The sequence below is a fragment of the Glycine soja genome, chromosome 16 (genome assembly GCF_004193775.1).
Source record: "Glycine soja cultivar W05 chromosome 16, ASM419377v2, whole genome shotgun sequence".
Taxonomy (NCBI): Eukaryota; Viridiplantae; Streptophyta; class Magnoliopsida; order Fabales; family Fabaceae; genus Glycine; species Glycine soja.
The window spans coordinates 34,433,928-34,498,357 of NC_041017.1; the positions used below are offsets into that span (position 1 = coordinate 34,433,928).

Sequence of the window (64,430 nt, forward strand, 5' to 3'; positions counted from 1 at the left end):
AAATTGATTTGATCCAAGAATTAGGGAATCTTGAATATTCCTTATTGGAAAATTTGGAATTATACCATGGAGATTATTGTATGAAATATTCATTGAAATCCATTGTCGGAATGCTAAATTATCCCAAAACCACTTTGGAACCATATCTGCTATTCCAGCATTTGAAATGTCAATATACTCAAATTGATTTTGTGTCTCCAACCATTTGGGAAATAGTGGACCTAGCTTGCAAGATAAACCTCGTGCACTATGGATTCCCATATATTTCCTAACTAACATTTAAACCCCTCATTTCTTGCAATAAAAGTATCCCGACCGTATATTTAATTAATAAAATAAAAGTATATCATTATCAAACATGAAGAAAAACAGAGATTTGGTCCAAGAAGGGGGCGAGAATGTAGATGTTTTTGGGTGTGTGTGATGAGGTGGGGCCAAAAAACATGTAATTAGATAGTATTAATTATTCTTGTCGTTGTTTGTTGAATGTCTGGGTGATGTGGACGGGTAATGATGGTTGGAGACACCGGTGACTGTGAAAGAGGATCTTCATATTCGTCGTCTTCATATCTTACATTTTTTTTGTGTGTGTATTCTTAATCAATCATTCATTTGTTCACACACTAAGCGGGTATTAGTATAGTAGTAGTATTGTTCACCCCCATTTGCTTCTTTTATGGTTTTAATTTGTTACATGGAACACGTTGTGCCTCGTACATACATATTCTCACTTCACCAATTCCTATGTCGCTCAACTGAAATGGTGGGACCCAATTTTGGCTAAATGCCAAGGTCACTAAAGAGTTGTCAGATAACTCCAAGTCGTATAACTTAGACATATTAGCGAAATGATAGTCAGTGAGCACACCCTTCAAGGAATTTGATTGCAGATCTAGTTGCCCCAGTTGAGGTGGAAATTTAATATCTTTAGGAATCTCTCCATTTAGCTTGTTTCCATAAAGATTTAATTCTCTTAAAGATGAGAATATTGAGAGGTCGGGTAGTGTGCCGTTGATTTGATTCATGCTTAGAGATAATTGTTCCAATGAATATCTAGCACATCCAGACAAGTGATGGATTATCATTGGAAACTCTTCACTCAAGCTATTATTAGACATGTCCAATGAGCGCAAAGCACATGCATTCCCAAATGATTTGGGAATTCCACCTTCTAAAGAGTTTGATCCAATTGACAAAGACTCCAACAGAGATGGCAATTTGGTACTCTCTGGAATTTTTCCATTTAATTGATTTCGTGAAAGATCCAATGTTTTCAAGGCAGAGAATATTGAAAGGTCAGAAAGCGTACCATTGATTTGATTTCCTCTTATGTTCAATTCTTGCAGCGAGAATCTGGCACACCCAGACAATTGATGAATTATCACCGAAAGCTCTTTATTCAAATTGTTACCAAACATATCCAGTGATCTCAAAGCACATGAGTTCCCAAATGATTTGGGAATTCCACCTTCTAAAGAGTTTGATCCGATTGACAGAAATTCCAAATGAAATGGTAAGCGGATGCCTTCAGGTATTTTTCCACTTAATTTATTTCCATCAAGAAACAATGATCTTAGAGATGAGAATACTGAAAGGTCGGGTAAAGAGCCAGTGATTTGATTAGATTTAAAATCCAATTCTTGTAATGAGTGTTTAACACAACCACTAGACAAATTATGAAGGATTGATGGAAGGTCTTCACTCAAAAGGTTTGCTGGCATGTATAAAGAATGTAAGGTGCATATATTCGCGAAGGATTTGAAATCCTCACCCTTGAATATATTATATGAGAGGTCGAGGTGCTCAAGAGAATTCATTACACGGCCAAAATGGTTTGATGTGGAACCCTCCAAGAGGTTATGACTAAGGTCAAGGTGCTGAAGTGAATTCAAGACAATGCCAAAATGATTTGATGATGTGGAACCCTCCAAGAGGTTATAACTAAGGTCAAGCTCAACAAGGTTGGAAGTGACGTTGGACAGCCACTGGAGTATCATTGATGACGTGAAGCTGTTCGAGGAATGATCAAGGATGGAAAGGGAACTAGAAAAATTGAATTTGGAGGGCCTCAATGAAAGGATAAACTGATCGGAAAGGCTACATTCACTTAAACTCAGTTCTCTAAGTGTTGGTAGCTTGGCAATCATTTGGAGGAAGCTATGAGAAGTGTTGAGATTAGATATGAAGGCCAAGGAAAGATGGGTTAAAGAAATGAGATTAGACACCCAATGATCTCCATCGTCAATTTTGAGAGCACCACTCTCATAATATGATCCTCCAAGATAAAGGTTCTGCAAATTTGAAAGGTTCCCAAGTTGGGACGGTATACTTCCTTCAAAAGAATTGTAGCTGAGATCAAGATGCTGCAACTGGGAGAGATTTCCAAGTTGACGTGGGATTGAACCCTCCAGAGAATTCCGACCAAGATTTAAGTATTTCAAATGAGAAAGAGAGCCAAACTGAGTTGGAATTTTTCCGCCAAAATCAGAATATGACAGATCAAGGTATCTCAAGTTGCTGAGAGAACCAAGAAACTCTGGGATTCCTCTGCCTTGAAAATAATTGATACTGAGGTTGAGCATTAGAACATGGGCGGTGAGGTTGGAGCAGCGAATCCCTTGCCATTGGCAGCAATCAGAAGTGGTCCAAGAAGAGAGCATGCCATAGGGATCCTCAATGGCAGCCTTGAATTGGAGGAGTGCTTCCCTCTCAGTCTGAATGCACATAATATGGTCTTGAGCAGAAACAACAACCTGCAACATCATTAATATTGTTATGCCTTCCATGAATTTCAAACCAACTGGAGTTTATTTTTTACTTTTAATAAATAACAGTAAAAAAAAGTTTTAGATATTCATACTTTTAATAAAAAAATCCTTTTAGGATATTTAATTTTAAAAAATTTGTAATACACGGATAAAATATATAAAAAAAAAACTCTTCAATAAAATTTATGGAAATTAGTTAAAATAATTTTGTATTTCCTCTAAATTTACTAATATAAATTTTACGCAAGTATGAAAAATATATTCAAATAATTTCTTTTGACCCAAATAGTTTGCTTAGTTATGTTGATTTTATAATTATTTCTTTCCCGCTTTTTTAATATTCTATCAGCTCCTTTTTTATTATTTATATTAAACATGTTATATTCTATGCATTTATGTTATAAATATAAAAGCAAAAGAAGTAATTATTATGACGTTTTTAAAATTTAAACAAGTAACGAAAACTATGAATATTGGTAAAAATGTTTGAATATAAATGTGTGTATAACTTTTATTTTGTTATTTAAAAGTTAAAATAATTTGAATAGTCTAGGGGGTTAATTTAATTAGTTGGAAATTAATATAACTTTTTTGATATTATCTTTGATTTCAATAGATAAAAAAAATAAAGGAGAAGAAGGGGAGAATTGGATAAAAGAAAAACTTAGCTTGGTATTTAATTTGCTGAAAAGATTTGAAGCATATAAACATGGCCGCTATGAGATGGGTTCGGCATACAACACTTCTAAATAATAATTATGACTTCTGTGGTTCTGTTTGCTTCTACCACAACTACTTTAGAAAAATAATTATTTTAAGGAAAATTTTTGAACGAAAACTTTCATCCAAATGCCATTGAATTTTTATTTTAATTTTAAAATAAATTTTGTTCCTAACTTCTCTTTTAAATATGTAACAATTTTATTAGTTCATATTATTTTTTTACAAACATTAACCAATAAAATTGGTATATATTTAAAAGAGAAGTTAGGAGAAAATTTATTTATTAGATAATATTATAAAATACTTCAAATATAATTGAATCCATTGGCTTATATATTTTCAGCTTTCAGTTTTTAACTTTTCAACTTTCAAACTTTATAATTTCATCTACAATTTTAACTATCAATTAGCAATATTTTAAGTAATAGTCCGAAACACAACCTGAATCTATGGTGGCAAAAACTATGAGCAAGATTTTGTGCACTAATTACTTGAACCATATTTTGTTATGCATTTCGACTGAAAGATTTTCAGTTTAAAGATGCTAAAATGTACTTTAGTATATATATATTCTTATGAGTAAAAGTGACAATCACTACACAACAATGACACAATTGCTGCTTATGTTCCCATTTTTCTTTTATTTTCCAATTTAATATTTAACCAATTAAATAAAAATAATGTAGCATTCTAAACGATATATATCAAGGGAAGACTTGGAAAAGTCTCCAGTCAAGAAGTTGCAAAAAAAAAAAAAAGTTTTTAAAAAAAACTAAAGATTACTCATCCGTAACTTTTGCACTTTGTTTGGATTAGAGATGAAATAGAGAAAAATGAAAGAGAAAAAAAGATAGAAATAAAAGAGAAACAAGGTAGAGAATTTATATTGTTTAAATAGAAATAGTAAAAAAATGAGTGTTTTTTAGGAATCCTCCCATAAAATCAATATTGCTTCTCACAAAATCCTCCCATTTTACCACTGTTTTTGAGGAATCAATTTTTTTTTGGACCCCACTAAATTTGTTTTTACTTCATTTTCATTTCCATCCCATCTAAATCAAAAGTTCCCATTTCATTTTTTTTACCCCACTAAATTTGTTTTACTTCATTTTATTTTCAGTCCATCTAAACCAAAAGTTCCTCACTTCTTCCCAATTTATTTCCTTCCAAATGATCCTAGTGGAGGACTTCAAATTATATGTAATTGATATTAAAATCATAACGTGTTTGAAGTGGCATTCAAAGTAGGTTTAGTTGAAAAAAGTGACCATGTTCTTAACGAAGAAGAGGAAATTGGGTTTAAAAACATATACCATGCTTAATAGGACATTCAAATTTAAAGTTAATTAATCTATTTGTCCCAGATACCAATAGACCCATAAATGATTTTTTTATTATTAAAGTGGCCATGTTCTTAATATATATATATATATATACATAAATGCTTTAAAAAAACGAAGAAGAGAATATTGAGAAAAAAGAACTAAAATATTCAATAAATTAAAACAATTCAATTCCAATTAAATTCACACCAAAACCCAATACTTTCTATAATTTTTAAAATTCTTAATTGGCTATAATTTCATTATTCCTATACATCAATATATTAAATATCAAATATAAAATAAATTTCTTAATATCAATTTTATATTTGTCTTATATATCAACCAAAATATGTACTCCTTAATATAATAAAAAATTAATACTATGACACTTTCAAGGGATGATTTGAAAAAATATATCATCAATTTGTCATGAAAATAATGTATGATTGACAAATATAGCTAATAGAACTTAAAAAGAGTAATGACATTCAAAAATTGGAAAAAGCCACTATATTCTACTCTACACATAAAAAAGTGTATGCATGGTGTGAGCCTTTTTTGTGTGTGCGTACGGAGAGAAAGATTGAAAATAAAATTTATTGTATCTTTCATTTGTTTAAGTCAAAATGGATTATATTAGAATCTTAAGAGAAAGATCATTTTGAAGGTTAAAATGGGAAAAAATGAAAATTATTGAATTAAGATTAAAAATAATATATCATTGAAATTATTGAATTAAAATTAAAAATAATATATCATTGAAATTAAAACTTAATTATAAACATAGAATGTAATATTATTATTGTCCTTGTCTTTATTATTGTTGTCATTATCTTTGTCATCACTATTTATGCCTTGTTGCCACTATCATATTTGATGGTTCAACATCTACATATACCATGGTTCATACTTGAAAACAAAAAATAAGGGGGCAAAACAAACGGTGCTTCAACCTCTAATTCAATCCGAAACATTATGAACCCAAAAAACAATGAACAAAACATAGGAGAATGATCTATTTTAAGAAGAAAAAAATGACAAAACTGTGAATAAAAATTTAAGGAAATTGAAATTCATTGAAATCAAATGAGATTTGAATTGCGATTTTCACAAATACATTCAAATGAGAAAACATGAACGAACCTGCAACATCATAAATATTATTATGGCTTGCATGTATTTGAAACGAACTGGATTCATGGTTGGCATTTTGGTGGTGATGATGAGAAAGGCAAAGTGATTGATGAAATGAATCCACTGAATATGAGAATTAGAATGATACTGATGACTTTAGCACTGCCAATAGTCATGCATATATATAACATCGGGATGGTTAATGGAAGTCACATTTCTCAACGGTTGGGCCACTCATAAATTCTTCCAAGTATGTAAAATATATTCAAATAATTTCTTTTGATGCAAATAGTCTGATTAGTTATGTTTATTTTATAATTATTTCTTTCCCATTTTTTTAAATTATCAGCTCTTTTTATATTATTTATATTATACATGTTATATTCTATATATTTATGTTATAAATATAAAAGCAAAAGACGTAAGTATTATGACGTTTCTAAAATATAAACAAGTAACTAAAACTATGAATAATGGTAAAAATGTTGAAATATAAAAGTGTGTATAACTTTTATTTTGTTATTTAAAAGTTAAACGGATTTGGATAGCTAGGGGATTTAGTTTAGCTGGTTGAATAAGATTTATGAATTATTATATATCTTTTGTTATTATCTTTGATTCTTACGAATAAACAAAAGATAAAAAAGAAGAAATTGGATAAAAAAAAAGCTTAGTATTTAATTTGTTAAAGAGATTTGGAGCATATACGCATGCACGCTATGAGATGGGTTCGACACACAGCTAATTTCCAATCAGACCTCGTATTGGTGGTACTATAACACGTCTAAATAATAATTAGGACTTCTGGTCATGTTTGCTTCTACCACAACTATTTTCAGAATAATTCAAACTTTTTAATTTCATCTGAAATAGAAAAAAATGAAAGAGAAAAAAAAAGATAGAAATAAGAGAGAAACGAAGTGGAAAATTTATCTTTTTTTTTGGATAATTAAAAATGAAAAAAATGAGTGAATTTTATATTATTTAGGAATCCTCCCCTAAAATTAATATTACTTCAAACATAATCCTCCATTTCACCACTGTTTTTGAGGATTTTTTTTTTTGGACTCCAATAAATTTGTTTTTACTTCATTTTAATTTCCATCCCATCTAAACCAAAAGTTTCCATTTCATTTTCCTTCACTTCTTCCCAATTTATTTTCATCCAAATCATCCTAAACATGTGCAGGACTTCAAATTATATGTAATTGACATTAAAATCATACCGTGCTTGAATTGGAATTCAAATTGGGTTTAGTTGGAAAAAGTGACCATGTTCTTATTGAAGAAGAAAAAATTAGGTTTAAAAAAGTATATCATACTTGAAGAGGACATTCAAATCTAAAGTTAATTAATCTATTTGTCCTAGATATCAATAGACCCATAAATAAATTTTTTTATTAAAGTGAGCATGTTCATGTTCTTAAGGAAGAAGAATATATATATATATATATATATATATATATATATATATATATTCAAAAAAAAAGAAGAAGAGAATATTGAGAGAAAAACTAAAATATTCAATATATTAAAACAATTCCATTCACACCAAAAATCAATACTTTCTACAATTTTTAAAATTCTTAATTGGCTATAATTTTATTATTACTATACATCAATATATCAAATATCAAATATAAAATAAATTTATTAATTAATAGGACTTGAAAAAATATATCATCAATTTTTCATGAAAATAATATATGATTGACAAATATAGCTAATAGAATATCGTACTTAAAAATAGTAATGACATTCAAAAATTGGAAAAAGCCACTATATTCTATTATACATGTAAAAATGTGAATGGTGTGAGCCTTTTTTTTTTCTGTCTGTGTGGGGAGAAATATTCAAAATAAAGTCTATTGTGTGTTTTATTTGTTTGAGTGGAGATGAGTCATATCAGAATCTTAAGAGAAAGATCGGTTTGAAGACTAAAATTGAAACAAAAAATAAAAAATATTGGTTTAAGATTAAAAATAATATATCATTGAGATTAAAACTTAATATATATACACCCCTTTCTTTTTCTTTTTAACCTCCCTTGACATTTTTTTTGGAAATATATATACACCTTAATCTCTAAGGAATTACAAATTGAGTACGTGTTCATATTAATATTTTGTGCCATAAGACTTATCATAGTTACATCATTTGCAGTTCTATTACGTCACAGGGAGGAATTTTCTATTTCATCAATTTTTGCTATATGTTGGATTCAGAATATGTTAATTACAAAGTATTCCTTATACTTAACAAATTAAAAAATACCAAGAGAAGCCTATGTCGTGTCTGAATTTATTTGGTCTCATTTTTAATTTTAATTCATAACAGAGATTCCTCAAGTATTTTCCTTTACAGCATCTTCCGCAACAACTTCTAAATCTTCTCATCCATTTGTGTAGCTTTCCTAAATGTTCTGTGATTATATATCTTCATCTAGAATAAATTTATTGACTTTGCAAACAGAGAATTGGAAATTAATTTTTATTAAGTGGCATGCCCTTGTATGACTTTCCGGAAACAAAACAAAGAAAGACTTAAGAAGCACTCCAATCAACATCACATTACATAAAAAACAATTAAGTATGAAATTTTTTTATAAGTAATATGGTCCTTACACGACTCCATTGGAACAAAACAAAGAAAGACGTAGAAAATACTCCAGTCATCGCACTACCTACAAAAATAATAGATGTGAAATTTTTTTTATAGTGACATGACCATTTATATGACTATGTAGGAACCAAACAAAACCATAAAGACTTAGAATTTAATTCCAGTCATTGCGCTAAACAACAAATGTGGAAAATTTTGTGAAGTGACATGACCCATATACTTGGGAACAAAACAAAAAGACTTAAAAAATTCGCAAGATACCCACATTGACCTTTGTCTATATTTTGCTAACGTAATATACAGACTATTACTTCATTGATTTTGATTGATAATTTCTTTTGAAGGAATTCTGTGTCAACAAAAGTGGTGCTTATGTAAGTTCTGTATAATATACTACCTACGTACGGTCTTTTATATAAAAAATAAAAGATAACATATTTTTTTCTTTTAATTATAAGAATGATAAGACTACTTTATTATTAAATCTGTGATAGTATATAATTCATAATTCAGACAATATTTATTGATCTTCATATCTTGCACCGAAGAAAATCCTAAGTCTTAAACCATTCAAACTTATAAGGTTTGTCGCCAACCAAACTTGGTGGTAATTAGGGAGAATTGTTTTTGCTTTTGAAAATTATAGTGTTTGCTGAAATGACAACTTGAATCGGAACTAACTTAATGGTTGTATCTTGAAACTTTGGAGCTGTTTCTCTAGATGTGTATACTATATACTTGAACGACGATTTTACTTTAGTTTGGGTATTTTTTATTCTAATCCAATCCAGGTTTAGTTTTGTTTACATTCTGAATTAGAATTTGATAGGTGTTGGCTTTTTCTTTATTACTGATCGATGCATGAGCCTACTCCCCAAACCTATTGTTATTTCTTGATAATCAGTTTTTAAGTTTCATAATTTTTATTTTAAACCAAACCAAACATGGAAGTAACATCTTATCTTTTTATAATAAAAAATTATAACTTTTTTGGTACTTTTTTACAACATTTTTCTCTCTTATTTAAAATTTTGAGAATAGGACTCAAAAGTAATATTTTTGTAAATAACACTGAAAACAAGGAATATGAATTTATTTTCTTTAAAAAAAAGAAATATGATTTATGTTTTCCACAACATATTAATATTATTATTATAATTTCTTTTGTAAATAATATTGTCATTGTCCCAATGTGGCGGTCAAGTGAGTTTTTCAAAAGAAAATTGAGAAGTCATCATCAATGTTTATTTAAGGAAAACGTCAGAAAAACAAAAAAAATGAAATGATTTACAATTTGAGAAAAAAAGGATTCAAAAATTATTTACGTGGAAGGTATTAACACCTCACTCATGCGTCATGAAGATGACAGTCATGAAGATGACAACCTTTAATTCAGTCTAATAAAAATAAAAGCGATTTCTTAATTATTTATCTTCCCTTGAGAACATGAATTATGTTTGCTATATTTTGTTTAATTTAAAAAAGAAAACAAATTTTTATTTTTAGTAAAGAGGAAATTTCATGTTTTTTTTCCTAGTGTTTTAGGTCAACAAGGGGTTTTCCCTTATTCATACATATCCCCATGTGTAATGAGAAAATCAGACTTATGTAGTTCTTTGGTAAAAAATAACTTTGTGTTGGTTGATTTTTTTTTTTTTTGAATGATTGGTATTTAATTGTGTGAATAAGAGTCGTTAAAGTGTTGAACCTTGAAATGATATTAAATTTTTAAAAAAAATAATAGAGAGAGTTGCTTAAGGCATTGAAACAATTCGAGTAATGTGTAATATTCATTCAGAAAAAAAAAAAGAATTGAATGTTCATTTATTTGAACATTTTGACTCTCTTTTTAGAAAAGATTTTGGTTGTGACAAACGTTACGAAATAAAGAAAGTTGGAGACCTAGCACAACATTAACAAAATTCACTCACATGTTATTAAAACACCATCAAGTCAGAAATCCAACATAAGATGCACGAAACATAAAAAAGATAAATTAAGTGATTATTTATTTGAGTATTTTTGCCTCTTTAGAAAAGATGTTGGGTTTGCAGTAAACTTTGTAAATTCATGAACTTACGGATATCTGATTAAATGCAAGAGGCTGCAAGTTTTGCATCAGAAGGATCTGTAATGAATGAGTTGAGGCACTGGAATGATTTGTATGGTGAAGGAGGTTCGAGGAAGAAACAACAGCTCACTTACTTCCTTTAGATTGTGGAATGCGACATTTATTTTTGGATTTGTGACCATTCATCCTCAATGATACCTTTAACAAAGAAAGAAGTCCTTCATCAGAGATGTTGAACTCAAAGCATGCCCAATGTCTCACTATATCCCAAATGTCACAGGGATATCATGATTCCCAGAAAAGCACAAGTTCTACCACACACATCTTCTCTAAAGGACGTGTGGATCGTCATGCACTATTTGGCAAGCATCTTATCTCTTCCTACTCCAACACTATTTGCCAACTCTGCTCAAAGAAGGGACATAGTGCTCACACCTGTCACAGTTAAGTTTTGATTTTACGGATTGTTGAAGTAACAACCCAATTTCCACCTAGTCCAAACAACTTTGCCCAAGTTTAAGATCAGTTTTTGCTGCGGTAATTGACATTCAATTCCTTGGCAATGAATCCTTTTAATCTCATATAACTTAATTCCTTAAATGAAATCATGAGACTAATGTACAAAAGCACAACAAAATCCCTAGATCAAACACGGTTTTCTATTTCTACATAATCAAAGAGCATGATCCAAAAATGAAGAAGCAATAACCAAACCTCTCAGTTCCCATTATTATGAAGATTCATCAACTTCATACAAAACAACCAGTTCAGATTTAAAGGCCAAATTACAAACAAAATGCTTAGAAATTAAAAAGGAAAATAAACTAGATGGATCACAATCACAATTGGCTCCCTCAAGCTATAGAAGCCTTCCTTAATTCTCTCTCGGTCTCCAAATCCAACTGTGAGAGATGCCTTCTCACCTCCAAATTAAAAGTGTCTCTTTGCATTTTCCACCTCAACAAGCTGGCACCTACAATTCAGAATTTTTCTGCCAAAAATTAAAATATCGATCCTTCAAAATTTGTCTTCAACATAAATAATAAAAGAATAGAGAAAAAATTGGAATGCCAAGAAAATCACCAACACTAAAAGCTATATCAAAAAGTAGAACGTGAGATAGAAAATAGGTAAAAGTATTTATAAGGAGGAAAAATATATATCAAGAAAAAAATATACTTTATTTGTATGTAGCTATTATTTTGGGATTAGAAAATAGGTAAAAGTATTTTGATTTGTTTAATATGAAATGTTAGTGTAAAGAAGTTTTATAGCCTACTCAATTTAATATAACAATATTAATAATCATTTCTTTAATTTATTTAACTAATATGAAATGGTATAAAAATAAATAAAATTAAATATATTAATATTAATATATGCCCATGTAAAACTCCAACACATTGAAGTTAATACTAATTAGTAATTAGACTCTTTGAACTTATTATATACTTTTTAGAAAAACATTTATCAAAAATTGATTATATTACAGTATTAACAAAAGTCCAAAAGATGATTTGTAGTTATGTTAAAAGACATTTTGAGGTAAGAATATTTAAAATATCAAGATTTAGATTCTTCGAATATATATACACAACTCATTCAATATATATTTTCAAGCGCCGTACCATTATTAGAATATTAAATTTCAAATTAGTATTTTATAAACAATCTAATCTAGATTTCGGAAGTGCAAAACAAACATGCATGCATTTTCCACTTTTCTTTTTCATTATTATATAACTGCTTGTTCATCTTTAGTTAAAACTAGTTCATTAAAAGATATATATATATATATATATATATATAGCTAGTCTTCTTTTAAGAAGAAAACCGAACTACAACTTGTTTACCTGCTGTGTGATAGTAAACTAAGGTTCGTGTTGATGAATACTTGCTTTTTTATTAATTGAGGGTCTAAAGGTCAAAACAAAAGAGAAAAACGTCATCTAGTTGTAAACTAAGGTCTGTGACTGCTATATATTTATCATATAAAGGAAAATGAAGTATATATATGAAGACTAAAATATTATTACCAGCTATCCACTGTGATGCCACTTGAAAACTTTCACGGCTGCCATGACATAAATAGCATCTGAGAAATTGCTTATGAACTTGAAATAAGCATGTCTCCAAGAACGATTTATTAAGATTGAGCCAAAAACGCCCCAAAAGCTTATTACAAATCCAATTGCCATACTCATGTAAAATTCACGGGTGAAAAGCAAATTTTCATCTTCAGGAAGTTTAACAATTGGTTCCTGTGCAGGCTTCCCATCAATACACAATTTCTCTAGTGGCGGTCCACAAAGATCAAGATTATCTTCATAACATGAGGCATTGAAACTCTGTAATTGTGTACCAGTTGGAATTTCTCCAGATAGGTTGTTATGTGACAAATCTAACATGCCCAGTCGATCAATTTGAGTAAGACTCAAAGGAATTGAACCAGCTAGATGGTTTCTTGACAAATCAAGAAAGTCAAGTGATGTTAACTTTCCAATATTTGAAGGAATCTTTCCGGTCAAATGGTTTCTTGATAAATTCAATGAAACCAATCCAAATAAATTCTCTATTTCCAGTGGAATTTCTCCAGAAAAGTGATTGCTTGAGAGATCAATGCTTTTTAAAAGTAGTAACACATTATTTTTGAACATTTGTTCTGAACCTTTCCACATCAAGAGTGCATTCAAATCATATGTATGACTACCAGACATGCCAATGATATTGACAAGATATGAATGACCTTGATAATCTCTTGAAGATGTCTTTTGAGTCATTGAAGTAAAAATTTTTATGCATTTAGGAATCTGCCCAGACATGCTGTTTAGTGAGACATCCAAGAGTTGAATGTCACTTAGGTAGCAAATTTGCAATGGTAAACTTCCATGGAAATTATTTCTTCCCAAACTTAAAAATTGCAACTCTTGTAATTCGCTCCCAATCCAAGCAGGGATAAGCCCTGATAATCTGTTTTCTGAAATATCTAGCATTACTAGATTTGTGCAACTCCTCAAGGAGAAAGGTATCTCATCTGTTAAGTTGTTGTTTCTCAATAGCAATGCTTGAAGATGAAGAAGAGATCCCATGGATGTGGGTATCCTTCCTGAAAAATTATTGTGACTTAAGTCCAAATAAGTTAATGACTTGAAATGGCTCCAACAGTCCGGAATTTTTCCAGAGAAACGATTATTTGAAAGGTCTAATTGGTACAAAGTTTCAACTGTACCATTCGGACATAAAAATGAATGAGAATCTGAGAATTTATTTTTGGATAAATCAAGAAACAGGAAACCTCGCAGAAATGGTGGAATAGGGCCATCAAATTGATTTGATCCAAGAATTAGGGAATTGTAAAGATTCTTTAGTGGAAAATTTGGAATTATACCATGGAGATTATTGTATGAAATATTCATTGAAATCAATTCTCGGAATGCTAAATTAGCCCAAAACCACTTTGGAACCATATCTGCTATTCCAGCATTTGAAATGTCAATATCCCCAAATTGATTTTGTGTCTCCAACCATTTGGGAAATACTGGACCTAGCTTGCAAGATCGCAATCCTATGTGGTTCAACTGAAAAGGTGGAATCCAATTTGGACTAAATGCCAATGCCAATAAAGAGTTGCCAATGCCAATGCCAATTTGGACTAGCGAAATGATAGTCAGTGAGCACACCCTTTAAGGAATTTGATTGCATATCTAATTTCACAAGTTGAGGTGGAAATTTAATATCTTTAGGAATCTCTCCATTTAGCTTGTTTCCATCAAGATATAATACTCTTAAAGATGAGAATATTGAGAGGTCGGGTAGTGTGCCATTGATTTGATTCATGCTTAGATCTAATAGTTCCAATGAATATCTAGCACATCCAGACAAGTGATGGATTATCATTGGAAACTCTTCACTCAAGCTATTATTAGACATGCCCAATGAGCGCAAAGCACATGCATTCCCAAATGATTTTGGAATTCCACCTTCTAAAATGTTTGATCGGATTGACAAAGACTCCAACAGAGATGGCAATTTGTTACTTTCTGGAATTTTTCCATGTAATTGATTTCGTGAAAGAATCAATGTTTTCAAGGCAGAGAATACTGAAAGGTCAGAAAGCGTACCATTGATTTGATTTCCTCTTATGTTCAATTCTTGCAGCGAGAATCTGGCACACCCAGACAATTGATGAATTATCACCGCAAGCTCTTTATTCAAATTGTTATCAGACATATCCAGTGAGCTCAAAGCACATGAGTTCCCAAATGATTTGGGAATTCCACCTTCTAAAGAGTTTGATTGGATTGACAGAGATTTCAAATGAAATGGTAAGCGGATGCCTTCAGGTATCTTTCCACTTAATTTATTTCCATCAAGAAACAATGATCTTAGAGATGAGAATACTGAAAGGTCGAGTAAAGAGCCAGTGATTTGATTATATGTAAAATCCAATTCTTGTAATGAGTGTTTAACACAACCACTAGACAAATTATGAAGGATTGATGGAAGGTCTTCACTCAAATGGTTTTCTAGTATGTATAAAGAATGTAAGGTGCATATATTCGCCAAGGATTTCAAATCCTCACCCTTGAATATATTATCTGAGAGGTCGAGATGCTCAAGAGAATTCATTACACGGCCAAAATGGTTTGATGTGGAACCCTCCAAGAGGTTACCACTAAGGTCAAGCTCAACAAGGTTGGAAGTGACGTTGGACAGCCACTGGAGTATCAAGGACGGAAAGGGAACTAGAAAAATTGAATTTAGAGGGCCTCCATGGAAGGATAAAATGATCGGAAAGGCTACAATTACTTAAACTCAGTTCTCTAAGCTTTGGTAGCTTGGAAATCATTTGGAGGAAGCTATGAGAAGTGTTGAGATTAGATATGGAGTGGAAGGAAAGATGGGTTAAGGAAATGAGATTAGACAGCCAATGATCTCCATCGTCAATTTTGAGAGCACCACCATAAGCATCATCATAATAACGTGATCCTCCAAGATAAAGCTTCTGCAAATTTGAAAGGTTCCCAAGTTGGGACGGTATACTTCCTTCAAAAGAATTGTACCTGAGATCAAGATACAGCAACTGGGAGAGATTTCCAATTTGAGAGGGTATATTTCCTTCAAATTGATTGCGGCTGAGATCAAGATGCTGCAACTGGGAGAGATTTCCAATTTGAGAGGGTATACTTCCTTCAAAAGAATTGTAGCTGAGATCAAGATGCTGCAACTGGGAGAGATTTCCAAGTTGACGTGGGATTGAACCCTGCAGATAATAATTCCAAGCAAGATTTAAGTGTTTCAAATGAGAAAGAGAGCCAAACTGAGTTGGAATTTTTCCTTCAAAATAAGAATTTGACAGATCAAGGTATCTCAAGTTGGTGAGAGAACCAAGAAACTCTGGGATTCCTCTGCCTTGAAAAGAATTCGAACTGAGGTTTAAATAGTTTAATTGTTGCAACTCCATCAACGACTTGTGGATCTCTCCTCTCATATAACGTTGCGAGGCAATTCCAGTGATACGATTGAAGGCATATGAATAATTAACCTGACCGTGAAGGTCGAGCATTAGAACATGGCCGGTGAGGTTGGTGCAGCGAATCCCTTGCCATTGGCAGCAATCAGAAGTGGTCCAAGAAGAGAGCATGCCATAGTCATCCACAAGTGCAGCCTTGAATTGGAGGAGTGCTTCCCTCTCCCTCTCAATGCACATTATTTCCTCTTCAGCACAAACAACCTGCAACATCATCATCATAAATGTTATTATGGCTTGCATGAATTTGAAACGAACTGGATTAATGGTTGGCATTTTGGTGGTTATGATCAGAAAGGCAAAGTGATTGATGAAATGAATCCACTGAATATGAGAATTAGAATGATACAGATGACTTTAGCACTGCCAATAGGCATGCATATATATAACATATGGATGGTTAATGGAACACACATTTCTCAACAGTTGGGCCACTCATAATTTCTTCCAAGTATCCAAGTCTTCTTTGCTATCCCATCAGTCTCAACAGTCATTTTCATAGCTTTTTATATGAAATATTTTACCATTTCTAAGATAGAAGCTTGCTAGATTTTTTCAAGACCCTAAATCAATTTATCTTTTCTATATCTAACCTTTTTTTTTTTTATCATTTCTACTGATTATTCATCATTTAAATTTTATATTTATAGTAATTTACTTTTGATCAAATTTTGTTATATATTAAATTTCTTTCTGTGTTAATTGCATTTATATTTATTTTTTTATTATTTCGTATTATATTTTTATTCTTTCATTTTTATATTTAACCTATTTACATAAAAATACATTTATTTTTTTTACTTATAATAAATAACAGTCAAAACAAAAGTGTTAGATATTCATACTTTTAATAAAAAAAATCCTTTTAGGATATTTAATTTTAAAAAAATTGTGATACACGAATCAAACAAAAAACAGCTCTTAAATAAAATTGACGAAATTAGTTAAAAGAATTTTGTATTACCTCTAAATTTACTAACATAAATTTAACGTAAGTATGTAAAATTTCTTTTGACCCAAATAGTTTGATTAGTTATGTTGATTTTATAATTATTTCTTTACCTTTTTTAAAAAAAAATATCAGCTCTTTTTATATTATTGATATTATACATGTTATATTCTATATATTTATGTTATAAATATAAAAGCAAAAGAAGTAGGTATTAGGGCGTTTCTAAAATATAAGCAAGTAATGAATAAAGGTAAAAATGTTGGAATATAAAAGTGTGTATAACTTTTATTTTGTTATTTAAAAGTTAAAGGGATTTGGATAGCTAAGGGGATTTAATTAGTTTGTTGGATAACATGTATAAATTACTATACATTTTTTTTATATTATCTTTCATTCCTACGTATTAAGAAAAAATGGGTTCGGCACACAGCTAATCTCCAATCAGACCTCGTATTGGTACTGTTTGCTTCTACCACAACTATTTTCAGAATAATTCAAATTTTTTATTTTCATCTAATGTTTTATCTATCAATTAACAATATTTTAAGTTATCGTCCTAAACACAACCTAAATCCATGATGACAAATACTAGGAGCAAGATTTTGTACACTAATTACTTGACCTATATTTTGTTATGCATTTCGATTAAATTATTTTCAGTTTAAAGATGCTAAAATTTATTTAATCTGGAATATATATTTTCTTATGAGTAAAAGTGACAATAACCACACAACAACGGCACAATTCCTACTTAGTTCCCACTTTTTTTTTTCAATTTAATATATAACCAATTAAATAAAAAAAGACTTAAAAAATAATGTAGCATTCTAAACGATATATATCAAGGGGAGACTTGCAAAAGTCTCCGGTCAACAAGTTACAAAAAAGTTGATCGTATATCATAAGGCAATTTCATATTTAAAATAATTATAAAAATAATAAGCACAAAATTTGTAATTTATGAAAACAAAAAACTGCACTTTGAAAAAAAAAACTTTTAAAAAGATTAACTCATCCGTAACTTTTGCACTTTATTTGGATTAGAGATGAAATAGAAAAAAAAATGAAAGAAAAAAAAAAGAAATAAAAAAGATAGAAATAAAAGAGGAACGAGGTGGAAATTTTATATTTTTTGGATAAATAAATATGAAAAAAATGAGTGAATTTTATATTATTTAGGAATCCTCCCATAAAATTAATATTGCTTCAAACAAAATCCTCCCATTTCATCACTGTTTTTGAGGAATCAATTTTTTTTTGGGCTCCACTAAATTTGTTTTACTTCATTTTCATTTCCATCCCATCTAAACCAAAAGTTTCCATTTCACTTTCTTTCACTTCTTCCCAATTTATTTTCATCCAAATCATCCTAAACAACAAGAAGAGGACTTCAAATTATATGTAATTGACATTAAAATCATACCGTGCTTGAAGTGGCATTCAAATTGGGTTTAGTTAGAAAAAGTGGCCATGTTCTTAATGAAGAATGGAAAATTAGATTTAAAAATGTATATCATGCTTGAAGAGGACATTTAAATTTGCTCTAGATATCAATAGACCCATAAATAATTTTTTTATTAAAGTGACCATATTCTTAAGGAAGACGATATTTTATATATATATATATATATATATATATATATATATATATATATATATATATATATATGCTCTTAAGAAAAGGAAGAAGAGAATATTGAGGAAAAAATTAAAATATTCAATAAATTAAAACAATTCAATTCACACCAAAAATCAATACTTTCTGAAATTTTTAAAATTCTTAATTGGCTATAATTTCATTATTACTATAGATCAATATATCAAATATGAAATCTAGAATAAATTTCTTTATTAATTCAATGATGGTATAATAAATGTTTAATATCAATTTTATATTTGTCATATATATTAGCCAAAATATGTAATCCTTAATATAAGAAAAAAAAATACAATGGCACTTTCAAGGGATGACTAGGAAAAATATATACTAGTCAACCTGTCATGGAGATAATATATGATTCACCAATATAGTTAATAGAAAATCATACTTAAATGATAATGACATTAAAAAATTGGAAAAAGCCATCATATTCTACACGAAATAAAGTATATGGTGAGATTTTTTTTGTGTGTGTGGAGAAAGATTGAAAATAAAGTTTATTTTGTGTTTTATTTATTTAAGTGGAGATGAGTTATATTGAGACCTCAAGAGAAAGTCTAATTTGAATACTTAAATGAGGATAAATAATAACAATTGTTGGATTAAAATTAAAAATAATATATTATTGAGATTAAAACTTAAGTATAAATATATAATATAATATCATTATTGTTATTATTATTATTATTATTGTCATCATTATTTATGTTGTTATTGTCATTATTATTATTACTATAAGCTAGCTTTTAATTTTGTTATTATAGTTCTTGTTGTAGTCACTACTATTAAAATTTAATGGTTTAACCTTTACATATATGATGCTTCAACCTTGAAAACCAAAAGCAAGGAGATAGATAATCAGAAAATAAGATGGTTTAACTTCTAATTCAATCCCAAGCATTATGAACCCAGAAAACAATGAAAAAAAAACATGAGAATGGTATATTTTAAAAAATAAAAAATGACATGAAATTTAATTAAAATAAGAATAAAAATTTAAGGGAATTGAAATTCATTGAAATCAAATGAGATTTGATTTGCCATTTTCACACACATGCAAATAAGAAAACACAAACGAACCTATGACAATTTGCTGAGATGAACGAACGAACTGGTACCTCTTCATCTATATGAGTCTTCCTCCCTTGGATTTCGCTGAAATGTGTTTCTTTCTATTTGGTTGATTAAACAACTCTACAAACATGCGGATTTCTTTAGAGATGTTTAGTAATACTATCTCCAGTTATGTATATATAAAACAAAACGCAATACATTTTTTGGGTTTTAATTATAAGAATGATAAGATTACTTCATTACTATATCTGCAATAGTATATAATTCGTAAGACAATATTTATTGATCTTCATATCTTGCACTAAAGAAAATCCTAAGTCATAAAACCCCTTTCTTTTTCTTTTTTTTTTTTCTTTTTCTTAACCTCCCTTGACATTTTTTTTGGAAATATATATACACCTTAATCTCTGAAGAATTACAAATTGAGTACGTAGTTCATATTAATATTTTGCTTGTGGACTAATATCTGACCCATAAGACTTATCATAGTTACATCATTTGCAGTTCTATTAAGTTTCAGGGTGGAATTTTTGCTTTATGAGGTACTAATACATCTGTGCTATTATTTTTCTAGAACATACTTCTGAGTTACTATATGAAAGCAAAGATAAAACTGTGCAAACTATCTAGCTGTGAAGTTAGGGTGAATCACTTTACAAGTGGTGCACAACTGAACCGCTAAAATATACAATTAAATATAATAAATTTTAATCAACAGTCAGATTTATTTACCAGTTATATGTTGGATTCAGAATATGTTAATTTGAAAATAGTCCTTATATTTAACAAATTAAAAAATACCAAGAGAGACCTATGTGGTGTCTGAATTTTTTTGTTTTCATTTTAATTTTAATTCATAACAGAGCTTCCTCAAGTATTTTCCAGTACAGCATCTTCCGCAACAACTTCTAAATCCTCTCATCCATTTGTGTAGCTTTCCAAAATGTTCTGTGAATATATATCTTCATCTTGAATAAATTTATTGGCTTTGCAAAAAAAGAATTGGAAATTAATTTTTGTTAAGTGACAAGCTCTTATATGACTTTCCGGAAACAAAACAAAGAAAGACTAGAGAAGCACTCCAATCAAAATCACATTACATAAAACAATCAAGTATGGAAATTTTTATAAAGTAATATATATGATCCTTACACGACTTCATTAGAACAAAACAAAGAAAGACTTAGAAAATACTCCAGTCATCGCTCTACCTACAAAAATAATAGATGTGGAAAATTTTCTTAAGTGACATGACGATTTATATGACTATGTAAGAACAAAACAGAAAGACTTAGAATTATAAGATTCCAGTCAATGGGCTAAACAGTAAATGTGGAAAAAATTGTGAAGTGACATAGCCTTAAATAGACTTTGTACGTAGGAACAAAACAAAAAGACGTAGAAAATTCGCAAGACATTGATAAAGGTTTAACTATTTTTTAATTTTTGTAATTTAATGTTTTTTTTTTGTATTTTCGTTCTAGTAAAAAAATTATTTTTAATTATTGTAAATTATATTTATTTTATTTTTAGTCCTTGAAGTAATTTAGAGAATTCTTTTAACAGTGAAAAATATTATCTAAAACTCTAGAAGTACAAGAAACAAAACAAGCATAATTTATAAGGTTAATGTTAATTTCTTGATAAGTATACCAATTTTTCAAAGTTATATTAAATGGTAGGATCGAATGTCGAATCTACATAGACTATGATTGTGTTTAAAATTTGTGTATATCGAATTTTAAGCAAAATGATTAAAGCAAATATATTTCATTTCAGAATTAAAGCACAGAAATGTAAATTTTAACAATAGTAAATGACATAAAAACAAAGCAAGGTGCAAGAAACAAGAAAAATAAACACTTGGATGTACAAGATGATATTTAGTGCAGATATTTTTAGAAGTGTTGGTTGTTTGGTCTACAAAAAGTGTTCATGATGTATGTTTATAATTTTTCATTATTTAAAGTTATTTCAATTATTATCTTTGCGAATTAAACTATTATAATCATGATTTCTTATATGAAAGAGTCTAAATTACTTAATTTCATTTGAACTCCTTAGAGAGCTAAGCAAAGGTAACTTCCTTTAAGAACATAGATGCATAATAAGACTAAATAATAATATTTCATCATTTAACAAGGATTACTTAAAAGTCTCTTCTAGTTCTTAGAGTAAAAGCCTTTTTCAATGGTTAAAATCTTATAAAATACATGTAAATGGTAATCAATCCATAATCAAGGCAATAAACACATAAAGGAAGTGATAATACTGAACTAACATTAAATTGATAGTAGAAATAATTACATCAAAGAGTCATTGGTATCCAAGCCATCAATATGGGAAGGCTAGCCTCTCATAGTCACCAAAGACTCAAAACAAGAAGATAAAACAAAGAATTGAAAGAAAATGAAAGAAAAGAACTTCCAAAGTGGATGTTTTTTGTTCAAAGCATGCTCTAAACAAACTTACTCCAAAAAAACATATCTTTTTTTAAATCCTTCAACACACAACACTATTATGTTTTTTGAAAAATCATTATGTGCTAAGCCTATATGTGCACGTTGAGCGCACATAATAGTACATCAGGCTTAAGAGACAACACGTTAAGTACTTTTGTATAACACATTAGCTAAATCACATTTAAATTCTTTTGTATAACAAAGACAACACGTTAAGTACTTTTATATTCTATAATACACACATGATAGCATTAAATTCTTTTATTTTCTCACATTAGCTAAATCACGTAGATTAAAATTGAAATAGTTAATTAGTAAGTATTCTTGAGTTTTGAAACCACATGTTAGGTCAGTTGCTTAACTTTCAAATTGATTCGTTCGTGCTTGAATCTCTCTTGAAATGAGATTTCAAATATTCATTTATTACTGGGTATTACATCCATGGGAGAGAATGAAGGACATGGTAGTTGTTAAACAACTTCTACTATTTTAAGTTTAACACCTATGTCCATGCAAACTTTGGTATGAGCTTAACTAAATATCTATTCCATGATATATTTATTAGGAAAAGAAGAAAAGAGAAGCAGAAGGGCAAAGCTCTGAAGATGCTTCAAACAACAAAGATAAGGAAGAACAAGAAATTACCCCGAGGCCTTTAAACATGGAAGACATGAGACAGGCTAAGAGTCAGGTAGGGTGAATTTAAAATTTCTCTCAAATGGTTATGGAGTACTTGATTTGGGCATTTGTACAATACAGCATGAAGTATTTAAAACTGGATATTTGTTAAAATTGAGGAATTAAAAAATGCTGGTTCAGTTGATACGGTGATGGATATATGGCACTACGGTCATCTGATCCATTTTTATTTCCACTTAAAATGGTAACTTGTACATGTAAGATGTTACCAAGGATTTCATACTAACAATGTCACACAAGTGGAAGAAGGAAAGTGAATATTTCCAATAGAATAGCTTTTCCATTTACATGAACTTAGAGATATCTGATTAAATGCAGGAGGCTGCAAGTTTTGCATCAGAAGGATCTGTAATGAATGAGTTGAAGCACTGGAATGATTTGTATGGTGAAGGAGGTTCGAGGAAGAAACAACAGCTCACTTACTTCCTTTAGAATGTGGAATGCTACATTTATTTTTGGATTTTTGACCATATATCCTCAATGATACCTTTAACAAAGAAAGGAGTCCTTCATCAGAGATGTTGAACTCAAAGCATGCCCAAATGTCTCACTATATCCCAAATGTCACAGAGATATCATGATTCCCAGAAAAGCACAAGTTCTACCACACACATCTATTCCCTAAAGGACGTGTGGATCGTCATGCACTATGTTTGGGAATGGGTTCTCGGTTTTCGTTTGGGTTGTCTACAAACAAATGAGCACCTGTATTAGGGGATTTATATTGTGTCATGCATGGTTTTGGAAGATGCAATGGCTTTGTAGGAAGTAGGAACATTTTACACCAAACATTTTAGGTATGCTGTATTATATAATCAGAATTTTGTAAATTGATTGTGCAACTGTACTGCTTAATAATAAAAATTAGAAAGAGCACTTCAATCGTGATGAGCACTTAAATTGATTGGCAAAACACCTTGCCCTCTTTTGATGAGATATTTGTTAAATTGCAGAACTAGGAGATGTATCTCAAGCGTGATGAGCACTTCAATCACCACTCCTCCATCAGTGCCAACTTTGCCAATCACCGCTGCTCACACCACTCTACCAGAGGGTGCAATTAGCAATACCCATCTGGCAAGCATCATATCTCCTCCTACTCCAACACTATTTGCCAACTCTGCTCCAAGAAGGGACATAGTGCTCACACCTGTCACTGTTAGGTTTTGATTTTACGGATTGTTGAAGTAATAACCCAATTTCCACCTAATCCAAACAACTTTGCCCAAGTTTAAGATCAGCTTTTGCTGCAGTAATTCACATTCAATTCCTTGGCAATGAATCCTTTTAACCTCATGTAACTTAATTCCTTAAATGAAATCATGAGACTAATGTACAAAAGCACAACAAAATCCCTAGATCAAACACGGTTTTCTATTTCTATATAATCAAAGAGCATGACCCAAAAATCAAGAAGCAATAACTGCAAACATCTCAATTCCCATTATTATGAAGATTCATCAACTTGATACAAAACAACTAGTTCAGATTTAAAGGCTAAAACTACAAACAAAATGCTTGGAAATTAAAAAGGAAAATAAACTAAATCAAACTCACAATTGGCTCCCTCAATCTCTAGAAGCCTTCCTTAATTCTCTCTCGGTCTCCAAATCCAATTGTGAGAGATGCCTTCTCACCTCCAAAAGTGTCTCTTTGTATTTTCCACCTCAACAAGCTGGCACCTAGAATTCAGAACTTTTCTGCCAAAAATAAAAATATCAATCCTTCAAAATTTGTCCTCAACTAGAAGTAATAAAAGGATAAAGAAAAAATTGAAATGCCAAGCAAATCAACAAAACTAAAAGCTATATAAAGAAGTAGAAAATGAGATAGAAAAACTACCTCTAACTTATTCTCTATTTTACACTTAATAACTTACAAGGAGGAAAAAGATATATCAAGAAAAAATATACGTTATTTATATTGAGTTATTATTTAGCGATTAGAAAATAGGTTAAAGTATTTTAATTTGTTTAATATGAAATGTTAGTGTAAAGAAGTTTTATAACCTACATAACAATCATCATTCCTTTAATTTGTTTAACTAATACGAAATGGTATGAAAATAAATAAAATTAAATATATTAATTTTAATAGATGCCCATGTAAAAATCCAATACATTGAACTCTTTGAACTTATTATATGCTTTTTAGAAAAGCGTTTATCAAAAATTGACTATATTATGGGATTAATAAAATTCCAAAATATGATTTGTAGTCATGTTAAAAGACATTTTAAGATAAGAATATTTAAAATATCAAGATTTAGATTCCTCGAATATATATCTACAACTCATTTAATATATATTTTAAAGCATTGTATCATCATTGAATATTAAATTACAAATTAGTATTTTATAAACAATCTAATCTAGATTTCGGAAATACAAAATAAACATGCATGCACGTCCAACTTTTCTTTCTCATTATTATTGCTTGTTCATCTTTAGTTAAAACTAGTTCATTCAAAGATATATCATATTTTCTAGCCAATCTTCTTTCAAGAAAACCGGACTACAACTTGTTTACCTGCGGTGTAATAGTAAACTAAGGTTCGTGTTGATGAATAATTGTTTTTTTATTAATCGAGGATCTAAAGGTTAAAACAAAATAGAAAAACGCCATCTAGTTGTAAACAATGGTTTGTGACTGCTATTTATCATATAAAGGAAAATGAAGTATATATATGAAGACTAAAATATTATTACCAGCTATCCTTCGTGACGCCACTTGAAAACTTTCACTGCTGCCATGACATAAATAGCGTCTGATAAATTGCTTATGAACTTGAAATAAGCATGTCTCCAAGAACGCTTTATTAAGATTGAGCCAAAGACGCCCCAAAAGCTTATAACAAATCCAATTGCCATACTCATGTAAAACTCACGGGTGAAGAGCAATTTTTCATCTTCAGGAAGTTTAACAATTGGCTCCTGTGGAGGCTTCCCATCAGCACACAATTTCTCTAGTGGCGGTCCACAAAGATCAAGATTATCTTCATAACATGAGGCATTGAAAGTCTGTAATTGAGTACCAGTTGGAATTTCTCCAGATAGATTGTTATGAGACAAATCTAACACGCCGAGTCGATCAATTTGAGTAAGACTTGAAGGAATTGAACCAACTAGATGGTTTCTTGACAAATCAAGAAAGTCAAGTGATGTTAACTTTCCAATCTTTGAAGGAATTTTTCCGGTCAAATGGTTTCTTGATAAATTCAATGAAACCAAGCCAAATAAATTCTCTATTTCCAGTGGAATTTCTCCGGAAAAGTGATTGCTTGAGAGATCAATACTTTTTAGAAGTAGTAACACATTATTTTTGAACATTTGTTCTGAACCTTTCCACATCAAGAATGCATTCAAATCATATTTTTGATAACTTGGAAAGCCACTGGTTTTGATATAATATGAATGAACTTGATAATCTCTTGAAGATTTCTTTTGAGTTATTGAAGTAAAATTTTTTATGCATTTAGGAATTTGCCCAGACATACTGTTTAGTGAGAGATCCAAGAGTTGAATGTTACTTAGGTAGCAAATTTTCAATGGTAAACTTCCATGGAAATTATTTCTTCCCAAACTTAAAAATTGCAACTCTTGTAATTCGCTCCCAATCCAAGCAGGGATGAGCCCTGATAATCTGTTTTCTGCAATATCTAGCATTACTAGATTTGTGCAACTCCTTAAGGAGAAAGGTAGCTCATCTGTTAAGTTGTTGTTTCTCAATAGCAATGCTTCAAGATCAAGAAGAGATCCCATGGATGTAGGTATCCTTCCTGAAAAATTATTGTGACTTAAGTCCAAATAAGATAATGACTTGAAATGGTTCCAACAATCCGGAATTTTTCCAGAGAAATGATTATTTGAAAGGTCTAATTGGTATAAAGTTTCAATTGTACGATTCACACATAAAAATGAAAGAGAGTCTGAGAATTTGTTATGGGATAAATCAAGAATCTGGGAATCTCTCAGAAATGGTGGAATAGGGCCATCAAATTGATTTGGTCCAAGAGTTAGGGAATATTGAATATTCTTTGTGGGAAAATTTGGAATTATACCACGGAGATTATTGTATGAAATATTCATTGAAATCCATTCTTGGAATGCTAAATTAGCCCAAAACCACTTCGGAACCATATCTGCAATTCCAGCATTTGAAATATCAATATCATCAAATTGATTTTGTGTCTCCAACCATTTGGGAAATACTGGACCTAGCTTGCAAGATCGCAATCCTATGTGGCTCAACTGAAATGGTGGGACCCAATTTTGGCTAAATGCCAAGGCCAGTAAGGAGTTGTCAGATAAATCCAAGTGGTCTAACTTAGACATATTAGCGAAATGATAGTCAGTGAGCACACCCTTTAAGGAATTTGATTGCATATCTAGTCTCTCCAGTTGAGGTGGAAATTTAATATCTTTAGGAATCTCTCCATTTAGCTTGTTTCCCTCAAGATATAATCCTCTTAAAGATGAGAATATTGATAGGTCAGGAAGCGTACCATTGATTTGATTCATGCCTAGATATAATCGTTCCAATGAATATCTAGCACATCCAGACAAGTGATGGATTATCATTGGAAACTCTTCACTCAAAATATTATAAGACATGTCCAACAAGCGCAAAGCACATGCATTCCCAAATGATTTGGGAATTCCACCTTCTAAAGAGTTTGATCTGATTGACAAAGACTCCAACAGAGATGGCAATTTGTTACTCTCTGGAATTTTGCCGTTTAATTGATTTTCTGAAAGATCCAATGTTTTCAAGGAAGAAAATATTGAAAGGTCAGAAAGCGTAAACGTACCATTGATTTGATTTCCTTCTAAGTTCAGTTCTTGCAACGAGAATCTGGCACACCCAGACAATTGATGGATTATCACTGAAAGCTCTTTATTCAAATTGTTATAGGAGAGGTCAAGGTGCTGAAGTGAATTCAAGACCATGCCAAAATGATTTGATGATGTGGAACCCTCCAAGAGGTTATGACTAAGGTCAAGCTCAACAAGGTTGGAAGTGACGTTGGACAGCCACTGGAGTATCATTGATGACGTGAAGCTGTTGAAGGAAAGATCAAGGACTGAAAAGGAACTTGAAAAATTGAATTTTGAGGGCCCTAATGAAAGGATAAAATTATCGGAAAGGCTACAATGAAATAATCTTAGTTCTATAAGTTTTGGTAGCTTGGCAATCATTTGGAGGAAGCTATGAGAAGTGTTGAGATTAGATATGGAGTGGAAGGAAAGATGGGTTAAAGAAATGAGATTAGACAGCCAATGATCTCCATCGTCAATTTTGAGAGCACCACCAGCATAAGAATATCTGCCAAGATAAAGCTTCTGCAAATTTGAAAGGTTCCCAAGTTGGGACGGTATACTTCCTTCGAAAGTATTCCAACTGAGATCAAGATGCTGCAACTGGGAGAGATTTCCAATTTGAGAGGGTATACTTCCTTCTAAAGAATTCAAACTGAGATCAAGATGCTGCAACTGGGAGAGATTTCCAATTTGAGAGGGTATATTTCCTTCAAAACGATTGGCGCTGAGATCAAGATATTGCAACCGGGAGAGATTTCCAATTTGAGAGGGTATATTTCCTTCAAAAGAATTGAATCTGAGATCAAGATGCTGCAACTGGGAGAGATTTCCAATTTGAGAGGGTATATTTCCTTCAAAACGATTGGCGCTGAGATCAAGATATTGCAACTGGGAGAGATTTCCAATTTGAGAGGGTATATTTCCTTCAAAAGAATTGAATCTGAGATCAAGATGCTGCAACTGGGAGAGATTTCCAATTTGACGTGGGATTGAACCCTCCAGAGAATTCCAAGCAAGATCTAAGTATTTCAAATTAGAAAGAGAGCCAAACTGAGTTGGAATTTTTCCGCCAAAATCAGAATATGACAAATCAAGGTATCTCAAGTTGCTGAGAGAAGAAAGAAACTCCAGGGTTCCTCTGCCTTGAAAAGAATTCCAACTGAGGTTTAAATAGTTTAATTGTTGCAACTCCATCAACGACTTGTGGATCTCTCCTCTCATATAACGTTGCGGGACATCATTAAACAGATCACCATGAAGGTCGAGCATTAGAACATGGCCGGTGAGGTTGCTGCAGCGAATCCCTTCCCATTTGCAGCAATCAGAAGTGGTCCAAGAAGAGAGCATGCCATAGCGATCCACAAGGGCAGCCTTGAATTGGAGGAGTGCTTCCCTCTCAGTCTGAATGCACATAATATGGTCTTGAGCAGAAACAAGAACCTGCAACATCATCATCATAAATGTTATTATGGCTTGCATGAATTTGAAACGAACTGGATTAATGGTTGGCATTTTGGTGGTTATGATCACAAAGGCAAAGTGATCGATGAAATGAATCCACTGAATATGAGAATTAGAATGATATTGGTGAGTTTAGCAGTGGTAATAGGCATGCATATATATAACACCGGGATGGTTATTGGAAGGCACTTTCTCAACAGTTGGGGCACTCATAATTTCTTCCAAGTCTTCTTGGCTACCTCATCAGTGGGGAAGACTTGGAAAAGTCTCCGGTCAAGAAATTACATAAAACTTAATCGTATATCGTAAGGCAACATTCACATTTAAAATATTAGAAAAATAATAAACACAAAATTTTTAATTTATGAAAACAAATTAAAATTATTATTATTATTATTATTATAATTATAAACACTAGATGTACCCAACATTCCAACGAGCAAGAAATCATTATCCTGACTATTTAGCTTGCTACATTTACACGTTTAATTGTTCTTCACAATAAATCTCATTTATTTTATTGTTACGAAAACAAGTTAACCACTGTATTGCAAAATTAGTATCTCTCTCAATATGTTCTGACTTGAAATTATCATATTCTTCTTCAAAATTAATTATACTAAAAATAGTTAAAAGTCATCAAATCTTACCGTTACAATTCACTATATAATATTACTTTATCAGTTATTAAATATACGTTACCAATTAATATTTTATAAACAATTTACTAGAGATCATTGCATAATAACGATAAAAAAAAATACGCAGAAAGCTGCTTTTATTTATAGTTATATTTTTTTATAAAAAAATCTGACAAGTTGCTTACATAAACTATATGAAAAGCAAAAGAAATGGAAGGGCTATAATATTATTACATGCATGCTAACCTTTAGCTACCTTTGAAATTTTATTAGGGAACATTGCTACCTTGGCACAAATATTGTCTCGTAAATTGTTCAAGAACCTGAAATAGGCATGTTGCCAAGAACGCTTGAATAAGATTCCGAATGCCCATACTCATGTAAACTTCACGACTAAAAAGTGAATATTGAACTTAAGGCATGCCTTGAAATATCTAACATGAAGAGTCGATTAACTTTAGTAAGACTTTGAGGAATTGAACCATCTAGCAGGTTTCTTAACAAATCAAAAAATTCAAGCAACCTTAGGTTTCTAATATTTGAAGGAATTTTTCCAGTTTGTTTCTTGATAAATTTAATGAGACCAATGCAAATAAATCAATATTGATGCTGAGATCAAGATGCTGCAAGTTGAGAAGGGATTGAACCATGGAGAAAATTCCAAGCAAGATCTAAGTATTTGATATATTTATTTCTTATTTTGTTGTAAAAAAATATGACGAACTATTATATATCAAACATAAGTCATGGATTTTGTTGATAATAATTTAATCTTCATAGATGTCATGGATTTTGTGTTGATTTTCTGATGTTTTGTGAATATCTACATCTTGAATATATGAATTTGTTGGCCCTGGAAAACAGATAATTGGCCTCCGTCATCGCATTATTTAAGATAATAATTGTGGAAAACTTGAAAAAGAGTCCAGTCATCGCATTATTTAAGATAATAATTGTGGAAATTTTTATGAAGTGGCCGGCGTGGCTCCTTTAATTTAGAAAAGACATTGTCATCACAATATTATTTAAAACAATAAATGTGGAAATTTTTATAGATTCAGTGGCTCCTTGTACGACTTTGTAGACAAAACACCAAAAAGCTAGCCTACGAAAATTCCGTCATCGCAATACATAAAACAATAAATTAAACTTGATATTTCATACATAATGTAAGTTAATTTTTTGCACCGATAATATTTTAATTTAAGCAAAATATAATAATAATGTAAAGACTTTTTTATATTATCAATCTAACGATGGATTATTAAATAGGACATTGATAAACCTGTTAATTTTTATTATAATTATTTACAAATTATATTCAAAATAGTTTGAAATCGGTTGATAATATATATTTGTTTACATCAATAATATGAATGAAAATTAAACTCATTAATTTTCTTTTTCTAAGAACAACTCCAATGCAATTGCAATTAAGTTGGTTTTTAAGCTTAAGTGACTTGAGAATACTGTTAGAACAAATGAGTTCTTATAATGGAGTTTGTATAGAAGTTTCTTATATAAGCAACTACAATCAAGATTGTTTAACTAAAAAACAAAAATTTTGAAACTAAAAAAGATTATTCTTGTGTGAGTGGAAAGATAAAATAGTATCTACTAAAAAATAAATTAAGAAATCAATTAAGTTTTACCATTAATTAGAGTAAAATTAGTACTGAGTGCTCGATCCTAAACAAAGGACTCACTAATAAAAAAATAATTAAGAACTCAATAATAGAGTTCTTACATTAGAAATGCCACAAAAGTCAAAGCATTAAGGGACAAAATTTTCTTTTTGTCACTAATACTTGAGTCATGAAAATTTTAGTGAGATTTTTTTGATAAATTACATATAAATTGAGTCATTACTAATGCTAATTTTCTTGTACTTTAAAAATGCATTTGATATACATACTTAAGTATAATACAAGGAGAATAAAGCATCACAAGCATAAAGTTACAAATGTTACATTGATAACTTTTTATCATGTGCGTTATTTGGTGAGTAGTGGACACTACAAATATAAAAAAAAAAGTTATAAAATTTATGAGGATGAAGTGGTCGTTGTGGAAGGGTTGAGCCAAGCTTTGACAACTGAGAAGCCACTTGGAGGAGTCGGGGTTGATTATCTTATATGTTGTTTCTGTATTTGAAACAACTTTAAGGCAGAAGAAATATGTTGTTCCACCGATACCATTTCTCCCCGCATCCTTGCTAGGGGTTCAAAATCATTTCATTTGTGTAATTGATTATGGAAGATTAGGATAAGATCGAACTTGGTAATTTTTGTTTTTGATTTTTTATTATTTTTTGTGTTTTTGCTTTATATATTTGAAGTGGAGGAGGAAGCAGTGGTAGGTTCTATATTTATAATTTGAAAAAATGTTGTAGACTAAAATTTATCATAAATTAATTATTTTAAAATTTAAAACATAAAGAAGGTTAATGATAAATTAATGAAAGGACTAAAATGGTTCACTCCTGAACATAAAACACTAAAATAAGACTTTAAAAAAAAATCCAAAATGAAAAACACAAAAAACTTATTTACATCAATGTTTCTTTATCATATCATCAATCAAATATCTCTTTGTCTCTGTTCTTATCACTCTCAAGATATGATATATACATCAAAGGGTGTTCAATAATATTGGTCAAATTACTAAAAATGATACATATAGCTAGAATGTGAGAGCAGCATGTGCGTCTGATGAACTTGTGTCTGCTACCAAAATTATGAGAGAGGGTAGTGAGAATTGGAGAGGTGTGTCCGTTGAGAGAAAAAATAAAATAAAATTGAGAGCGATGATGGATGTGCCTGAATGTTAAAATCAACGCGAATATTAACAAGGTAAAGCCACGAGGGAGGTCCAGATCTGGATTTTTGTCACCGAATAAGTGGTTTTGTTTTTATCAGTCCAGAGCCATGGTTGGGTGAGGAAGCCATTTCTAGCTGTTAAAAGCTGCAAGCATATCAACTTCATAAAATAATAATGGGAAAAATGACAGGTGTCAGTTTCCCAGGACACCACTTCATCATATGACAGGAACTAAAAGTCATAACTAAACAAAATTTTGAGGAATTTGACAAGTTAAATATTTATTTAAGAACTAAAATCTATAATTAAAAAAAATTGAAGGACTAAAACTTAATTATTCCTTAAAATTATTAATTGAAGAAGCATACTTGCTTGTGAAGATGCTACCTTGAATTGTGAGAGCATAAAAATAACCTTGAATTGAGAGGAATCAAATTAAGAGAATGGGGTTAGGTTGATATAAATAGCACATACCAATTAAAATTCAGCTGTGGAGAAGGCCTTTTATTAGTTTTATGTAATTCATTCTTTTGATCCCTTACGTTAATAAGCTTTAATTCATTCAAAAATGGCCAAACTCTTGAACAACAAGTAGGTGTGTCAATGAAAACCAGACAGAAATTGTAAAAAAGAAAGATAGGGGACGAATCTCCAAAAGACAAAGTAAGTGGTAGACGGAGGTGGACGACTGTGAATCATAAAAAAAATGAGAGAAAAATATATATGAATTGTAAAGAACCAATAATCGAAAATATGCAGAATGGGAACCTTGAGAACGACAGAGGGAGATGCGTGGTAACCAATCAAGGTTTTGAACAAAGAATTTTAGGACGGTGGGGATGAGGGAGGCTGAAATCAGAGGCACGTGATTGAGTAAAATATTTTAATTATAATTATTAGATTAAAATTAGATCAACGCATAAGGATTTATGTAACTCTCTTAGAATTATATATGTATACTGTGATTTAATCTCTTTCTCATATATATTGTTAACAAAACGTATTGTAAAGGTAGATTAAATTCGAATTAACGAAAAGCATCCTCCGCAAACTATAGTTTCATATGCATATTTTTAAGTTTTATTAAACGTTGATTCAAATTTTGAATTGATTATGTTATTCTGTCAGGAATAAAGTTGCATGAAATGACCTAGATCCATAGTTAATAATATTCAGAATTTCTGTTTGATCGATTCAAATTTCCCCATCCTATATAATTTGACGGATTTAGTTCAGGTTCCTAGTTTCTGAATGACAAACCTTCATCTATGATTAGGTCAGGGATACGTCTATCTTAACATTAGATGAGTAGTCAGAATATATATTAGCTTTTCACAATTATACTTGTTCAGACATCTCCCCGCTCTTAACACTTTAAAATGATCATAAGGAGTCATGTCATGAGTTTGTTAGAAATCCTGCATTCTATCCTCAGGCTATGTAACTTCAACATTTTCTTTGGGTTATGTTTTGATTGATGAACAGGAGAAAAATATAATACTTATAGTTCCATTAATTGTGAAGGTCGAGCATTAGATTATGGGAGGTGAGGTTGCTGCAGCGAAGAAGAGAGCATGCCATAGCGATCCAGAAGGGCAGCCTTGAATTGGAGGAGTGCTTCCCTCTCCCTCTCAATGCACATTATTTCCTCTTCAGCACAAACAACCTGCAACATCATCATCAAACACACCATAATTTTGTCCGAAAAAATAGCATACTTAATCTTTTTATATGTAGAATCAATAAATAGCTTTTTTATTTTTTGTTTTGTTATAAAAGAGTTATTTGAATGTAAATATTATAAAGCAAAGCAGACTAAAATAGAAGCTAGCAAAATTTTGTCATGACCCTATTTAAATCAATTTATCTTTTCTAGAGCTAAATTTTCATTATTGAGTTTCTCGGTTTTAGTTTTAAATTTTTTTAAAATTAAAACCAGCTTTAGTTTTGAATTTCGATTTATTCTTTGTTTTTAGTTTTTAAAATGATGTTGTAAATTGAAAATAAATAAAATGAATCAATTATTTTATCTCCACTATAAAATAATGGTGAGATGAAGGTAGCAGGATCCAAGTGATGATGACAATGGTGATGTGGTGGAATGATGGTGATGATAATGGCGGAGGTGTTGGTAGAAATGTGATGATGATAGTGACGACAGTAGTAGGGTAGAGTAGCAAAAATTACACTAATAACATTTTGAAATTGAGTTAAAAATTATTTTAGATCCAATTTTGTGTTTTTTTAAAAATTATATTTGAAAACTGAAAACCAGTTTAAATATTCACACATGTTTCACAATAAGACCTTTCTTATAAAAGGCAGGCGTCACTACATCAATTATACCCCTTCCCAAATTACGAGGTTTGGATAAAAAAAAGGTGGAAATAAGATTAATTTGATTTAAAATTAAAATATTATAATGCAAAAAAATAATTAGGTGTGAGCATAGAGAATTATTATGGCTATTTTTTAACGACAAAATCTTAAGCATGAACAAAATATTGAAATCAAGGTAGTTATTGAGAGAGTCTATCTTAGTTCATTAAATAGGATGCGTAAATTATTCTAAATATCTTGGTACTTATCTTTTATACTTATAAATAAATAAAAAAGCAAGTCAATTGAAAAATAAAATAAAAAATGGTGTTAGAGCATAAACAAAATGTCACTATCATGAATAATTATTAAATCAAATAATAGAGAAATTATTACTTATAACAAGTTCCATAGTAAATTAAGGGAAACAATTAAGAATACATATAGCTTACTCATTAGTTAATCTTGCCCCAAAAATTTTACCAAAAGATAAAACTGAATATAGACACAAATTTTGATGCACTAGCTCAACTATTTTGGTCAAACATTGATATGTCTAATCCCGAATAGGAGAAACTCTACAAATATTTGACAAAGATTTTCAAGTGCTCAATATATTTAGTAGTAATTTGGTCAATGAATTGAATACAAATATAAATATTGGTACATTAAGTGTTGACTAGTTATACACAAACCTGTTCAATACAAGTTACGAGAAACTTAATAAATATTTGATGGAGATTTTGAAAAACTCAATATACATAATAGTAATTTGATCAATGGCTTGAATACAAGTATAAATATTAGTACACTAAGCATTGACTAGTCATACACTGATTTGTCTAATACAAGTTATGAGAAACTCAATGATTATCTGACGTAGATTTTGAATAACTCAATATGCTTAATAATAATTTGATCTACTAATTGAATATAAGCATAAATGTTGGTATAGTGAACAGTGACTAGTCATACATTAACCTATCTAGTATAAGTTACGAGAAACTCAATAAATATATGAAGATTTCAAAGAACTTAATGTACTTAGTAATAATTTGATTAATGAGTATAAGTGATGAAGTCATAGCGCCTAATAAGAAAGGGGGATTGTGCCTAATCCTCTCTGTTCCCTGGTGCAAAGTACAATAATTTTGTTCAACAAAAGGTCTCCTCTGTAGAACTGTTGAGCAAAAATAAGTGATGAAGTCATAGCTAATAAGAAATAAGGAAGTAGTAAAATGTGATTTTAAATTATGAAATCATAGAAAATAAGAGAAATCAAAGAAAAAGTATTCAGGAAGTAGCTACATATCCAACTTTTGTGAGAGATTCCTGCATCAACAGGGCATGTTGGTCTCTTTAATGACTTTTCAACACCGGTCATTGGGGTTTAGCAAAGACAAACACTTATATGGTTGAAGTGCTTATAGTTTGTAAAAAGATATAGCCACTGCAATGTAATGGCACGCCAGAAAAAATGGAACAAATAATAACCAAACAAATGAGAGAGAAAATAAGAAAAAGTATTGGGGAAGTAGCTAAATACCCAATTTTTTATATAGAAAAACAGTTGCGAGAAAATAAAAAAGAAAAACCATTCTTAGTGTGCCATGAATCTGAAGTATTGAACAACTCCTCTACTTCTAGAATTCCTTAGGATAAATATAGTCATGAATACAAAAAATGAATGAAAATCAATTGAATACATTTCCGTAGGAATACGAATTATACCAGAGCTTGTCAAAAAGGCACTATGCCATGCTAAAATCTTTAGAAAATCATACTTCAGCTCTGATTCTAAAGATTACAGGTCCCTTTTCCCCATGTTTGCTTCCTTTATATCCTCAGTTTCCCCATTGATGAATATGGTAAAACCATCAAGCTTCTTTCTCATATCTGAAGTCTAATCAGGTTTCAACATCCTCAGTTATGACAGCAACAAATTCGAACACTTAGTAGGGGATACTATTTAAAGGCTTAATTCTACGTTGAACTATTGCGTGCTGCAGGGTATGAAATTCAGCTTTTTTAAAATTTATTTTTAGCTTCTAATGATTCTTACTAATTAAGCATGAGGCGAAAAAAATATAGTAATGATGTGTAAGCCTATTGTTGCACATCTCAGAAATTATATATTATAAATAGATTGTTGCAGTTTTTTAGTATCAGTATCTGTTGGGTTAGAAACAGGGCAGCTGCAGGAGATGAATGATGCATCTTTCCTGATAAATGCGTGGTGTTTTCCTGAATCTGATATCATACTTTAATGTGTACTTTTTGTTATCAAAAGATGGCTTATGTTGTTATACAAATGTTACCTAGTGCTAATTATGTGCACGTAACACTTATTGTTGATTTGTTATCATTCATATTAGTTTTCTGGTTAAACATAGCATTATATTTGAGATTAGAGCGTCTCCCTCTTTTAGATGATGGAACAAATGTCGTTTGCACTTTTCTATGCTTCTTGTCTACTTAAACATAGTTGATTCAGAGCATATAAATGGTGATCAATAAATCAGCGACCCAAATTCAAACAGAGCTATATTGCTTTTTGGGCCTCCTGGTACTGGAAAAAAATGCTAGCAAAGGCAATTGCAAATGAAGCTAGTGTTCAAGTTTCATTAATGTCTCAATGTCAACCTTCATTCACATCAAAATGGTTTGGAGAGGATGAAAAGAACATTCAAGCTCTGTTCACACTGCCTGCTAAGGTTGATAGTATGATTGGACAGAGGACTAGAATAGGAGAGCATGAGGCCATGAGGAAGAGAATGAAAGACATGGTAGCTATTAAACAACTTCTTCTACTCTTTTATGTTTGACATCTCCATCCATGCAAACATTGGTATGAGCTGAAGATCTAACTAAATATATGTTGCAATATGTTAGGAAAAGAAGCAAAGAGAAGCAGAAGGCCAAAGCTCCGAAGATGCTTCAAACAATAAAGACAAGGAAGAACAAGAAATTAAAGCGAGGCCTTTAAACATGGAAGACATGAGACAGGCTAAGAGTCAGGTAGGGTGAACTTTAAATTTCATTCAAATGGATATGGAGTACTTGATTTGGGCATTTGTACAATACTGCATGAACTAGTCAAAAGTGGATTTTTAAAATCTAGAAATTTAAAAACGTTGGTTCAATTGAATACGGTAATAGATATATGGCACTAGGGTCATCTGATCCATTTTTTTTCCACTTAAAATGGTAACTTGTAACCAAAGATTTCATACTAAATATCACACGAGTGGAAGAAGGAAAGTGTTATTTGCAATAGAATATCTTTTCCCATCTACATGAACTTACGTATATGCAGGTGGATGCAAGTTTTGCATCAGAAGGATCCGTAATGAATGAGTTAAAGCAGTGATAACAATAGCTGACTCACTTCCTTTAGATTGTGGAATGCTACTTTATTATTGGATTTGTTACAATTCATCTTCAATGATACGTTTCAACAAAGGAAGGAGTCCTTCACCAGAGATGTTGAACTCAAAGCATGCCTAAATGTCTCACTATATCCCAAATGTCAGAGATATCATGATTCCCATGCCAGAAAAGCACAAGTTCTGCAACATGCATCTATTCTCTAAAGGACGTGTAGATCATTATGCACTATGTTTTGGAATGGGTTCTTGGTTTTCGTTTGAGTTGTCTACAAACAAATGAGCACCTGTATTAGGGGATTCATGTTATGTCATGCATGGTTTTGGAAGATGCAATGGCTTTGTAGGAAGTAGGAATATTTTACACCAAACATTTTAGGTGTGCTGTATTATATATGACAGTAGAATTTTGTAAATTGAATTGTCTTTAAACTGTACTGCTTTTACAGTTGTGCAACTGAAATTATTTTTCTTTAAATCGAACTAGTTGAATGCTATTGGAATTGAAAGAAACTCTGAATTTAAATTTGTAATGAAGTTAGATATTAAAAAGAAATTAAAACGAATTAGCTAGAAATTTAGTCAACTGATTTAAATTCTTTCGCAAATGATGAAGGAAGGTTATGTTTTGATTTTTGGGATTGTTTAAGTAACGACCTAACTTTCACCTAATCCAAACAACTGTGCTCGAATCTAAGATCATTTTTTATTAAAGTAGTTCAAGTTCAATTCCTTGACAATAAACCTTTTTAATATCATACAAAAATAACTAGATCACAATTCCAATTGGCTCCCTCAAGCCCTAGTCCAAGGAAAATTAGCAACCCATTATTAACTCAAAATATATAAGACATAAGATCCCTTAGTCATCCACTTTTAAAGCAAATAATAAATCTAGAAAAGCCTTCCGTTATTCTCTCTCCAAATCCAACTGTGAGAGATGCCTTCTCACCTTCAAAAGTGACTCTTTGCATTTTTCCACATCAACAAGCTGGCACCTATAATCCAGATTTTTTCTCCCAAAAATTAAGATATCCTTCAAAAGTTTTCCTCAAATATATATAATAAGAGAATAAAGAAAAATATGAAATCCCAAGAAAATTATAAAGCCTAAAAGCTTAAGAAATAGACAATGAGATAGAAAAACTACCCCCTCAAACTTATGCTCAATTAGACACTAAATAACTTCCAAGGAGAAAAATGATATATAAAAAAGGAAGAAAAATAAACATTTTTCGTATATAGTTTTGCGATCAGAAAATAAGTAAAAGTTGTATAACCTACTCCGCTACTTAAGTTTTATTACCATCATCGTTTATTACATTTATTTAACTAATACGAAATGATATAAAATTAAATATATTAATATTAATGGATGTCATTTTAAAACTCTAGTAATTGAAGTTAATAATAATAAAACTCTTTCAACGCATTATATACTTTTTAAACAAATAATTTATCAAAAAAAGTGATAATATTACGTTATTAATATAATCATAAATGATTTGACTATTAATTATATATATGCACATTCAAGCATCCTATCATTATTTGACTATTAATTAGAAATTAATATTTTATAAACAATTTAATCTATATTTCAGAAATGTAATAAAATTATTCTTGTTCATTTTTTTATACAGGGATGTTCATCTTTTGTTATGGAATAAATCAAGAAATATGAAACCTCGTACAAGTGGTGGAATGGGACCATCAAATTGATTTGATTCAAGATAGCTAAAGTCAATATAGCTAAAGTCATTTGGGAAATGTCTGACCTAACTTTCAAGATCTCAATCCTATCTAATTCAATTGAAAACATGGGCCCCAGTTTTGGCTAAATTCCAGAGCCAATGAGTTATCAGATAAAGCGTTTGAACTCAAATCTAGTTGTTCTAGGCGAGCTGGAAATCCAACATCTTCAGAAATTGTCCCATTTAGCTTGTTCCTATAAAGGTACAATCTTCTTAAAGATGGGAACACTGAGAGAGTGTTTGGAAGAGTGCCATTTGATTCATGCCCAAATCTAATTCTTCCAATGAGTATCCAATATATCTAGATAAGTTATTGATTATCAGTGGAGGATCTCCACTCAAACTGATATTGGATAGCATCAGTGAGAGCAAATAACTTGCATTTTGAAGTGATTTTGGAACTCCACCCTTTAATTGATTCCCTGATAGGACCAATGTTTCCAACTTCAAAAAACATTAAGAATTCAGGCAGTATGCCGTGGATTTTATTCCAACCTAGATTCAGTTCTTGCTATGAGTATCTAGGACACTCAGACAAGTTATTGAATATCACTGTCAGTTCTTCACTAAACTTGTTACCAGAAATATCCAATGACAACATTGTTTTCACTAGATCCTCTGTTTTTGAATAATAAATTCTGACCTTTTTGGAATCTTTTTTGAGAACATCGTTTTCACTCATTCAAATTTTTGAGAATTGGACGCAGTAACATTTTTGTTGTAAAAGTGAAAACAAAAAATCCTCACTTGCTCACAACAAAATTTGAGTATATTTTGTTCCTATCCACAGAATTTGATTTCCACTCACATTAGAGCTTTGGTTTCTCAATTTGAGTATATTTTTATTTTCTTTGTATTGAACTGTTTGCGTGTAGCAGTTTCAGACTCGAAGCAATTATTATGGGAGAAAAAATGGGCTTCCCCATCCTATATAATTAACACATTAGTTCAGGTTCCTAGTTTCTAAATGACGCACCTTCATCTATGATTAGGTCAAGGATACATCTATCACAACATCAAATGAGTAGTCACAATATTAACTTTTCACAATTATACTTGTTCAGACATCTCCCCGCTCTTAACACTTTAAAATGATCATAAGGAGTCATGTAAGGAGCTTTTAGAAATCCTGGATTCTATCCTCGGGTTATGTAACTTCAGCATTTTCTTTGGGTTATATTTTGATTGATGAAAAGGAGTAAAATATAATACTTAGTTCCATTGTTTTTTTTTTAAATCACCAAGTTCCATGGTTACACTGATGAAAGGGACATATTTGAATTGCATCAAAATGTTTTTAACTTGGTTACTAATAGCGCACTATAGTGATACAGAGTAGCTGTGGCCCGTTACAGAATTTGAATGTTGTGTTTTTGAATAGTGGTCATAATAGTGTGAATTTTCATAAAATCTACTTTTGCCTTTAAAATAACATCCTTTTAGGTGCAGTGGTTGCCATCTTGAGATTTTCCTTGGTTTTAAAATTAAAGACATTCCAAAATAAGAAATAATTTGAAGGTAAAATTATCCAATGTAATATGGATACCAAATGAAGATATTTTGTTTATTATTAGTATAGATTAATAATTAATAATATAGATTATTATTATTATTGTTTCTTTCTTAAAATAAAAGGCATGCATAGTTTGAAAATTGGAGTGATCTCCATATAATTGAAACATATGGTGTCAAATTATTTTGGTTATGAAAAAATGATTATGATAGATTCATTCATTCAAAATATGTGCAAGAAAATTTTTAATTTTTTTATTCTTAAAAAATTGAAAATGAGGGCCTTATCAAATGTTTAACTCAATAATATTTTTGTCAAACCGAAATTTTGATTAAGAGAAAGATGCAGGTAAATTATTGATATAATACATTGTAATTTATATTCATTACAAGCATAATGCTAATAAAACTAGAGTCTTCTTAAAATTATCAAAACATGATATAAGTATCTCAATTGACACTGAAGAAATGTAAAACAATCATTTCTAACTTATTGTCTTTTCGAAGCATTAACAAGCTTATACATTGGAGTCATCCAAGAGGGCTGGTGTAGGGACTGAAAATTAAAATAAGAAAAAAGAAAGAAGGAAAGAAAAGAAAAATAGAATGTTAGTTTCCAAAATGTGTAAATGAAAATAAATAAAATTCTTATACCTATAAAAAGAAATTTCTAGAGATTGAAGCAATAAGAATAATAACATAAAGTTAATGATAGATTAAAATCACAATATTTTATAAGAAAACCATTTATAGTAATAATGGAGATCACCAATATTTTTGGATTAAGTATTGAACATCAATAATTATTAATTTAATGATTATACAATGGCAATATAGTTTAATACTATTAACTAATTTTAATATAATTTTTGTAAAACATCACAAACTTATCATATTCACATTAGTAAATAATTAAATGACAATATAAAATAATTTAACATTATTAATACACAACTTATTTTCTCTAATTATATCTCTATTTTATTTTATTATCATGAAAACTTTTCATCCAAATTTTTAAAAGATTACATAGGACATAGTTTTATTAAAATAAAATATTGAATATAAACACTAGATCACCCGACCACTCAACCAAGCAAGAAATCGTGACCCTACTTAATTAGCATGCTACATTTACACATTTAGTTATTCATTGGTAATAAATCTCATATTTCTTTTATAATTTATGAAAGCAACTTAGCCATTGTATCACAAAAATAATATCTCTTTTAATATATATATATATATATATATATATATATATATATATATATATATATTATTTGAAATCAAAAATAATATTAAACAATTTATTATACACACACCATTAATTACGAGACCAGGTTTGCTAGTTACTGATCTTGGATGTGAACAGCTTGTCAAACACACCATTAAGCGGTAAGATAAATTTTCTCAGCACTTAGGCTAAACTGTAAAATGCTCCTTAATCTTACCTATCAAATTCTACCCATGTAGTAACAGAGATAAGAAACAATAGATGAATAGCAAATTCACTGGTTTATAAATGGAAATTCGCTGGTTTTCTCAACATTTTACTAGCCATGCAGCTGAAGCTGTATGATTTAAATTCTAAACTTATTTCCTTTTACTTTCCCCCTTTTTTGTGTTACTATATACTAATTTCTTGCTTGCAGGAAGTTCCTGACAACGAGTTTGAGAAGCGAATAAGACCAGAGGTTATCCCTGCAAATTTCTTGCTTGCAGGAACTTTTCTGCTATATTTTTCTGATATCTTCGAAGCACCATTTCTTTACATATATATAGCTGCTATAGAGGGGACAAGTCCGACAAGCAAAAATGGAAAACATATACGCAATCAGAAATATCCTAACAGCAAATATGTCTTTATTCCACTACCCACGCATCTTCTAGAAGACACGATGCTATCATATGGTTTGCGATTTTCCTACGTACGGTGCATGTATGCATGATGCATGATACCAACCATGCTGTACGTTCCTTCCTCTTGGACCTTTGGTGCTTACTTCCTGCAGACCCCCCTGTGTCATTCATACCCCCTGGTGACATCCGTATCAGACATGGTAGTTGTTAAACAACTTCTACTATTTTAAGTTTAACATCTATGTCCATGCAAATTAACTTTGGTATGAGCTTAACTAAATATCTATTGCACGATATATTAGGAAAAGAAGAAAAGAGAAGCAGAAGGCCAAAGTTCTGAAGATGCTTCAAACAATAAAGATAAGGAAGAACAAGAAATTACCCTGAGGCCTTTAAACATGGAAGACATGAGAGAGGCTAAGACTCAGGTAGGGTGAATTTAAAATTTCACTCAAATGGCTATGGAGTACTTGATTTGGGCATTTGTACAATACTGCATGAAGTATTTAAAAGTGGATATTTGTTAAAATCCAGGAATTCAAAAATGCTGGTTCAATTGAATACGGTGATGGATATATGGCACTAGAGTCATCTGATCCATTTTTATTTCCACTTAAAATGGCAACATGTACATGCAAGTTGTAACCAAGGATTTCATACTAACAATTTCACACAAGTGGAAGAAGGAAAGTGTCTATTTCCAATAGAATATCTTTTCCCATGTACATGAACTTACAGATATCTGATTAAATGCAGGTGGCTGCAAGTTTTGCATCAGAAGGATCTGTAATGAATGAGTTGAAGCACTGGAATGATTTGTATGGTGAAGGAGGTTCAAGGAAGAAACAACTGCTCACTTACTTCCTTTATATTGTGGAATGCTACTTTTATTTTTGGATTTGTGACCATTCATCCTCAATGATATATACCTTTAACAAAGGAAGGATTCCTTCATCAGAGATGTTGAACTCAAAGCATGCCCAAATGTCATAGAGATATCATGATTCCCAGAAAAGCACAAGTTCTACCACACATATCAATTCTCTGAAGGACGTGTGGATCGTCATGCACTATGTTTGGGAATGGGTTCTCGGTTTTCCGGTTGTCTACAAACAAATGAGCACCTGTATTAGGGGATTTATATTATGTCATGCATGGTTTTGGAAGATGCAATGGCTTTGTAGGAAGTAGGAATATTTTACACCAAACATTTTAGGTATGCTGTATTATATAATCAGAAATTTGTAAATTGATTGTGCAACTGTACTGCTTAATAATTAAATTGGCAAAACACCTTGCCCTCTTTTGATGAGATATTTGTTAAATTGCAGAACTATGAGATGTATCTCAAGCGTGATGAGCACTTCAATCATCTCAATTCTCATTATTGTGAAGATTCATCAACTTCATACAAAACAACCAGTTCAGATTTAAGGGCTAAAGTACAAACAAAATGCTTAGAAATTAAAAAGGAAAATAAACTAGATCACAATCACAATTGGCTCCCTCAAGCTCTAGAAGCCTTCCTTAATTCTCTCTCGGTCTCCAAATCCAACTGCGAGAGATGCCTTCTCAACTCCAAATCTCTTTGCATTTTCCACCTCCACAAGCTGGCACCTAGAATTCAGAATTTTTCTGCCAAAAATTAAAATATCGATCCTTCAAAATTTGTCCTCAACTAGAAGTAACAAAAGAATAAAGAAAACATTGAAATGCCAAAAAAAGCACCATGGCTAAAAGCTATATAAAGAAGTAGAAAATGAGATAGAAAAACTACCTCAAACATATTTTCTATTTTACACTTAATAACTTACGAGGAAAAAGATATATCAAGAAAAATATATATATAATTTATATTGAGTTATTATTTAGCGATTAGAAAATAGGTTAAAGTATTTTAATTTGTTTAATATGAAATGTTAGTGTAAAGAAGTTTTATAACCTACATAACAATCATCATTCCTTTAATTTATTTAACTAATACCCCGAAATGACATGAAAATAAATAAAATTAAATATATTACTTTTAATAAATCCCATGTAAAAATCCAATACATTGAACTATTTGAACTTACTATATGCTTTTTAGAAAAACATTTATATTACGGGATTAAAAAAATCCCAAAAGATGATTTGTAGTCATGTTAAAAAACATTTTGAGATAAGAATATTTAAAATATCAAGATTTAGATTACTCGAATATATATATACAACTCATTTAATATATATTTTCAAGCATCGTATCATTATTAAATATTAAATTACAAATTAGTATTTTATAAACAATCTAATCTAGATTTCAGAAATACAAAACAAACATGCATGCACGTCCAACTTTTCTTTCTCATTACAACTGCTTGTTCATCTTTAGTTAAAACTAGTTCATTCAAAGATATATCATATATGTTCTAGCTAGTCTTCTTTTAAGAAGAAAACCGGACTACAACTTGTTTACCTACGGTGTAATAGTAAACTAAGGTTCGTGTTGATGAATAATTGTTTTTTTTATTAATTGAGGATCTAAAGGTTAAAACAAAAGAGAAAAACGCCATCTAGTTGTAAACAATGGTTTGTGACTGCTATTTATCATATAAAGGAAAATGAAGTATATATACGAAGACTAAAATATTGTTACCAGCTATCCTCTGTGACGCCACTTGAAAACTTTCACTGCTACCATGACATAAATAGCGTCTGATAAATTGCTTATGAACTTGAAATAAGCATGTCTCCAAGAACGCTTTATTAAGATTGAGCCAAAGACGCCCCAGAAGCTTATAACAAATCCAATTGCCATGCTCATGTAAAATTCACGGGTGAAGAGCAATTTTTCATCTTCAGGAAGTTTAACAATTGGTTCCTGTGCAGGCTTCCCATCAATACACAATTTCTCTAGTGGCGGTCCACAAAGATCAAGATTATCTTCATAACATGAGGCATTGAAACCCTGTAATTGTGTACCAGTTGGAATTTCTCCAGATAGATTGTTATGTGACAAATCTAACACGCCGAGTCGATCAATTTGAGTAAGACTCCATGGAATTGAACCAACTAGATGGTTTCTTGACAAATCAAGAAAGTCAAGTGATGTTAACTTTCCAATATTTGAAGGAATCGCTCCGGTCAAATGGTTTCTTGATAAATTCAATGAAACCAATCCAAATAAATTCTCTATTTCCAGTGGAATTTCTCCAGAAAAGTGATTGCTTGAGAGATCAATGCTTTTTAGAAGTAGTAACCCATTATTTTTGAACATTTGTTCTGAACCTTTCCACATCAAGAATGCATTCAAATCATATGTTTGATTACCAACCAAGCCTTTTTCATTGAAATAATATGAATGACCTTGTGAAGATGTCTTTCGAGTCATTGAAGTGAATTTTTTTATGCATTTAGGAATTTGCCCAGACATGCTGTTTAGTGAGACATCGAAGAGTTGAATGTCGCTTAGGTAGCAAATTTGCAATGGTAAACTTCCATGGAAATTATTTCTTCCCAAACTTAAAAATTGCAACTCTTGTAATTCGCTCCCAATCCAAGCAGGGATAAGCCCTGATAATCTGTTTTCTGCAATATCTAGCATTACTAGATTTGTACAACTCCTCAAGGAGAAAGGTATCTCATCTGTTAAGTTGTTGTTTCTCAATAGCAATGCTTGAAGCTGAAGAAGAGATCCCATGGATGTGGGTATCCTTCCTGAAAAATTATTGTGACTTAAGTCCAAATAAGATATTGACTTGAAATGGCTCCAACAGTCCGGAATTTTTCCAGAGAAACGATTATTTGAAAGGTCTAATTGGTACAAAGTTTCAACTTTAACATTCACACATAAAAATGAAAGAGAATCTGAGAATTTATTTTTGGATAAATCAAGAAACAGGAAACCTTGCAGAAATGGTGGAATAGGGCCGTCAAATTGATTTGATCCAAGAATTAGGGAATGTTGAATATTCTTTGTTGGAAAATTTGGAATTATACCATGGAGATTATTGTATGAAATATTCATTGAAATCCATTCTCGGAATGCTAAATTAGCCCAAAACCACTTTGGAACCATATCTGCTATTCCAGCATTTGAAATGTCAATATCCCTAAATTGATTTTGTGTCTCCAACCATTTGGGAAATACTGGACCTAGCTTGCAAGATCGCAATCCTATGTGGCTCAACTGAAATGGTGGGACCCAATTTTGGCTAAATGCCAAGGCCAATAAAGAGTTGTCAGATAACTCCAAGTCGTATAACTTAGACATATTAGCGAAATGATAGTCAGTGAGCACACCCTTCAAGGAATTTGATTGCATATCTAGTTGCTCCAGTTGAGGTGGAAATTTAATATCTTTAGGAATCTCTCCATTTAGCTTGTTTACATAAAGATTTAATTCTCTTAAAGATGAGAATATTGAGAGGTCAGGTAGTGTGCCGTTGATTTGATTCATGCTTAGATCTAATTGTTCCAATGAATATCTAGCACATCCAGACAAGTGATGGATTATCATTGGAAACTCTTCACTCAAGCTATTATTAGACATGTCCAATGAGCGCAAAGCACATGCATCCCCAAATGATTTGGGAATTCCACCTTCTAAAGAGTTTGATCCAATTGACAAAGACTCTAACAGAGATGGCAATTTGGTACTCTCTGGAATTTTTCCATTTAATTGATTTTCTGAAAGATCCAATGTTTTCAAGGCAGAGAATATTGAAAGGTCAGAAAGCGTACCATTGATTTGATTTCCTCTTATGTTCAATTCTTGCAGCGAGAATCTGGCACACCCAGACAATTGATGAATTATCACCGAAAGCTCTTTATTCAAATTGTTACCAGACATATCCAGTGATCTCAAAGCACATGAGTTCCCAAATGATTTGGGAATTCCACCTTCTAAAGAGTTTGATTGGATTGACAGAGATTCCAAATGAAATGGTAAGCGGATGCCTTCAGGTATGTTTCCACTTAATTGATTCTGATTGAGAACCAATGTTTTTAGAGACGGGAATACTGAAAGGTCAGGTAAAGAGCCGGTGATTTGATTATATGACAAATCCAAATCTTGTAATGAGTGTCTAACACAACCACTAGACAAATTATGAAGGATTGACGGAAGGTCTTCACTGAAATTGTTTTCTGTCGCATATAAAGAACGTAAGGTGCATATATTCGCGAAGGATTTGAAATCGTCACCCTTGAATATATTATATGAGAGGTCGAGGTGCTCAAGAGAATTCATTACACGGCCAAAATGGTTTGATGTGGTACCCTCCAAGAGATTATGACTAAGGTCAAGCTCAACAAGGTTGGAAGTGACGTTGGACAGCCACTGGAGTATCATTGATGACGTGAAGCTGTTCCAGGAAAGATCAAGGATGGAAAGGGAACTAGAAAAATTGAATTTGGAGGGCCTCAGTGAAAGGATAAAATGATCGGAAAGGCTACAATCAATTAAACTCAGTTCTCTAAGTTTTGGTAGCTTGGTAATCATTTGGAGGAAGCTATGAGAATTTTTGAGATTAGATATGAAGGCCAAGGAAAGATGGGTTAAAGAAATGAGATTAGACACCCAATGATCTCCATCGTCAATTTTGAGAGCAGGACCTCCAAGATAAAGCTTGTGCAAATTTGAAAGGTTCCCAAGTTGGGACGGTATACTTCCTTCAAAAGAATTGTACCTGAGATCAAGATGCTGCAATTGGGAGAGATTTCCAATTTGAGAGGGTATATTTCCTTCAAATTGATTGACGCTGAGATCAAGATGCTGCAACTGGGAGAGATTTCCAAGTTGACGTGGGATTGAACCCTGCAGATAATTCCCAGCAAGATTTAAGTGTTTCAAATGAGAAAGAGAGCCAAACTGAGTTGGAATTTTTCCTTCAAAAAAAGAAAATGACAGATCAAGGTATCTCAAGTTGGTGAGAGAACCAAGAAACTCTGGGATTCCTCTGAATTGAAAATCATTCGAACTGAGGTTTAAATAGTTTAATTGTTGCAACTCCATCAACGACTTGTGGATCTCTCCTCTGATATAACGTTGCGAGGCAATTCCAGTGATACGATTGAAGGCATATGAATAATTAACCTGACCGTGAAGGTCGAGCATTAGAACATGGCCGGTGAGGTTGGTGCAGTGAATCCCTTGCCATTGGCAGCAATCAGAAGTGGTCCAAGAAGAGAGCATGCCATAGGGATCCACAAGTGCAGCCTTGAATTGGAGGAGTGCTTCCCTCTCCTTCTCAATGCACATAATATGGTCTTGAGCAGAAACAACCTGCAACATGATCATCATAAATGTTATTATGGCTTGCATGAATTTGAAACGAACTGGATTAATGGTTGGCATTTTGGTGGTTATGATCAGAAAGGCAAAGTGATTGATGAAATGAATCCACTGAATATGAGAATTAGAATGATATTGGTGAGTTTAGCAGTGGCAATAGGCATGCATATATATAACACTTTCTCAAAGGGTCTTCTTCACTACCTCATCAGTGCGGAAGACTTGGAAAAGTCTCCGGTCAAGAAATTACAAAAAAACTTGATCCTATATCGTAAGACAATGACATTCACATTTAAAATATATAATTAAAAAACTAATAAACACAAAATTTCTAATTTATGAAAACAAAAATCTACACTTTAAAATAATAATAATAATTATTATTATAAACACTAGATGCACCCAACATTCCAACGAGCAAGAAATCATTATCCTGATTATTTAGCATGCTACATTTACACGTTTAATTGTTCTTCACAATAAATCTCATTTATTTTATTGTTACGAAAACAAGTTAACCACTGTATTGTAAAATTAGTATCTCTCTCAATATGTTCTGACTTGAAATTATCATATTCTTCTTCAAAATTAATTATACTAAAAATAGTTCAAAGTCATCAAATCTTACCGTTACAATTCACTATATAATATTACTTTATCAGTTATTAAATATACGTTACCAATTAATATTTTATGAACAATTTACTTGAGATCGTTGCATAATAACGATAAAAAAATGCTTAGAAAGCTTATTTTATTTATAGTTATATTTTTTTATTAAAAAAAATCTGACAAGTTGCTTACATAAACTATATGAAAAGCAAAAGAAATGGAAGGGCTATAATATTATTACATGCATGCTAACCTTTAGCTACCTTTGATATTTTATTAGGGAACATTGCTACCTTGGCACAAATATTGTCTCGTAAATTGTTCAAGAACCTGAAATAGGCATGTTGCCAAGAACGCTTGAATAAGATTCCGAATGCCCATACTCATGTAAACTTCACGACTAAAAAGTAAATATTGAACTTAAGGCATCGAAAACTCTCTAACATGAAGAGTCGATTAATTTGAGTAAGACTTTGAGGAATTGAACCATCTAGCAGGTTTCTTAACAAATCAAAAAATTCAAGCGACCTTAGGTTTCTAATATTTGAAGGAATTTTTCCAGTCAATTTGTTTCTTGATAAATTTAATGAGACCAATGCAAATAAATTCTCTGTTTTCACTGGGGTTTCTTCTAAAAAAATGATTGTTCGACAAATCAATATTGATGCTGAGATCAAGATGCTGCAAGTTGAGAAGGGATTGAACCATGGAGAAAATTCCAAGCAAGATCTAAGTATTTGATATATTTATTTCTTATTTTGTTGTAAAAAAAAATATGACGAACTATTATATATCAAACATAATTTTTTAATTTTAATTTGTAATATGTGAATTAAATATAAATTAAAAAATACCAAGAAAAGTTAGGTACAGGAAAAGGATTTAGTCTCTTACAAAGGGTAAAATTAAGAAAAAACAAATTAATAACTTATTAGTTAGCTTATTTTAATTTATAAGCTAGGTAAGTAATTGTTACTTGTTAATAAAGACCAAAACTGGTAACAGAGAAAAATTAGAATGACCAAAAACACTAAAACATTTATTAAAAATTAAAAGCAAAAATATAAAAAAGGTTTATTCATACAGACTCGTCTTTTCTTTCATTAAAAACTAAAAAAGATAATAAACCTTTTTCATTCATTTTTTTTGGTAGAGCTTCTTTTACTCACACTTGTTACCCATACAGACTCGTCTTTTCTTTCATTTTTGTTGACAGAGCTCCTCCTTTTCTATGAAGCTAAACATCTTTTAAAAAAATTATCCACACAAAATTTCTTGATGATATCAAGCTAAACATGTAACTTTTACGCATGTATGTAGTATTCAATGCATATGCATGGTCCGTATATCAAGCTAAACAGATAATTGGAAATTTCTATGAAAGTAACTTGGCCTCCGTCATCGCATTATTTAAGATAATAATTGTGGAAATTTTTATGAAGTGGCCGGCGTGGCTCCTTTAATTTAGAAAAGACATTGTCATCACAATATTATTTAAAACAATAAATGTGGAAATTTTTATAGATTCTGTGGCTCCTTGTACGACTTTGTAGACAAAACACCAAAAAGCTAGCCTACGAAAATTCCGTCATCGCAATACATAAAACAATAAATTAAACTTGATATTTCATACAATGTAAGTTAATTTTTGTCACCGATAATATTTTAATGTAATAATAATGTAAAGACTTTTTTATATTATCAATCTAACGATGGATTATTAAATAGGGCATTGATAAACCTGTTAATTTTTATTATAATTATTTATAAATTATATTCAAAATAGTTTGAAATCGGTTGATATTATATATTTATTTACATCAATAATATGAATGAAAATTAAACTCATTAATTTTCTTTTTCTAAGAACAACTCCAATGCAATTGCAATTAAGTTGGTTTTTAAGCTTAAGTGACTTGAGAATACTGTTAGAACAAATGAGTTCTTATAATGGAGTTTGTATAGAAGTTTCTTATATAAGCAACTACAATCAAGATTGTTTAACTAAAAAAAATAATAATTTTGAAACTAAAAGAGATTATTCTTGTGTGAGTGGAAAGATAAAATAGTATCTACTAAAAAATAAATTAAGAAATCAATTAAGTTTTACCATTAATTAGAGTAAAATTAGTACTGAGTACTCGATCTTAAACAAAGGACTCACTAATAAAAAATTAAGAACTCAATAATAAAGTTCTTACATTAGAAATGCCACAAAAGTCAAAGCATTAAGGGACAAAATTTTCTTTTTGTCACTAATACTTGAGTCATGAAAATTTTAGTGAGATTTTTTTGATAAATTACATATAAATTGAGTCATGACTAATGCTAATTTTCTTGTACTTTAAAAATGCGTTTGATATACATACTTAGGTATAATACAAGGAGAATAAAGCATCACAAACATAAAGTTACAAATGTTACGTACATTGATAACTTGGTAATTGATTATGGAAGATTAGGATAAGATCGAACTTGGTAATTTTTGTTTGTGTTTTTTTATTATTTTTTGTGTTTTTGCTTTATATATTTGAAGTGGAGGAGGAAGTGGTGGTAGGTTCTATATTTATAATTTGAAAAATATTGTAGACTAAAATCTATCATAAATTAATTATTTTAAAATTTAAAACATAAAGAGTGTTAATGATAAATTAATGAAAGAATTAAAATGATTCACTCCTAAACATAAAACACTAAAATAAAACTTTTAAAAAAAATCCAAAATGAAAAACACAAAAAACTTATTTATTACATCAATGTTTTCTTATCATATCATCAATCAAATATCTCTTTGTCTCTATTCTTATCACTCTCAAGATATGATATATACATCAAAGGGTGTTCAATAATATTGGTCAAATTACTAAAAATGGTACATATAGCTAGAATGTGAGAGCAGCATCTGCGTCTGATGAACATGTGTCTGCTACCAAAATTATGAGAGAGGGTAGTGAGAATTGGAGAGGTGTGTCCGTTGAGAGAAAAAATAAAATAAAATTGAGAGCGATGATGGATGTTCCTGAATGTTAAAATCAACGCGAATATTAACAAGGTAAAGCCACGAGGGAGGTCCAGATCTGGATTTTTGTCACCGAATAAGTGGTTTTGTTTTTATCAGTTTATCAGTCCAGAGCCATGGTTGGGTGAGGAAGCCATTTCTAGCTCTTGAAAGCTGCAAGCATATCAACTTCATAAAATAATAATGGGAAAAATGATAGGTGCCAGTTTCCCAGGACACCACTTCATCATATGACAGGAACTAAAAGTCGTAACTAAGCAAAATTTTGAGGAATTTGACAAGTTAAATATTTATTTAAGAACTAAAATCTAAAATTTAAAAAAAAAATGAAGGACTAAAACTTAATTATTCCTTAAAATTGTTAATTGAAGAAGCATACTTGCTTGTGAAGATACTACCTTGAATTGTTAGAGCATAAAAATAACCTTGAATTGTGAGGAATCGAATTAAGAGAATGGGGTCAGGTTGATATAAATAGCACATACCAATTAAAAGTCAGCTGTGGAGAAGGCCTTTTATTAGTTTTATGTAATTCATTCTTTTGATCCCTTACGTTAATAAGCTTTAATTCATTCAAAAATGGCCAATATTGGAGTTGATTAGTAAGTATTCTTGAGTTTTGAAACCACATGTTAGGTCAGTTGCTTAACTTTGAAATTAATCCCTTCGTGGTTGAATCTCTCTTGAAATGAGATTTCAAATATTCATTTATTACTGGGTATTACATCCATGCAGGAGAGAATGAAGGACATGGTAGTTGTTAAACAACTTCTACTATTTTAAGTTTAACATCTATGTCCATGCAAACTTTGGTATGAGCTTAACTAAATATGTATTCCATGATATATTAGGAAAAGAAGAAAAGAGAAGCAGAAGGGCAAAGCTCTGAAGATGCTTCAAACAATAAAGATAAGGAAGAACAAGAAATTACCCTGAGGCCTTTAAACATGGAAGACATGAGACAGGCTAAGAGTCAGGTAGGGTGAATTTAAAATTTCTCTCAAATGATTATGGAGTACTTGATTTGGGCATTTGTACAATACAGCATGAAGTATTTAAAAGTGGATATTTGTTAAAATTGAGGAATTAAAAAATGCTGGTTCAATTGATACAGTGATGGATATATGGCACTACGGTCATCTGATCCATTTTTATTTCCACTTAAAATGGTAACTTGTTAGCACCCTCCAGAACAACAAGAAGATACAGGGAAGGAAGAAGACACAGGGGAGGAAGGTAATTGAAATATTTCTCATTGCTTTCCTTGCTGTTTTATTTACATATATATAAGCTTCCCTAGTAACAGAAAAAGCTTCTAGAATGATTTGGCAATTACTATTCTGTTAGTGCTGTCCCCCTAGTGAAGACACACTCAGCAAGGATGTTTCCTTTCCTAATTTGGTCCTTTCCGCAATTCATTCTCAATTCTTCCTCACACATAGTCACTAGATAGTTTTGTAATTTTCCTTTTGGGCTTAGCTTGCTTCTGCACCCCTTGTTCTGCTATACGACCCCTATGTAAGCCTTTGTTGTCCCCCCCTCTGTGTTCCCATCATCCTTCGGCCCTTGCAAGACCACCTTGTCCTCAAGGTGGTAGGTGGTGCATAATTGATCCCAATCCTCCCCAGAAGTCTCGTTGGGAGATAACCAGTGCCATTGCACCAAAACTTTCCACGATGCTGCCTACGAGTCGCGGCGGTAGTCTAGGATAGCTAACGGAAACACAAGTGGTTGACTATCGAAGAAGTCAGTGGGTAACTTCAATTCTGGCACCTGTTCTGGAGACCCGTGAAATGGTTTGAGTAGGGAACAGTGGAACACAGGATGGATTTGGGATGCCTCGGGTAGCTGCAGCTTATACGCAACTAGGCCTATATGTTGCAAGATTTTGAAAGGCCCGTAGAATCTTTTGGCTAACTTGCCTATGGTTGCTTCTGCTCCTTTGGTCGTGCTCTGTCGTCGAGGACGAAGCTTCAAAAGGACCCAATCTCCTTCTTTGTAATTAACTTCCCGACGGTGACTATCGGCTTGTTTCTTCATTGATTCCTGGGATTTCAATAGCTTTTTACGGATGAGCTGAAAAGTATTGTCCCTGTCTGACATCATTTCTTCCACAGCTTCAATGTTCGAATAACCAGTGAGGTATTCGGGGAACGTGAATGGTTTGCGGCCAAAAGTAATTTCAAAGGGTGTGCTCCCTGTTCCTGCGTTCCACGGGCTATTATGCGACCATTCCACCCAAGGTAGAAGCTTCCCCCATAGACGTGGCTTGTGATGCACAAATGATCTTAAGTACTGTTCAATTACTCGATTGAGTACTTTAGTCTGCCCATCACTCTGTGGATGATAAGCAGAACTCATTCAGAGTTGCGTGCCACTGGCTCAAAATAGTTCTTGTCAGAACTTGCTTATGAATAAAGAGTCTCTGTCTGAGACCAAGCTTCTCGGAGTCCCATGAATCTTAACGACAATGTTGATAAACAGGGATGCAACCATATGCGCCGTATGTGCAGTTGGGAGTGTGCCCAGGTGTATCCCCTTCGAGAAACGATCCACCACGACAAGTATGATAGTATGGCCCTGATATGGAGGTAGGCCGAGGATGAAATCTAATGTCGTCTTCATCCGCGACAAGGAGGAAAAACCCTCGAGGCGCAGCGATGCCCTCGATGGTACCTCTTGTAACATTCTAATTTTCGTCAACTAGATTAAAAATGATTGTTATTTATAAATAAATAGAGTTTAAAAAAATGATGAGATTTTATAAATAAATAAATAAAGAGATATAATTATTAATTAAAATAATAATTTGAGAGAAAATAAAAATGATATTTTATTTATTTGTTTGATAGAGAATAAAATAAAGTTTGTTTTTATAAAATAATAAATAAATAAATAGAGTAAACCTAACTATAAATAGCGTTAGGTCAGTTTTCACACTGACAGTGCCTCTTCTTTCTCCCATTTTCGTTTTTCCACTTCTCCTCTCAAAATCCTCTCTTTTTCCCGCAGCCTACCAAAGCTGTCTCAGAAAAACACCGATCTCAGACTCATTCACCGTTGGATCATCGTGAAATTTGAGCACCATGTTGGCAACCCAATTCCGAGCATTCTCACCGTTGGGAATAGCAAAATCATGTTAGACATAAGAGAAATACCCTTCGCACCGTAGCTTCCTCTTTTCCCGCAGAAACCCAAAACAGTATGAGTAAAACTAGGATCCCAGTTTCGTTAACCGTTGGATATTCATTAAATTTGGATATGTAGTTTGAAATTTAATTGTGCACACTTTCACCGTTGGGATTTGCGAGATAATATTTGTGGTGGAAGAAAATGAATCGCATGAAGACAGTATAAGTGGAGGCTTCAATCCCTTCTCCGTCTCTCTGACGTTTGAGAACTCTATCAGAGCAGTCGAAAGAAACTCAAGAAACCGTTAGAGATACCGCTGTCGCTGTCGGAAGACACGTGAGTCCGCTTAGAGGTAAGGGATGAGTTTATCGCAATTGGGGGTTATAATGAACATGTGTAGGGATCCTTAGAGAATTAAATTTGGGTTTATTTTGGGATGTTTATTGAATTATAATTTTATCTTTATGATTATAAATACAATATTATTGTGTTCTATGTACCAATTGATGTCCTGATGAAAATTGATTGATAAACTGGAGTGCTCTTGATGTCTTTGTGTTTAACCCATGAATTTGATTAATTGATTTTGATATAATTGTGAGAAACTATTTTAGGGGTTTTACACCCCATGTTATGATAAAATCTTTTATATAAATTATTATATTGAGGTTATGAAATGATGATTCAAACTGTGATTATGTGATAAATTGAACATGTGACGGATGATGAAATACATGTGTATTGAGATGAGATGTGTGTATTAAGTTATGAACTATGAACTGTGCAATCACACAATTGTAAGACCCTTTAAGGGCGACGAGTATTATGATGGGATCCATTGTGCGAACCCGACGAATTAAAACGATTTTGAAAACAATTGAGATTGCATAGTTCATAGGTAAAGTGAATATGCTTCATGAGGTGTGATAACATGCTAATTTGAGATTATACCATTGTGATTGAGATCGAGTGTATGTGAAATTATGTATGTATGTGATTGAGATGTTGTGTGCATTGAGTATGAACTATGAATTGTACAATCACACGACTATAAGTCCCTTTAAGGGCGACCAGTTAATGTTAAGTTCCTTTAAGAACGATGAGTTAATGTTAAGTCCCTTTAAGGGCGACGAGTTAATGTTAAGTCCCTTTAAGGGTGACAAGTTAATGTTAAGTCCCTTTTAGGGCGACGAGTTAAAACTATTTTGAGAACAATTAAGGAATCGTGTGTTTTGTACAGTTCATAGATAGAATCTGTGTGCTAAAATATTTTCTGGGTTGGACCCGAATCAGGAGGGAGAGGCCCTGACGGATTCTTCGGAGTGTAGGCCTTGGGGGTCACACGGTTTGAGTGCTCCTTTAAGCCTATGTTGATCCCATATGGTTGGAGCATTCTCGCAAAACACTGTGACCCTGACTGGTCTCCCTATGATATTACCTAGTGAGAGTGACTTGACTTGCTAGTGTGTGGTTTGTCTTGTCATGTACTCCTAGGCGCCCGACGAGATTTTTCACTGACATGGTACCACATTGCATATAGACTTGAGTCTTAGCATAACTGTTGCATACACTTGATAATTGTTTATTATGAAATTGATGTGTTATTATGTCTTGATCGGAGTGTGTGATTCTTGTGTATTGTGATTGATGATTGAAAGGTGTAATTAATGATTGAAAAGTAAATTTGAATGACAAAGTGATGAAATAATGTGAGATATGCTAAGTAAATTGTATTTGGCTACTATATGTTATCTTGTTTCTCTCTAGTAGTTAGGAATGTGATAACTCACTTCCGGTTTGCTGTTTGTGTTTGGATCCTGTGATGATCTTGAACTTTGTGTTCGGGGGAGCAGATGGATAGGTGGATGACTATGAAGAACCTCATGCTAGAGGACACGGGAACACAATACTCTGATAGGATGTGACATTAGGATATAGGTTCTATATTAATTGTATGAAGCTTTGACGACCTTGTTTGAGCCGAGATGACTTTATTATTTATTTGGACAAGTTTGAATATGATGTAGAAGAAAGTGAATGTGAGCCTTTTACCCCTTTGAAAGGCTTGTATTTAAAAATGTTTTAAAAATACTTTTAATTAATATTTGAATTTTTTATTCCTTTATTAGTATATATGTGAGGGGTAAAGGGTGTCACACCCCTCGTCACAGGTGAAACATAGCCCCCATTCACGACGTGAGGTGATTTCCTCCGGGGTTAATCGTTTCACCGTGGGCGGCGGAGGTCGTGGTGGGGAAGGAAGCAGTGGTGGTAGGGTAAGGGGTCTAGGGGATGGTGGGGTAATCGGTGGAGGGCGCGGTCGTAACGGTGGTGGCGGTGGTGGGAGCGAGGCGAATGTCAGACAATTTCTTCTCCTGGAGGCGCGCTAGTCCGGCAGCTTGGACTAGCGTCAATGGCTGGTGTGCCTGGACTTCTCTCCTAATCTCAGGGGTCAGTCCTGAGATAAAACAACTCAGATGGAATGGGGTCGGTAACCCGATGATACAGTTAGCCAAATCTTCAAATTCCGAGAGGTAAGCTGCCACTGAACTTGTCTGTGTGAGCTTGAACAAAGCTCCGGTTGGGTCCTCATACTGTGATGGGGCAAATCTTGTTTGCAAGGCCTGCAGGAAAGCTTGTCATGAAGTGAACTGGGCATTGCTTGTCATGTATTGAAACCAAGCAAGAGCCCTTCCTTCCATATAGAAGGAAGCTATGGTGAGTCGATCTTGCTCAGGAGTGCCATGATACGCAAAATATTGGTTGATCTTGAAGATCCAAGTCAGAGGTTATGTGCCATCGAATCGAGGCACTTCTAACTTCATTCGGTGGTTTGTTGCAGGGATAGGGTGGTGGTGAGGAAGTGGTGTGGAAGAAGGTGTACTGGGGTGGATGCGGGTGAGAAGCTCATCCATCTTAAGGGTCATGGACTGCATCGTATCACCAAGGCGGACTAGGACTTCCTCAAGGCGACTGAAGGAGCCTTCGTGTTTGTGGGTTTCGGCCATCAAAACAACGAGAGCACCAATGTTAGCACCCTCCAGAAACACAAGAAGATACAGGGAAGGAATAAGACACAGGGGAGGAAGGTAATTGAAATATTTCTCATTGCTTTCCTTGCTGTTTTATTTACATATATATATAAGCTTCCCTAGTAACAGAAAAAGCTTCTAGAATGATTTGGCAATTACAATTCTGTTAGTGCTGTCCCCTAGTGAAGACACACTCAGCAAGGATGTTTCCTTTCCTAATTTGGTGCTTTCCGCAATTCATTCTCAATTCTTCCTCAGACATAGTCATTGAGGTAAGGTGGTTTTGTAATTTTCCTTTTGGGCTTAGCTTGCTTCTGCACCCCTTGTTCTGCTATTTCGACCCCTATGTAAGCCTTTGTTGTTGTCCCCTCTGTGTTCCTATCATAACTTGTACATGTAAGATGTTACCAAGGATTTCATACTAACAATGTCACACAAGTGGAAGAAGGAAAGTGTGTATTTCCAATATAGAATAGCTTTTCCCATTTACATGAACTTAGAGATATCTGATTAAATGCAGGAGGCTGCAAGTTTTGCATCAAAAGGATCTGTAATGAATGAGTTGAAGCACTGGAATGGTTTGTATGGTGAAGGAGGTTCGAGGAAGAAACAACAGCTCACTTACTTCCTTTAGATTGTGGAATGCTACATTTATTTTTGGATTTGTGACCATTCATCCTCAATGATACCTTTAACAAAGAAAGGGGTCCTTCATCAGAGATGTTGAACTCAAAGCATGCCCAAATGTCTCACTATATCCCAAATGTCACAGGGATATCATGATTCCCAGAAAAGCACAAGTTCTACCACACACATCTTCTCTAAAGGACGTGTGGATCGTCATCTTCTCTAAACAACTTATTCATTCTCTATATGGTATCAGTCTAAGCTTATTCGTGACCTTGAAGGCTACCTCATTGGCAAAACACCTTGCCCTCTTTTGATGAGGTATTTGTTAAATTGCAGAACTATGAGATGTATCTCAAGCGTGATGAGCATTACCCATCTGGCAAGCATCTTATCTCTTCCTACTCCAACACTATTTGCCAACTCTGCTCAAAGAAGGGACATAGTGCTCACACCTGTCACAGTTAAGTTTTGATTTTACGGATTGTTGAAGTAACAACCCAATTTCCACCTAGTCCAAACAACTTTGCCCAAGTTTAAGATCAGTTTTTGCAGCGGTAATTGACATTCAATTCCTTGGCAATGAATCCTTTTAATCTCATATAACTTAATTCCTTAAATGAAATCATGAGACTAATGTACAAAAGCAACACAAAATCCTTAGATCAAACACGGTTTTCTATTTCTACATAATCAAATAGCATGACCCAAAAATGAAGAAGCAATAACCAAACCTCTCAGTTCCCATTATTATGAAGATTCATCAACTTCATACAAAACAACCAGCTCAGATTTAAAGGCCAAACTACAAACAAAATGCTTAGAAATTTAGAAGGAAAATAAACTAGATGGATCACAATCACAATTGGCTCCCTCAAGCTCTAGAAGCCTTCCTTAATTCTCTCTCGGTCTCCAAATCCAACTGTGAGAGATGCCTTCTCACCTCCAAATTAAAAGTGTCTCTTTGCATTTTCCACCTCAACAAGCTGGCACCTACAATTCAGAATTTTTCTGCCAAAAATTAAAATATCGATCCTTCAAAATTTGTCCTCAACTAGAAATAATAAAAGAATAGAGAAAAAATTGGAATGCCAAGAAAATCATCAACACTAAAAGCTATATCAAAAAGTAGAACGTGAGATAGAAAATAGGTAAAAGTATTTATAAGGAGGAAAAATATATATCAAGAAAAAAATATACTTTATTTGTATGTAGCTATTATTTTGGAATTAGAAAATAGGTAAAAGTATTTTTATTTGTTTAATATGAAATGTTAGTGTAAAGAAGTTTTATAACCTACTCAATTTAATATAACAATATTAATAATAATTTCTTTAATTTATTTAACTAATATGAAATGGTATAAAAATAAATAAAATTATATATTAATATTAATAGATGCCCATGTAAAACTCCAACACAATGAAGTTAATACTAATTAGTAATTAGACTCTTTGAACTTATTATATATTTTTTAGAAAAAGCATTTATCAAAAATTGATTATATTACAGTATTAACAAAATTCCAAAAGATGATTTGTAGTTACGTTAAAAGACATTTTGAGGTGAGAATATTTAAAATATCAAGATTTAGATTCCTCGAATATATATGCACAACTCATTCAATATATATTTTCAAGCACCGTATCATTATTAGAATATTAAATTTCAAATTAGTATTTTATAAACAATCTAATCTAGATTTCGGAAGTGCAAAGCAAACATGCATGCATGTTCAACTTTTCTTTTTCATTACTATATAACTGCTTGTTCATCTTTAGTTAAAACTAGTTTATTAAAAGATATATATATATATATATATATATATATATATATATATATATATATATGTTCTAGCTAGTCTTCTTTTAAGAAGAAAACCGAACTACAACTTGTTTACCTGCAGTGTGATAGTAAACTAAGGTTCGTGTTGATGAATACTTGTTTTTTTATTAATTGTGGGTCTAAAGGTCAAAATAAAAGAGAGAAACGTCATCTAGTTGTAAACTAAGGTCTGTGACTGCTATATATTTATCATATAAAGGAAAAGGAAAATGAAGTATATATATGAAGACTAAAATATTATTACCAGCTATCCTCTGTGATGCCACTTGAAAACTTTCACGGCTGCCATGACATAAATAGCATCTGAGAAATTGCTTATGAACTTGAAATAAGCATGTCTCCAAGAACGATTCATTAAGATTGAGCCAAAAACGCCCCAAAAGCTTATAACAAATCCAATTGCCATACTCATATAAAATTCACGGGTGAAAAGCAAATTTTCATCTTCAGGAAGTTTAACAATTGGTTCCTGTGCAGGCTTCCCATCAATACACAATTTCTCTAGTGGCGGTCCACAAAGATCAAGATTATCTTCATAACATGAGGCATTGAAACTCTGTAATTGTGTACCAGTTGGAATTTCTCCAGATAGATTGTTATGTGACAAATCTAACATGCCCAGTCGATCAATTTGAGTAAGACTCAAAGGAATTGAACCAACTAGATGGTTTCTTGACAAATCAAGAAAGTCAAGTAATGTTAACTTTCCAATATTTGAAGGAATCTTTCCGGTCAAATGGTTTCTTGATAAATTCAATGAAACCAATCCAAATAAATCCTCTATTTCCAGTGGAATTTCTCCAGAAAAGTGATTGCTTGAGAGATCAATGCTTTTTAAAAGTAGTAACACATTATTTTTGAACATTTGTTCTGAACCTTTCCACATCAAGAGTGCATTCAAATCATATGTATAATTACCAGAAATGCCAATGGTATTGACAAGATATGAATGACCTTGATAATCTCTTGAAGATGTCTTTTGAGTCATTGAAGTAAAATTTTTTATGCATTTAGGAATTTGCCCAGACATGTTGTTTAGTGACACATCCAAGAGTTGAATGTCACTTAGGTAGCAAATTTGCAATGGTAAACTTCCATGGAAATTATTTCTTCCCAAACTTAAAAATTGCAACTCTTGTAATTCGCTCCCAATCCAAGCAGGGATAAGCCCTGATAATCTGTTTTCTGAAATATCTAGCATTACTAGATTTGTGCAACTCCTCAAGGAGAAAGGTATCTCATCTGTTAAGTTGTTGTTTCTCAATAGCAATGCTTGAAGATGAAGAAGAGATCCCATGGACGTGGGTATCCTTCCTGAAAAATTATTGTGACTTAAGTCCAAATAAGTTAATGACTTGAAATGGCTCCAACAGTCCGGAATTTTTCCAGAGAAATGATTATTTGAAAGGTCTAATTCGTACAAAGTTTCAACTGTACCATTAGCACATAAAAATGAAAGAGAATCTGATATATACCTTTAACAAAGGAAGGATTCCTTCATCAGAGATGTTGAACTCAAAGCATGCCCAAATGTCATAGAGATATCATGATTCCCAGAAAAGCACAAGTTCTACCACACATATCTATTCTCTAAAGGACGTGTGGATCGTCATGCACTATGTTTGGGAATGGGTTCTCGGTTTTCGTTTGGGTTGTCTACAAACAAATGAGCACCTGTATTAGGGGATTTATATTATGTCATGCATGGTTTTGGAAGATGCAATGGCTTTGTAGGAAGTAGAAATATTTTACACCAAACATTTTAGGTATGCTGTATTATATAATCAGAAATTTGTAAATTGATTGTGCAACTGTACTGCTTAATAATTAAATTGGCAAAACACCTCAAGCGTGATGAGCACTTCAATAACCACTCCTCCATCAGTGCCAACTTTGCCAATCACCGCTGCTCACACCACTCTACCAGAGGGTGCAATTAGCATTACCCATCTGGCAAGCATCATAGCTCTTCCTACTCCAAACATCTTTGCCCAAGTTTAAGATCAATTTTTGCTGCAGTAATTCACATTCAATTCCTTGGCAATGAATCCTTTTAATCTCATATAACTTAATTCCTTAAATTAAATCATGAGACTAATGTACAAAAGCACAACAAAATCCCTAGATCAAACACAGTTTACTATTTCTATATAATCAAAGAGCATGACCCAAAAATCCAGAAACAATAACCAAACATCTCAATTCTCATTATTGTGAAGATTCATCAACTTCATACAAAACAACCAGTTCAGATTTAAGGGCTAAAGTACAAACAAAATGCTTAGAAATTAAA

At 31.8% G+C, this 64,430-nt stretch overlaps 4 protein-coding genes across 10 annotated transcripts; 1 reads left to right on the forward strand and 3 right to left on the reverse strand.

Annotated features, from left to right (window-relative positions):
• Positions 1-575: 575 nt before the first annotated feature.
• On the reverse strand, positions 576-29,567 carry LOC114390907 (probable leucine-rich repeat receptor-like protein kinase At1g35710). Of its 4 annotated transcripts, none has more exons than XM_028351839.1 (4): positions 28,740-29,566; positions 15,738-15,881; positions 1,942-2,380; positions 576-1,863 (listed from the first exon to the last, which is right to left on the reverse strand). In XM_028351839.1, the coding sequence occupies exons 1-4, from the start codon at positions 29,350-29,352 to the stop codon at positions 675-677; spliced, it is 2,385 nt and encodes a 794-aa protein (XP_028207640.1). In that variant the 5' UTR covers positions 29,353-29,566; the 3' UTR covers positions 576-674. The 4 variants fall into 4 exon arrangements, with proteins under 4 accessions (XP_028207640.1, XP_028207641.1, XP_028207638.1 ...); XM_028351840.1 differs by lacking the exon at positions 1,942-2,380 and adding an exon at positions 15,302-15,345 and having other exon boundaries at positions 576-1,846; positions 15,389-15,881; positions 28,740-29,565; XM_028351837.1 differs by having other exon boundaries at positions 576-2,380; positions 28,740-29,567.
• Positions 8,526-15,294, reverse strand: LOC114390913 (receptor-like protein EIX2). 4 transcript variants are annotated; one of them, XM_028351848.1, is made up of 3 exons: positions 12,680-15,294; positions 10,653-11,634; positions 8,526-8,633 (listed from the first exon to the last, which is right to left on the reverse strand). In XM_028351848.1, the coding sequence occupies exon 1, from the start codon at positions 14,108-14,110 to the stop codon at positions 12,683-12,685; it is 1,428 nt and encodes a 475-aa protein (XP_028207649.1). In that variant the 5' UTR covers positions 14,111-15,294; the 3' UTR covers positions 8,526-8,633; positions 10,653-11,634; positions 12,680-12,682. The 4 variants fall into 3 exon arrangements, with proteins under 4 accessions (XP_028207652.1, XP_028207649.1, XP_028207653.1 ...); XM_028351851.1 differs by having other exon boundaries at positions 10,653-11,616; XM_028351849.1 differs by lacking the exon at positions 8,526-8,633 and having other exon boundaries at positions 10,558-11,634.
• On the forward strand, positions 22,772-44,628 carry LOC114390917. Its single transcript, XM_028351857.1, has 3 exons — positions 22,772-22,784; positions 43,899-44,024; positions 44,353-44,628. Exons 1-3 carry the CDS (start codon positions 22,773-22,775, stop codon positions 44,587-44,589), a joined length of 375 nt encoding a protein of 124 aa, XP_028207658.1. The 5' UTR covers position 22,772; the 3' UTR covers positions 44,590-44,628.
• A 1,606-nt stretch (positions 44,629-46,234) lies between these two features.
• LOC114390013 (receptor-like protein EIX2) lies at positions 46,235-50,011 on the reverse strand. The gene has a single exon (XM_028350703.1). It carries the CDS (start codon positions 49,931-49,933, stop codon positions 46,235-46,237), a length of 3,699 nt encoding a protein of 1,232 aa, XP_028206504.1. The 5' UTR covers positions 49,934-50,011.
• Between the last annotated feature and the right edge of the window lie 14,419 nt (positions 50,012-64,430).

Coding starts and splice junctions, on each gene's coding strand:
- LOC114390913 (XM_028351851.1), bottom strand. CDS start 14,110: ATGGTTCCAAAGTGGTTTTGGGCTAATTTAGCATTCCGAGAATTGATT.
- LOC114390917 (XM_028351857.1), top strand. Junction 44,025..44,352: donor TGAGAGAGGCTAAGACTCAG/GTAGGGTGAATT, acceptor GATTAAATGCAG/GTGGCTGCAAGTTTTGCATC.
- LOC114390907 (XM_028351837.1), bottom strand. CDS start 29,352: ATGCCAACCATTAATCCAGTTCGTTTCAAATTCATGCAAGCCATAATA. Junction 15,882..28,739: donor TATACCCTCTCAAATTGGAA/ATCTCTCCCAGT, acceptor GTCAACTTGGAA/ATCTCTCCCAGTTGCAGCAT. Junction 2,381..15,737: donor TATACCCTCTCAAATTGGAA/ATCTCTCCCAGT, acceptor GTCAACTTGGAA/ATCTCTCCCAGTTGCAGCAT.
- LOC114390013 (XM_028350703.1), bottom strand. CDS start 49,933: ATGCCAACCATTAATCCAGTTCGTTTCAAATTCATGCAAGCCATAATA.